At 41.1% G+C, this 72,089-nt stretch overlaps 2 protein-coding genes across 2 annotated transcripts; one reads left to right on the top strand and one right to left on the bottom strand.

The window, feature by feature from the left end:
• Window positions 1-20,612: 20,612 nt before the first annotated feature.
• Window positions 20,613-59,095, bottom strand: LOC117489203 (serine-rich coiled-coil domain-containing protein 2-like). The gene is made up of 13 exons (XM_034138376.1): window positions 58,630-59,095; window positions 35,969-37,117; window positions 35,227-35,391; window positions 34,757-34,983; window positions 32,940-33,104; window positions 31,695-31,785; window positions 30,076-30,145; window positions 29,153-29,236; window positions 28,551-28,647; window positions 26,870-26,986; window positions 26,432-26,512; window positions 25,876-25,992; window positions 20,613-20,917 (listed from the first exon to the last, which is right to left on the bottom strand). The coding sequence occupies exons 2-13, from the start codon at window positions 37,080-37,082 to the stop codon at window positions 20,732-20,734; spliced, it is 2,514 nt and encodes an 837-aa protein (XP_033994267.1). The 5' UTR covers window positions 37,083-37,117; window positions 58,630-59,095; the 3' UTR covers window positions 20,613-20,731.
• Window positions 59,096-63,005: 3,910 nt separating this feature from the next.
• On the top strand, window positions 63,006-64,196 carry LOC117489216 (D(5)-like dopamine receptor). Its single transcript, XM_034138390.1, has one exon. The coding sequence runs from the start codon at window positions 63,174-63,176 to the stop codon at window positions 64,194-64,196; it is 1,023 nt and encodes a 340-aa protein (XP_033994281.1). The 5' UTR covers window positions 63,006-63,173.
• Window positions 64,197-72,089: the final 7,893 nt, after the last annotated feature.

The following is a 72,089-nucleotide window of genomic DNA, read 5'->3' as shown; positions in this document are numbered from 1 at the left end:
ACTATACGACCAAAGTGTTTCAAGTATTTAATTAATTGTAGCTACCACTTTTACGTATTCAAATATGTATGCTTTTGTTTGTGTATTTCAGACGTTAGGTCGCCGCCGCAGACCATGTGTTTGGATGCTCGAGCTACCGAGTGGTGGGGTGTGATTGTTCCATCTTTCACACACACTCAGTGGGTGGAGAACTTTAGGATGTCTGAGGACACATACACCTACCTGTGCAACAAACTGCGGCCAGCGATGGAGAGACAGGACACACCATTCCGCAAGTGTATACCTCTAAAGAAGAGGGTGGCCATCGCACTGTGGAAGCTTCCGACCGGCTCAGAGTACAGAAGCATTGGACATCTTTTTGGAGTGAGCAACACAACTGTGTGCCGGTGTGTGCAAGACTTCTGTGCTGCTGCAGAGACGTTGTTAGTACCGGAACTAATTCGTTCACCAGACCGGGAGAAGTTTGCAGAAATGGCCGACTACAATGAGAACAGGTGGGGGCTCCCTCAGTGTGTAGGTGCTATTGATGGATCACACATACCCATCTTGGCACCACAGGAATACCACTGTGACTATTTCAACCGTAAAGGCTGGCACTCCATCATCCTTCAAGGAGTTGTTGATGGTAAGGGACATTTCTGGAATGTGTTTGCAGGAATGCCTGGGAGCATGCATGATGCTCGGGTTTTGAGGCTGTCCTCATTGTGGGAGTTGGCCAGTCGTGGCAACTACTTTCCACCTTGCACCAGGAACATTGGTGGGGTGAATGCTGGCTACTACATCCTGGGAGACAATGCCTATCCCTTGCAAAACTGGCTCATGAAAACGTTCCCTGACACTGGACGGCTAACAGCAGAACATGTGATCTACAACAAGAACATTTGCAGAGCACGGGTAGTGGTCGAAAACGCTTTTGGTAGACTGAAGGGAAGGTGGCGTTGCCTCATGAAAAGAAATGACTGTGATGTGAACCTTGTGAAATCTATGGTGCTGACATGCTGTGCTCTGCATAACCTCTGCGAGAGTCATGAAGAGGCCTATGATGATGAATGGGATGCACCAGCAGCAGCAGCAGAGCCTGGGGTAGCAGTGGCACAAGGTGCAGAGGAGGAGGGCACTGACATAAGAGAGGGTTTGATGCGCTACCTGAATAGTAATTGAAAGATTGTGGGCCATTAAGGGTAGTGACATTTTGTTTTGTGTTTATTATTACTACATTGTGTTGAACATAAATAAATCTTTTGTTCTCTTTCACATACATGTGTTTGTCAAATGATTTAAACCAAAAAATGTTATCAGAATTGACTATTTAGTAAATATTTGAATTTCAAGTACCAGTAAGTACTGCCCCATAAGAAGGACATTTGAGCAAATATCAGATCCTGAAAAGAAAATCTCTAATAAATTAAGCAAATATCAAAGTAAACTATAAACATAAATACAAATGATCTCTTATCCTCCTCTTTCTGTTTTTTTTCAAAATACCCCCTTCCAGTTTATTTATAAAAGGTAGTCTTTGACTTTAAGTAATGATGTGTCAGTTACCAAACAATGTTTTAGAGGAGGACCTCAAGCTAGCAAACTATTTCTTGCTTTAAATATATTCTTAAAATTCACTTTTTATCTTATGGGCTTTTTCCTAACTGGTGTTTCTTATTGCTTTATAAATTCATGTACAATGTTAGATCCACATAAATGTTATTAGTAGCCTATTTTTATTATTATTTAGAACAAATATAGGCCTATAACTTCTGCCTCAAAATGATGTGAATCTGAATTTGTTTTAAACGTTGGACTACGACTACGTCATCTGAGTTGACAAATATGACATGTGGGGTACCTCAAGGCTCCATCTTGGGGCCTCTTCTCTTTAACATCTACATGCTACCACTGGCTCAGATAATGAAAAACAACAAAATAAGTTACCATAGCTATGCGGATGACACACAAATTTACGTAACAATTTCACCAGGAGATTATGCTCCAATTCAAACACTGAGTAAGTGCATTGAACAAATCAATGACTGGATTTGTCAGAACTTTCTCCAATTAAACAAAGATAAAACTGAGGTAATGGTTTTTGGAGCCAAGGCAGAACGTATAAAAGTTAGCGCTGAGCTTCAGTCTGCAATGTTCAAAACAACAGATACAGCCAGAAATCTAGGTGTAGTCATGGACTCTGACCTGAGTTTCAACAGTCACATTAAAACAGTTACTAAATCAGCCTACTATCACCTAAAGAACATATCTAGGATTAAAGGACTAATGTCACAGCAGGATTTGGAAAAACTAGTCCATGCTTTTATCTTCAGTAGACTCGACTACTGCAATGGTGTCTTTACAGGTCTCACTAAAACATCTATTAGAAAGCTGCAGCTAATTCAGAACGCTGCTGCTCGAGTCCTCACTAACACTAAGAAAGTGGATCACATCACTCCTGTTCTGAAGTCTTTACACTGGCTTCCTGTGTGTCAAAGAATAGATTTCAAAATATTGTTGCTGGTTTATAAAGCTTTGAATGGTTTAGGCCCAAAATACATGTCTGACCTGCTGCTAAATTATGAACCATCCAGAACCCTCAGGTCTTCAGGGACTGGTCAGCTTTCTGTCCCCATAGTCAGAACTAAACATGGAGAAGCAGCGTTCAGTTATTATGCTCCGAATATCTGGAACAAACTCCCAGAAACCTGCAGGTCCGCTGCAACTCTTACTACTTTTAAATCCAGGCTGAAGACTTTTCTTTTTGCCGCTGCTTTTAATTGAACTATTCACATCTTAAACTGCACTGTAACTTTTAACTTTTATCCATGTATTTTTTCTTTTAATGTTTATTTTATTATCTTTTCCTTTTTAATGACTGATTTTAAATGCCATTTTTAAAATGTCTTCCATTTTTGTAAAGCACTTTGAATTACCTTGTGTTGAAAGGTGCTATATAAATAAACTTGCCTTGCCTTGCCTTGCCTTACGACACAATTCTCAGTGTTTTTGTTCTGCTGATTTAAAGCCCTTTAATGAAACGTGTACATTTCATTTCAGTTTATGATTGGATTCCAAAACTGTGTGTTTGTGTGTGAGTGGCAACCCAGTGACTTTGTTTACATGCTCACGGAAATCAGTTTGTTAATCAGATTATGGAGGAAATCAGACGATGCATTTATCAACAAGAGATAAGATGAAAAGTACTTTATTGAATCCTAATTTGGGAAGTGTTTTAGTTGCAGCATAAAAAGCCATGGCATTATAAAAACAAAAAAGAAAGATAAGACATAAACAAGAAAGTACTGTACTAATGTGGCAATTACAGAGGTGGTTCGTCTTCCTGAAGAGACGGGCCACGTCGGCTGTCCACAACCTGGCCAAGAGTGCGCAGGAAGGCTAAGTTATGGCGCGTTTCCACTACACGGCCTCGCTCGGCCTCGCTCGGTATGGCTAGGCCTCGTTAGGACTGGCTCACTTTATGGCGCATTTCCATTACAGTTTAGTAGCTGGGGTAGTATCTATAGTAACGCAGTGTAGGCGGAGCCGTGACGTCATCTTCAATGAGAACCCCAGAAAAACAACACAGCCGTTAGCTGTTAGCACTCAGAGCTCACAGCTCCTCATATATGTTCAGAAACTAGACAAAAGTTAAACAAGTACAAACCACAGACTGCCTGTGTCATGGTCAGTGGTGACTGGTCATTAGGGGCAGGTGGGGCACAGCCCCACCTAGTGTCAGCAGAAAGTATTACACATAATGAAAACAAAAAATGCAAAAAGATGCAAAAAAAGAAATAAAAAAAGATATAAAATATATTTTAAGGTCATGTTTAATCATCTGATTCGTCTGTACATTGCTGTTTTAGTCTGTGTTCTTCTAATTAGTGTCTACAGTGCCGTTTTGAGCCATGTGGGACAAAACCTGATCATGCCCCTTCCTCTCACTGTTTAAGTGAACGGTGACTGTAAAAACTACACTGCGCATGCTCAGAGTATTTTTCAATGGAATGTGTGTGGCAAAAAAAAAAAGGCCAAAGGGGCACGGAGCTGCCATCCCCACCATACGTCAGCTCACATTATTCAGAACTGATTGGCTGTAAATATGTCACGTGTGCAGTGCTGCGAAACGTCACGTGTAGTGTGAAGAGGAGACGAGAGAGCAGCATATAGCTAACATCACCAGCGATTAAAAATAAGTAAAAAACGGAAAGAAAATGAATGAAGTTGACCATTTACTGGAGCACACATTTGAGACACTTAGTCTCGGAGAGAAACTGGAGGTAAAGCGCCTCGGTGCCCACCATCCACCGGATTTCCAAATGGTCCAGACTGCGGGCAAAGTGAACCGCGGGTTTAATGCTGAGTGTTTTGCTAAAAAGAAATGGCTAACGGCGAGCATCCAGAAGAATTCCCTCTTTGCTTTCCTTGCCTGCTTTTTGGTGAAGATCAAGGTACTTGGTCGAGGACAGGTTACAAGGACTTAAAGCATCTTTCGGAGAGGACAATGAAGCATGAGAGCAGCAACAGTCACTTGGAAAATGCCGTAAAATTGGGATTACTGGGAAGGGTGAATGTTGCAGCTCAGATTGACAGCGCCTACAGACGCGGCATTGATGATCATAATAGAAAGGTGGAAGAAAACAGGTACGTGTTGGGTCGGATCATCACCTGTATTAAACTGTGTGGGAAATGTGAGACAGCACTGCGGGGCCACGACGAGTCGGCGGACTCTCTGAATCCAGGGATATTCAGGTCAATTTTCGAGACAATGTGTGAGGGCGATTCCAGGCTTCGACGGCACTACGAAGCTCAGCCCGTTTTCAAAGGGACATCAAGCACCATACAGAATGAACTCTTGGACTGCATGTATGATGTGTACAGGGAGGAAATATCCAAGCAAGTGGACAACACATCATTTGTTGCCGTTCAGGCGGACGAGACAACCGATGTCTCATGTAAATCGCAAATGGTGATTGTGCTGCGATACATTATGCCTGACCTCACAGTTACAGAGCGTTTTTTGGAGTTTGTGGAAGTAAAGGACAAAACTGGTGTAGGTCTCTCTAACAGCATCAAGGCTGTTCTTGAACCCCTGAAGCTGAAAGAAAAGCTAATCGCTCAGACCTATGACGGGGCGGCCGTCATGAGCGGTAACGTGCGCGGGGTACAGACGGTCATGAAGGAGACGTACCCAAACGCTCAGTTTGTTCACTGCTACGCCCACCAACTGAACCTGACCCTGCAGCAACTGTGTTCAGCAAGGATGAGCATCCTGAAGGTGTTTTCTGCAGATCTAACTGCTTTTTCCACTTTTTTCTCCGGTGCTCCAAAACGTGTTGCAGCTCTTGCAGAGGCAACACAGAGACGCATACCACGGTCACCGGCTGTGAGATGGAACTTTAAAAGCAGAACTGTGAACGCGGTTTGGGAGACCCGAGAAGCACTTCTTCAGTGTATGGACCATATACGCACACAACCAGGATGGGATGCGGTCACCATAAGTGAGGCATACGGCCTGTCAAAGAAACTGCGGGACCGAGCATTTATGCAGCTCCTGGAGTTTTTTTCGTTGCTTATGCCAGAAGTGGATGTTTTATACAACACTCTGCAAAAACGAACCATCGATGCACCTGGGATCAACAGCGCGCTCTGCCGCTTCAAGGAAAATGTCCAGAAAATGAGGCAGCAAACTGATGCATTGGCCGCCACCACTCATGATGGAACAGACGAGCCAGGCCGACGAGTCAGCAGCACAGCGCCGGTAATGAAGGAGGCATGTGACACAGTCATCTCACAGGTGGAACAGAGGTTCTCACAGAGTGACCATTTGATCGCTGCAAAGCTCGTTGACAGCTCATTCTTCCCACAGCATGTCCTGTCATTTCCTACACCTGAGCTTGACTGCGCAGTGAAATTGTGGCCTGCTTTGGGAAACAAGGAGAAGTTGAAGTCTGAGCTGACCACGCTCTACCGCCACAGTGAACTTCACACTGGAAACACTGCCCTGTCTCTGTTGAAATCCATTCACGAGAACAACTTGGAGGATACGTTTGCTGAGACTGTTATTTTGGTCAAAATAATAGTAACAACTCCGATGACGACATCCGAGTCAGAGAGGAACTTTTCCACCCTCAAAAGGATAAAGACTTTCACTCGCAACACCATGGGACAGCTGCGACTTAACGCATTGGCCATGCTTTCAATTGAAAGCCAGTTGATCCAGCAACTACAGGACTTCATCCCCAAAGTGATAGAAACATTCTGTCAGAGGAAGGACCGCCGTGCCGCTTTTCTTTTCAAGTGAGCCTTCAGCTTTGGTAAGTTCATTTATGTCATATATTTTGTTGATCTTCTGTGTTTTGCCTCTGCTGGATCGATTGATATTGTGACCTCGGTGATGAGTGTCTGTGTTTTCCTTATATTTACAGTCTATGGTGTTTTAATGCTAAAGCATTATGGTGGTTGTTGTTGTTGTTAAGAATTGCTTTGTGATGGTGCCCTTTACTTATGTATTAAGGTGCATTACAATATGACATCCCCACGCTGTGTACCGTACATTTACGTCCACAGTGTACGTAAATGTATGCGCTGACAGTGTTGCTCCGTGTGGTCTTCAGTATGTAATTTGACACTCCCCCTCTCTCTCTCTCTCTCCCCCCCTCTCTCTCTCTCTCCCCCCCAACTCTCTCTGTCCCCCCCTCTCTCTCTCTCTCCCCCCCACCTCTCTCTGTCCCCCCCTCTTTCTCTCCCCCCTCTCTCTCTCTCTCTCCTCCCCCCTCTCTCTGTCCCCCCCCCTCTCTCTCTCTCCCCCCACCTCTCTCTCTCTCCCCCCACCTCTCTCTCTCTCCCCCACCTCTCTCTGCCCCCCCAGTTTTGTACACATAGAAACGCCACTGGTCATGGTGAATACAGTCGCTGCTTTATTTATGTCTGTATAGGCCGTTGTTGTGAGTGTGGACGGTCGGAGCATATACTGCGTTAGCTTAGCCAATCTCCATTTAGAACACACGCATTTTAAAAGGTGTTTCCCCTGCCGTCTGTCTGCAGACTTGTCAAAGCATTAATTCATGGTTTTTACTAACCGGTATCAGTATGTTGTTACTTCGGCATCATTTTGAAACGTGTATTACAATTAAATCACGGTCAAATATGTCCATCTTGTTGTAGTTGTAGCCCCCTTGCCAGCGATGCTCTCTCTAGTTTAGCATACTCAGCCCGACTCAGCCTCGTTGTCTCTGGCCCTAGACCCACGATTTTATGAGGCCAGAAAAACTGTGAATTAGGACCCGCCGGCCGGTACTAGGCCAAGTGGAAACGCAACCAAAGACGGGCCGCTGACGTCACAGCCCTCTTAAACCGTGCTCCGCGCTGTAGTGGAAACGCGCCATTAAATGCCAGAGTTTGAGCGTTCTCCTTCTCAAGGCCATTTCCTCCTGCCTTGCCCGGGCAGTAGCCTCCATGGTCAGCTGCCAGTGCCGATCCACCTGGGCCAGGTTCCGTTCATGGTGCCGTTCCTCCTGTGCTAGGTGCTCGTCTCCTCCTCGTTTCCTCTTGCCTGTATGATGATAAGATAATTATAGCAATAAGAATTAGCAATAAGAATGAAAAACACAGGACAGGTACAGGTCACACAAGGATATAAGAATAAAATGTATAAGCAGAACTACAGTAAGGATGAACTAAAGACAGTTATGCCCTAGATGTTTACAATGATTGTGAAAGTGAATTACATTATGTCCAGCCTGTTGATAATGAATATAAATATATGTATATAATAGGATGTCACACACAATTGTACTAGCTGCTTACTAGCTAGTTACTTACTTGTAACAGAGCACTTCCACACAGTGGTATAGCTTATTTTACTTACTGACGATGGATGATCTAAAGTTTAAAAAAAGTCACAATTGCAGTCGTTTTGCCATGCCTATTTCTTACCTAGAACCACACGCTGCGGTGTCGTGATGGCACTCGGCGTTGGTGGTTGAGTTGGTGTCGGTTGTTCGGCTGGTGTCTGTGGTCGAGTTGGGGTCCCTTCTGGATTCGATGACGAGGACGGATCACCCGTTGTTCGGGACTGTTCCTCCTCACTAGTCTCATCTAAGGCATCATCTAGAACAGCAACATGACTTGTTCATTCCACAAACTACTGCAGCACAATACTAAATAGCAACAACAACAACTGTAGAAAAGAAAAACTGAACGTAAACAATGGCACATGTGGTGGTAGCAAACAATAGCTCTAGCTAATGCTATCTGCCTTAGCTAGCTATGTAGCTCTTCGGGGATCCATAAAAGCATGGGTTGTAGAACTTAAATGTAAGGATAAAATAGACTTGTTTGTTAGAAGTGAGCTTTATAATAGATAGGGACACAACGCTTTCAAGCAAATAACAGAGCGTTAGCAAAGACTTACCATGCAGGGACTCCAGCAACGCGGTTGCAGAGTCCAGGCCTCCCTCCCTCCCAACGTTGGCCGGTCTATGGCCATAAATATCGTCCATCAGGTCGAACCACTTCCATCTTCTCCTATCTGAACCACTCCGGCCGTTGTGGTCCTTGACGGCTCTATACTCACTCTTAAGCTTTTTCAGTTTGTCCCTACACTGCTGGAAAGTCCTTGCGTATCCGCGTCCGGACAACAGTGCAGAGACCTCCTGAAAAACGTTGAGGTTGCGAGTTGTGCCGTCGAGCTCCCGCTGGATTTTGTCATCTGCTATCAGCTGGAGGAACGTCGTAACCTCGTCAATCAACCACGGTGTGCTTTTCTTTGCCATTTCTTCTTTTAGCTTCTCTGTTTTCAAAAATGCTGCAAGCGTCCCAATATATGCGACGCTAGGGATTAACTCGCGCGAGAATTGTGACGATTCTCTCTGACCAATCAGCAGTCGTCACTAGTTTAGCATACTCCGCCCAGTTGTTGGCCTGCTAGTGTGGCCTCGATAGAACCACAATTTTGTCGGCCCAGAAAAAAGGTGAAAAAGTTGCCCCGGGCCGGAACTAGGCCTAGTGGAAGCGCAACCAAAAACGGGCACGGCACGACACGGCACGCTTAAACCGCGCTCCGCGCCATGGTGGAAATACCCCATAACACAGAAAAGACCTGTCTATACTGCCCCAGAACGCCTCGTTGGAGATTTTCTTTTTCCATTTTTTTCTTCCTGGTACCAAGTTACGTAACAACGACCAAATGGACCAATTGGTCCAATCCGTGGAGCTCCTCACACACACACACTCTCTCAGCCACGTCTCTCAGCTGCGTCTCGCAGGGGCGAAACTTCGATGCAAATGGGGGTGCTAGTGGAGCCTCGCAGATGGGGGTGCTGCAGCCCCCTCAGTACCTCCCCACACCAGGAAACAACACCAGTAACCCAGCTCACACTGTCCGCTCCTCGAGCCTCAAAGGGCCGAGCAGCGAGCCCCCCAACGTCCCCCCAACACGGCACCCAGACCCCACGCAGCATTCTCATCTGTTTGTCATTACTGGTGTCATTTCCTGGTTGCTAACAAACGCCATTGTAACACATAATCACTGATGTTCTGTAACGGTGGTGGACTCATCAGAACAGAGTGGGCGAGCTGACCAATCAGAGCACAGTGGGCTCATAGGGAGGGGGGGGGGCAGGAGCTCCAACAAGCCGTGTAGGACAGAGAGTGAATACACAGACTATACAGAGATGCTGAGAAACCAATGAGAGTTTGGAACATTGAACAATGTGAATCTATTCTAGTAGACCTCAACTATGGAACTATGATCAGTAGAAATGGCCATGAGTCATGGGACCTTTAATATTAAACTTCCACGGTTTTTTGACTACAAAACGTTCCCCATAAATACACAAGTTGCTCAGAGGATTTTTTGGACAATATTCTTATTCTTGAAACCTTTTATATAAACTAATCTACGCATTTGACAGTGTTGATAAGTGCGGGGTATTTCATAATACACTTATTTCCTTATCAATAGGACCCCCCCCCCCCCCCTCCTGTATTGCTCATCTAGACGCACCTAGCTTCTGAGGAAAAGGGTTGCACCTTTATTCCTTAATCTCCGCAGCAGAAGGGAGCGGCTTCCAGAGCGATAACTGCTGCTGCTTCTCAACGTGGGATTTAGTTTGCTCTTGTTGGGTTTTTCTAAATATCTTTTTGGGATTTCCCCAGTTCTTTCCACCAAAGCAAGTGATGCTTAGCATGCACATTGGGTTTAGATTCACAAACTAATGATACGTACAGCAGTTTCCATGTTCTCATAAGGGTTTGAATGCTTTACTCCTGTGTCTTGCTGTAAAGCGACCTTGGGCCCCCTGAAAGGCGCTCTATAAATCTAAGTTATTATTATTATTATTGATTTCTACAATTTAGCTTCTATGAGTAAGTATTCTGGGGAGTGGTGTTCACTGTATTCTGGTTAGAGTTCCCATTCATTAACATTGTGTGCAGTTAGTGTCTGGTATGAAGCAGGTAAACCTGTTGAACACCTGAGAGGTCAACATTTCCCAACTTCTCCCACTAAGGCAATGATGAAGAACTCTTAGCTTCTTGGTCGCTCTAACGTTTGAAATGGCAACCTAACATCCCATTCTAACTTTAACGTGCTTCACAGAATCAAACATTCATTCAAACCCAGAGGGACCAGAAGAAATGAGGATATCAAAAAGTGACTTTTGTTTATCAGTAAATGTTGATTTCATCATCTTCTCAAACACTTTAAAGCCGATGCTTTACGAACAGTTGAACAATATTTCTTCATAGGAACTTTCTATCGTAGTAACATATACTCAAGCGTTATATATCCGGCACTTGCTCTGTCAAAACTGATGTTGAAATACAACACATATAAACATAATGGGGAAACAATAGTTGCTTATTTTGTTTAATTTATGTTCATTATTTTAGGACATAAGGTTCTTCAAGAGCCGGTTGCTTTTGCTTTGTCTTTTTTTAATCAGTATTTTAAAGCGAGTTATATTTAGAGAATACAAGAGGAGTCTTTTCTCTCATGAAAGCGGTGTGGGTTTTTCTGTTCAGGACAAGATCAGACATGCTTTATCAACATTAGAATGATGAACTATGAAATCATAGTTTAAGTGAAAGACAGAGAATATCTGTTTTGTTAAATGTATCATTTTGATTATGTTGGGAATATCCTATCGCTTAATTCAGCATTTGTTTATTTCCTTCTTTGTGCAGAACTCACAGCTCATGAATAAAAAGCTGCAGAACTTGTTTTGTTTGAGAGAATCACTGTTAACACCATTTAGTGGGAAATATTGCTGATGGTTATAAAGATGAAGCAACATCAGATTCCTGTAACACATCTGGATATGTTCACTCTGTGCTTGAGCCAAACATTAAATAAAGAGACCTGACTTTACACTGAGGGCCAGTTGTTGGTATTTATTGTATTCTGGAAGTGGTGTTATATCCATTATATTCTGACTAACGGTGTTAAATTAAAGAAGTGTGGCAATTCCTTCATATTCATTGTGTTCTGGTAAACGTCCCTTTAGTGTATGCTTCTTGATCAGGTACAAATGAGGGTTATCCGTTGCATTTACCTTTTTTGGGTCAAATGTCAAGCTTTGTCCGAGGTGGGAGAAGTCCTGCTACTAACTGAAGTATTAGGGACTTTTTTAGAACATTTAAATTATCCAGAAATCTTTTATATTGTTTATATCTGATATCATATTTTTCCTGTGAATCTTTAATTGGTCGTTTTAATCACAGCCAGTATATGAATAATGGTAGTCTCACCTCTACTGAGAATGGAACAAATATTGAAAGTCAAATAATAAAAGTATCTTGTTTTTTGATTTGGAAAGCAAAGTGATTTTCTAAATACTATTTGACTTTCTTCTTGAGGATCTTGAATAAAACTCTTTTCCACACAATCTCTGACATCGGGAGGACTTTGGAGTTCAGTATCTTGCTTGATGACTGCAGGCACTGGGAATTGAACCTCCGTCCTACCCACTCCTGAGCCACAGATGTATCTTTTATTGATTTTGTCACATGGATCGATTATATTGTGAGTTCAATTTCACAGCGTTTATAACTTTATTAACCTAATTGTGGTTCCTTTTCTTTTTCTGATGACATTGTGGATGTTGTGCTACATAAATAAAGTTTGATTCTCAAAAGCTCGTGCTTCTTTTGTTGAAGTAGAACGGTTTAATACAAATGTAAGTACGTATATTATAGGGTTAGTATATTTTGTAGATTATACAGTAAGTAGTATATGTATATATCTTATAGTAGACAGTGCTTATTTAAATGTACTTTAATTCAAATGTAAACATGTATACTTTTATTTTTCCTTCACTTTACTTGCAATATTATGGGATTAGTTTTGTTTCATAAAGATAGAACAACACTTTCTCAGAATCAAGCAAAACTAAGAGTTTAAGAGAAAAGAAAACTGAGTCAAGCGAAATAAATTTAATTTAAAAAATAAAACTATGAATTGCAAACAAATCATTTGTGTAATCATGTAAACTATAAGTCATTTTTCTTTGTTTTAACATGTCTTTATGTTTGCAAGACTTTCAGGGGTGCGTCCCCATTGGCTACTCAGTTTTGACTGAAATGATCAAATAAAGTCAACATTTCACAGTCTTTACTGAGCTGTGTGGGGTTTGTTCAACTTTTAAAAGATGTTTGAAAGGTGATATACACAGTGATAGATGTTAAGGACTAACGTTTATAATAAATACATTTGTATTGATTTGAAGATCTTTTCATACAATCATACGTATTGGGATCATTTGTATTAATGTGGACCGGAGGGAGAGGGTGACGAGCATAAGTTTCACTTTCCTTTTTTATTTCAATTCCAACTTTGGTCATGAAGAATATGTTTCTCTGTTGTCCCCGTTCATAAAGCATAACAGCATCAGAGCACGGTGCAGAGTCTCTAGATGAGTTTACAGTAGTCCCTCGTTCTTATTAAACATCCATGTTGTAGTCCGCTGTATAGAAAACTGTAGTTTCCATAGTTTCCCCACAGCAGCAGACGCACATTCATGACGTCCGCTGGCACATCATAAACACGTCGGATAGTGGAAGTGCAGTCGATTCTCTAAAGTACCGCAGTCTCTTCTCCTAAGTCCTTTTGAAGTCTCCTATCCACTATCCCTTAACCCCGTGACCTTTCACTCAGAGGTCAAGGGATAGATGATAGCGATAGACAATAGGAGCTGATTTTTTGACTATTCGACCGCAACCCAGCAATGGGAGAAACTACATTTCCCAGAAGCCACCACTCTCTGGCCTTCTGCTGTTCAATGATAGGAAATAAGAAATAATTACTTTTTGTTGTTGTTGCCAGGCAGATCTCTCAATGTATTCCCAACAAAAGCTAAATGAAAAAACAAGTTAAATATTTTTCCTTCTCCTTTAAATAATCATAATTTCATATTCTTTCTTTCTCAAAATGTGTGGGTTTTCTTTTCCTAAGTGAACTGTACCATCTCATAGAATAAATTATTTTGTATTGAGAAATATTCATAATTTCCTGTGGAAAATTCAATGTTTCTTTCCAGCTAATTTTGTTTTTTTCACACATTTAAAAAAGAAATGTCCTCTGAGAATAAAACGTATCATTTCATAACCTCTTAGAAACTGTCATTTCTTGCAAATGTGTGATTGTGTGTTTTTCATATAAAGATTATCTCAGAGAACATCTGGGTTTCTTTCTCAAAAATGTGTGAGTTGTTTTTATTTATAATTGTATAACTTTTAGTGAATTATTAATATTCAAGTTTCTTCTTGAAAATGTGTGATTTTTAGTCATGCATTTAAAAACTAAGGTCACACCCACACACACAGACAGAAACACACAGTCACACACACACTGACAGAAACACACAGTCACACACACACTGTCACGCCCTGGCTCAAGGACGGACAAAAGAAGGAGACCACACATGATTCATGTCCGATTAAAGTGCATTTATTTAAAGAAACTAAGTTAACTATGAAGTCACTTAATCAGTAATGTGTGTAGTGCGTGGGTGTGTGAACATGCATCTGTATATAAAGCAAAAACAAACAAACCAAGGTCCAGTAGAGCCAAGCAACCCAAGAAGAGAGAGAGACTGACTGCTCAGGCACCCATACTTGTAGCTGAGCAGTCAACCAAAATCAGCTGTCAGCAATCTGGGGAGTGGCTAACCAGGGACCTGAGTCTTAGGCGTTGTGCACACGGGAACGTTTGCGTTTATGCACAGTATGCGTTTTCAAAAAAGTCTTCCGTTCTCATGCATTCGTTTCATTTAACGTGTCTGTTCAAACGAGACCGCTGGAAACGCTGTAGTACATATGCCGGGACTGTAAGTGGCGCTGTAACTTCCGCCACAAAATACACCAAAAGCAGCGAAGAAGACCCGCAGCTCCTCCGGCTGTGATGCAGCGAGAGCAAAACACACACTTCAAGTCAGATCATCACCCTTAGCTATTTTAATTACCTCTCAAACTAAACTAGTTATAAATATGTTTATTTTTACTGTCGAGTCATCATTACTGGATCAGCTGCTGCATGAGACAGACACTGACGCTGTCAGAAGAGAGGGAAAAGAGAGGCTCTGTGTATTTTATTATTATATATCATTATATCGTCGTTATTCATTTGTTTTAAAGCTCAATAAATAACAAAGAAGACCTTTGACCGGCACTTTTATCATTTTGTTAAGATTTAAACTTTAACACACGTTGACCGGCGAAAAACTCTGCCCGGATCCCTCGGCCCCCACCGCGGAGAATACACAGAAGGGGAACGATGACGACCATTCTTCTTCGCTGCTTTTGTGGAGGAAGTTACAGCGCCACGTACAGGCTCGGCATATGTACTGCAGCTTTTCCAGCGGTTGGATGTAAACGGAGCCGTCTGGTGTAGCAAGACACTATCCGGTGTCTATTGCGTCTGGACGGAAGCTTTTTTGCGATTGCGATTGCGTTACTCCTATGCGTTTTGCCGCATGCGTTCCCGTGGGGCAAGCACCTAAGGCCTAGGGGCCGTCACACACACACACACAGACATACACACACAGAGAGAGAGAGACAGAAACACAGTCACACACACACAGACAGAAACACACACACAGACAGAAACACACACACAGACAGACACAGACAGAAACACACACACACACAGCCACAGTCTCACACACACAGACAGACACACACGCAGACAGACACACAGTCTCACACACACAGACTCAATAACTCCAGTTTCGTTGAACATTAGTTTTATTTCAGCGTTCAGCTTCTCAGCAGCATCAGAGACATTTCAGCCAATCACAGAGGAGGACAATAAATATGAACCAATCAGCAACAGGGAGAGCTGTATCGGCCAATCACAACGAGGAAATGTACAATTATTATTAAATCTGTTATACGGAGCAGATATTAGATCAATGTTTTTAGAATATTTTCTATTCAAGATTTTAACCAATAAGAGCCAAGCTAGCAGAAAACGCTGCGTGTACGAATCATTTAACACTTTAGGACTTTGTTTAGGACACATTTGTATTGTTTTTATTTGGCTGCAGGAAGTTCACCTGAGCGAGTATTTCACTTCCCAAAACTGAAATGATTTTAATATATTTTTAAACATTTTATTTGTAATCCATGTGACGTGAATACAGCATTAAAGCAGCAAGAGAAGACCAAACAGTCACAAACAAATAACACAAATACAACTACGAGTGTTTTCGAGCCATTTTAGTTTTTAAAAATGATAATAATACAGAGTTTGGCTGAGGGGGAACTCATTCTGAGAATTCTGCATTTTTATTATTATTTTAAAATGTATTAAAGTGGTCAAATTACAAGGAAACTAGATTTGTTATTGTGGGGGAAACATCTGAAGCAATCTCTCAGGACTCAGAGAGACACGAGGAGAGCTGGAGCTTTGATGGAGTCAGGACTCAGAGAGACACGAGGAGAGCTGGAGCTTTGATGGAGTCAGGACTCAGAGAGACACGAGGAGAGCTGGAGCTTTGATGGAGTCAGGACTCAGAGAGAGACACGAGGAGAGCTGGAGCTTTGATGGAGTCAGGACTCAGAGAGACACGAGGAGAGCTGGAGCTTTGATGGAGTCAGGACTCAGAGAGACACGAGGAGAGCTGGAGCTTTGATGGAGTCAGGACTCAGAGAGACACGAGGAGAGCTGGAGCTTTGATGGAGTCAGGACTCAGAGAGAGACGAGGAGAGCTGGAGCTTTGATGGAGTCAGGACTCAGAGAGACACGATGGAGAGCTGGAGCTTTGATGGAGTCAGGACTCAGAGAGACACGAGGAGAGCTGGAGCTTTGATGGAGTCAGGACTCAGAGAGACACGATGGAGAGCTGGAGCTTTGATGGAGTCAGGACTCAGAGAGACACGAGGAGAGCTGGAGCTCTGATGGAGTCAGGACTCAGAGAGACACGAGGAGAGCTGGAGCTTTGATGGAGTCAGGACTCAGAGAGACACAAGGAGAGCTGGAGCTTTGATGGAGTCAGGACTCAGAGAGAGACACGAGGAGAGCTGGAGCTTTGATGGAGTCAGGACTCAGAGAGACACGAGGAGAGCTGGAGCTTTGATGGAGTCAGGACTCAGAGAGACACGAGGAGAGCTTGAGCTTTGATGGAGTCAGGACTCAGAGAGACACGAGGAGAGCTGGAGCTTTGATGGAGTCAGGACTCAGAGAGACACATGGAGAGCTGGAGCTTTGATGGAGTCAGGACTCAGAGAGACACGAGGAGAGCTGGAGCTTTGATGGAGTCAGGACTCAGAGAGACACGAGGAGAGCTGGAGCTTTGATGGAGTCAGGACTCAGAGAGACACGAGGAGAGCTGGAGCTTTGATGGAGTCAGGACTCAGAGAGACACGAGGAGAGCTTGAGCTTTGATGGAGTCAGGACTCAGAGAGACACGAGGAGAGCTGGAGCTTTGATGGCAAACACTGACGGTTTATTTGGAGCTTCGGCCGGAGAATTCACAAGACATGTCACGGGCCACGGTCTGACCACACAGATGAGATACCAAATCAATTCTGAAGAGCCCTCCTGTAGCTCCAGGTTTGAACTAGTTCAGAGTGTAATGATCAACATTCTTCAATAGACTAAACAGCTGAGGACACTGAATCACATTTGTTGTCGCGTATGGCTCGAGGTCATCTACACCTCGAGAAGGATGTGTTCCAGGTGTCCCACAACAACAACTATCTCTGACCGAGAGCTGCCCGGTCACAAACTGGTAACAACAACAACTTGCTAGGGCAGCCCCTCCTTAAGGGAGATAGCGGCTGCTCAAGGGTTAGGGCAGCTGCATCAGAGGGACTTTTAACGCCAACTCTGTATTAATAATAATAATAATATATATTTGACATAAAATGGCGCAAAAACACTGTCGTATAAAACAGTATTTAAGACAAACGGATCCGTAGTTTAAAGTGCATTTCAGACTGAAAGCTTAAAGTCTTCAGTGTAATAATAATAATAATAATAACAGTAGTAAGACTTTATCACTTGAGTTCTCCAGAGTTATTGCACACAAAACAAACTGCAGGTGACAGGAAACGGCAGCGTGATTTTCAACATAAAACACCTGTGCTTCAAGTTTTCAAAATAAAAGTCAGCGTACAGTAATGGAGACTGTAGAGAGAGTACATTATGGTGAGTTGTGGAGATATAACATTATTACATGTCTATTTAAATAAGAGTAAATACAGTGATTTAAATATTATCCACAGTAAAGCAGCTCATCGTGAAACTCTGACAAAGAAATCAAAACGTTTCCAATATGTTTTGTAATTAATTAACGCTTCCCAGGTTATTCTACTTTGCTTTAACGAGGCGGAACACTTCCTGTTTCACAATAAAATCTTTCTGCGATTATCTCTTCATTCGGAAATGCTTTTATTGTGAAATATCTTTAGGAAGTGTTTTTAAGATCCTGTTAATTTAGGAACTGTATAACGGCCCGTCCACACGGCAGCGTCGCGTGCTTCAACGGAGATGCTTCCCATTCACTTTGAATGGGGTGACGTCACGCTTTGCCGAACTGCATTGTGGGTCCGTTGCTCGCTTTGAAAGTTGAGAAAACTTTTCAAGCGTCGACTGAAGCGCCAGCCAATCAAATCATATGCCAGTACAATCGCTAGCCAATCAATCCGCGTGTTTGTGTGTCCGGGGCGGGAGATTAATGTGATTGGTTGTTGGTCGCACGCCAGACACGCCCACCGGCAAGCTTCAACGCACGCTGCCGTGTGGACGCACCGTAATATATATCTTTTTTTTCAAGCTTTTCAACAGTCAACAGAAAAAAGGTCACTTAAATTATAAATAATCTAACAGGAAAAAGAAGAATAAATAAATCCTAATGTTTTACATTTGCTTGTAAACAACAACAACAGGAGGTCTAATTTGATAATGGTGTAATTTAGGTTTTGCGAGTATTGGAAATGTGTTTTAAAAAAAAAAAAAAATAATCATATTTTTCTTAAAGATCTCATTTTGTTTGATAATCACAACATCATTCATGTTTTTGGCATTTCATGTTAAAATCGCTGTTTTTCTCTCCAGTTGTTGTTGTTTCACATTTTATCAGAAATATTCTACAATTAATTTCTGACGTATAAATAACCCAAAAACATGAATTACTGTTTGCATATTTTAAACATCCAGTGTTTCAGGGAATGAATGATGTTGCATATTAGTATTGCATAAACACACCTCCACTGATATGAGATCATATGTCTGGGTTTCACAAATGTTAATGTGAGGAAGGGTCTGCTGCAAAGGCGTCCTGATATTTCAGAATAAAATGTGATATTCAGCATTTAGAGGATCAGCGAGTTTCTAAAATATTGAATTGATGGCGCTAACAAACGTCTTTTATGTGTTCGGGAGATTTATCATTTCTCCACCTGATGCGTCAGCAGCCGTGTTTCCATTCACGTGTTTAAACGAGTCCAAATGGGGAAGTTGGGATTGCTTAATTGCACAACAAAATGTACACAACAACAATAATCAGCATTCTTTTTTAAAAAGTCAGAAAAACACGTGAAAGATGTAGGAATTAATTATTGAAATGTGTATTAAAAAAAACGGAAAAAATAAAGAAATATTGAGGAAATAATAATTAAGATTTTTCCTAAAATGTCAAAAATGTGGAAAATGTATAATTAAATAATTTGCTTTAAATGTGCCAAAAATATATTAAGAAAAACAAATAAATCCCTAAAATCTCCAAAACAATTGAAAATGTTCCCAAATGTTTGATTTTGTGTTGTTTCCTGGAGGATAACAGCCATGCATTAATTGTCGCCTTTAACCCCAACTTCTACTTCTACTAAAAACATGCCGATTAATTTCTGAGACATTTTAAAGTTTGACGATTGAATGGAAACACGGCTAACGTTTTAAAAGTGGATTTAAGTCAAACTCACGGAGAGGAACTGAAGAGTCTGACCTCGGAGACGTTTGGTTTTCACGGAGGATCCGGAGTTTGTGTTTTTGGGAACGAAGCCCCGATGATGAAGATTTTGATGAAGAGGAGTCACGGTGAGAAGCAGCAAGGTAACAGGAAGTGACTCAGGCACTAACGTCGTTTTGTCTTTTACTCGTTTGCTAACGGGAATAAATAAACAAACTAAATGAGAGCGAAAGGTTTTAGAAAACGCTTTATTTTACTGGTCCGGTCATTTCCTGATAAAAACAGCTAAGAGTTATTTTATTTCCCATTGTACATGGCTTAGTTGAATACTCGATTCTGATTGGTCAATTCAGAACACGTGACACGTTGTCATTTTATTTCTGATTAATTTTCCATATTAGCTCGTTTGCTAACGGAAATACATTTCTTTTAAACATACAGGAACATCATTTAAAATATAATTTAATAATACTGTTTTACTTTTATTCAGGGATTTTTTATTTATTTCAGTTTATTTTCTATCAATTTTCTTTAAATAAAAAGAAAATCTCCATTTCAGCTGATTCAGATTGTTGAGAGGAGAGTCTCGTGGACTCAAAATGATGTTTGAAGAGTTTTTGGGGGAAAAGTCTCGAATTAAAATGCATTTATTTAATAATTTAACCCCAAAACAAACTCTTACTTGTTTTGGTATCAGGGGCGCCGCTTGCGAACAGGCAACTGCTTGGGGCCCCGGAGCAGAAGGGGGCCCCCAAAGACGGTAGATTGAGAAGGTCCACAGCAACGACAACATGAAACACCCTTTAATTTACTGCAACGACACGTCGGGACCCCCCCTCAAGGGGGCCCCATGCATAGCGCGCCGTAAAATGCTGCTTCTTATCTTAAGTTTCGTTGCCTTGCTCCGCTCTTGGGGGGGGGGGGGGGGGGCGCCACTGATGGTTCGAGGGGCCCCCAGTGGATGTTTGCCTAGGGCCCCCACCGACTCTAGAATCGCCACTGTTTGGGATCAAGCCTTTTTGTAGGGAGACAATAAATGGATTATAATGGTTTCATTCAAAGTTACGTGGCACTTTTATCCATTCATAACGTTAGTTTCCGTATTTCCCTGAAGCCATACTAACTTTAGACATTTTAAACACCAAATCAATAATCGATATTGAAAATAACCTTTTAGTTTCAGTCATTATTTTCTGCAGGAAGTCGTTACGGACCTTTAAAATAAAACATTTCAACCTTTATTTTTCACAGTGCTGCAAATATTAACAATAAATAAGTTAAATGTGAGTAAGGGGAGGGGACAGGAAACAGGAGACAGGAGACAGGAAGTGGACTCAGTGGCTCTTTGGCTTCGGGAGGCGGGACAAAGCGGGGGGCGCCGGTTTGACCTTTGATCCCGAAGAGGTGCTTGTTTTACTGGCGGTGAAAAGGTGGAGTTTAGAGGGTTGGGGGGGGCGGATCTGCTGCTTCCTGTCACATGACTCCTCCCTCCTCAGCGGGGGGGCGTGAGATATCTGTGACTGGAAACAAAAGAAAACAGAATTTAAATTGGAAGAAAAATTATTCATGTTTTCTTTTTATGGTTTATTTTTGAAGCACTTTGGAACAAAACGGGGATTTGAAAACGCTTAAAAAACATTAAAACGTGCAGAAAAAATGAAAATGAAAAAACATGAGAATAATATAAAAACAGTCATAAGAGTCAACAAAATGATAAATCAACAAAATCAGAACAAGAGAGATTATTGATGTGTTTCCTGAATCAGAGAGTGGACTAGAGCCGCTTTCACACCAAGTACTTTGCCGTACCTAGTCCCCGGTACTTAGTCCCCGGTACCTAGTCCCCGGTACTTAGTCCCCGGTACCTAGTCCCCGGTGCTTAGTCCCCGGTGCTTAGTCCCCGGTACTTAGTCGCCGGTACTTAGTCGCCGGTACTTAGTCCCCGGTACTTAGTCCCCCCGAACTCTTGAGGGAGGATTAGGCAAATGAAGCCGCTGACGTCACTTCTTCTTCTTCTGCTTTGGGTTTACTGGCAGGAACTGGAACAACTTCACGGCGTATACTGCCACCCGAAGTCCCGGGTAAATCGCCAGAAGCGCCGACACCTCCTCATCACTCCACCGCTCCCATGTTTTTTTTTGTGCAGCCATAAGTAGGAGTGCATACCGGTTCCCGGTATTACCGAAATACCGGTTACTGGCGGCTACGGTATACCGTACCGAAATCAGATCCGGTTTTCGATACTTTTTCCATATAAAGTTAGGCGTGATATGGGGTCTGTAACCACTGCCAGTCTGAATGGTGGGGTCTGTAACCACTGCCAGTCTGAATGGTGGGGTCTGTAACCACTGCCAGTCTGAATGGTGGGGTCTGTAACCACTGCCAGTCTGAATGGTGGGGTCTGTAACCACTGCAAGTCTGAATGGTGGTATCGGTATCGTAAAAAAGTCAACGATATGCATCCCTAGCCATAAGTTGGTCTCTCTCCGTTGGTGCGCTGGGCTAATGCTAATACTAATAATGCTAATGCGAGCAAATAAAATGGCGGCTTCACAAAACTTTTCAGAGTTTTACGGGGCGTGGTTTGCAATTCGCCCAGCCAATCAGAAATTGGAACCTTTTTCTTCCAGGAAACTACCGCCTCTCTAGCAGGCACTGAAAAAGGGTGAAAAGGTTTGCATCAGCGTTTTCGCCAGGGGGGCGTCTCCTTATTCAGCTCGGACCGCCCTGAACTCGAGCCGAGGGCGTCGAAAAAAATAAATAATTAGAGAGAAGATCGAGTTTTTATCGCTTGAAATGACAAAAAGGAAAAAGGACAAGGACATCCCTCTGTTGTTATTTTCGCCGCCAGCAAAGCGTGTTCCTGTGACGGAAAGTGTACTGCCAGCGAGCCTTGACGGGGGGTGCTAGTGGAGCGCGCGTGTGAACTGCGAGCGCCGGAGCCTCGCAGCGGCGAAACTGAGGCTCCGTGGTGAACTGTGGTAACATGAAGAGCCGTTTGGGAGCCGGCTCTTCTTAGCCGAGCCAAATGATCCAGAATTCCCATCACTAATACGTAAAGAGATAGTATCTATAAGGGACGGCTCAATTCAAAATTCAAGTCACGTGACACGACGTGACGTCACCCCCCCTCGTCTCTCCCGTTGTTGTGCTTAGTGCGTACGCATGGGTCAGAGTTTGCGTGGAGGACTGCACATTTTCCCGTCAAGTTAGTTTTTTATAAATCACAAACATTGCGTAGAAACTTGCGTACGCCATCTTTTGAGCATTTATAAATGAGGCCCCAGATATTTTTGGTGTGAACCCAAAATCCCAGGAACTATCGGATCTATTCCTGGGAAAAGCACTCCGGTGTGAAAGCGCCTTATGATGCATTATGCTTTTACTTTGAAACTGTATTTTTTTTTTTATGTCACAATTTCTTTATTTTCATGCTTTAACTTCAGCGAGAGAAACCCCGCTGGACACAACATGTAATACTAATATAATAATAAAAACATTAACAACTTCTGCTGCAGGAGTGAGTTTCCTGAATCAGAGAAGCTTTTATTTTGAAAATAAATAAAGTCACATTTCGATGATTTGAAACCCGACTGGACGGCAGACATAAATGATAAGAGAAACAATCAGCTTCATTGAGATGTAAATAAAAACACTTGATGCATGATGCTTTTATTTTGAAACATGTAGTTTTCATGCAACTGAAAATAAATCCGTTAGTTTTCTCAAATTAAACTTAAAAACATGTTTCTCTAAACTTTCTGAAATGAGCTTCTCTTTTCAAACAATCCTCACTTCAATCAATTCTTTCTTCTAAATATGTAGATTCTTCAAAACGAGTTAACAGAGCAGCAGCATTATATATATTTATATCATTATCGATATGTTGCAGCTGTGTCTGATGCATGTGTGCTTATTGGTTTCCTCTCTGTAGTCGTGCAGCTGCTGATAATCAGAAACAGCGTTCATTATCGATCAATAACTCAATAATCTGCAGCTGAAATGTTAGTCACGGTCTTATCTTTCGTCTCTTTGTTTTGCTCCTCTGGTGTTCTGCAGAATAACATGGAGAGTATCCTCAGGTGAGCACTGACCCCTGGTGGAGGCTGCTGGTACTGCAGGGACACTTTGTTTTAGAGTGCGTCAGAGACCTCATTAATAACAGATTCAACTGCAGGTGATATAACGACAAGCTAACACCTAGAAATACTTCATCACTGCTTAGTAACTGGACATCATCTTCATCATCATCTTCATCAGAAACACTGACTTTAAACACACAATGAGAAGCCGTGCAAACACAAGCAAGCTGCAGCATTCAAATAACAATATGATGAAAGAATATTCAGTACAAACACGGCTTTAACTATTTAATGAGGAAGAGGAGGAGGAGGAGGAGGAGGATGAGTGAGAAGAGAGAGGAGGAGGAAGAGAGAGGAGGAAGAGGAGGATGATGAAGATATAAAGGTCAGTGTTACCACGCTGTGTCACTGAAGTAAAGCACTAAGTGTTCCTCTCCTGATGGCAGCAGGGAGGACAAACACAGGTTAGGAGGAGGCAACTCAAACACACAGGAAGAGAGTTTGAAATGAGATTAAAGTCATTTTTTTGTGCAAATAATAGTTATTCTATTTGTTAGTAGCTGTAACGGGGAAATTATTTAAAACAGTGGTAAATAAGTTTGATGCACGTCAGCAGGGGGTCCAAACTACGGCCCGCGGACCATTTTGAATCGGCCCTCACTCAGCAAATTCAAAAAGTATAATGACTTAAAGTGGACCTATCATGCTATATTTGAAACATATATTGTAAGGCCATACCGATATAAAACATGTCTGTGAAGGTTTTTTTTCAAAATACCAAACAGATCATGCATTTTAGCCTCATTTCGCTCTACTTGCTCTTTTCCAGCCCTGTTTTAGCAAGGGCTGATTCAGTGAGAACAGCACCACCTACAGGCCTGGCATATGTACTACAGCGTCTCCAGCGCTTTCGAACGGCAATGGCCGTGGCTGTCTCCTCCTGATTGGTGGAGTTGGCCCAATAGCCGTAGCGCCACCGTCCTGACGTCAGGACAGTGTTCAAATCTGGATCAGTTTTTATCAGATCCGTTGCAGCCCCTTTTTTAGAGATTTGGGTATGGAGGAAAATAGAGAGGGTTGTGTTTTCTGACACTTGGTGAGTTCCCTGGAACACCGGGGACACATATTCATGTAGAAAAGACGTACACAAGTGCATTTTGCATGATAGGTCCCCTTTAAGTATAATAAACTTCTGCTTGTCTTAAATTGTACTTCTTAAATATATATATTACACAGTATTCATGTGTTCATAAGAGCCCACTTTTCAAATACATTCAGTCATTTAAAGTTAAAAACATGTTCTAACAAATCTAAGTTGATAAGAAAAAAGCCCAATAACTTATTCACATATCAACCTGAAATAAACCTTCATATTCCCTCATCATCATCAATCTGAAGCTCCTGTTTGAAGGAATGAGCTGCTCACAGAATAAAGTGAACCCTCTGGAGAGCTGTTTGCTTCTTACAGCATATTCAAGAATCAAGAATCATTGACCTCCATCTGATTGATTTAGCTAACTTATAACCTCTAGTGAGCGGCCCAGACCTTCGTATGTTTTTCTGTATGCGGCCCTCGGTGAAAACAGTTTGGACCCCCCTGCCTGGTCTACAGCGATGAAGAGGAGGAATAGGAGGTGAAGGGGTTTGGTTTGTGGAGGTCAATGGACTCACTTTTGGAGGCTCGGTGGGGGGGGATGCTCGGCTTCGGCCTCGCTCGGAAAGGTTTGGAGCGCTGATACTGCCAGGGGGGGGGAGAGGAAACAGGGAGGAAGAGCCTGAGGAGAGGAAGAGGAGGAGGAGGAGAGGAAGAGGAGAGGAAACAGGGAGGAAGAGGAAGAGGAGGAAGAGAGGATTGATAACACCAAGAGAAATCAGACTGAGGACAAACAGAGGGACGAGAGGAAGGGAAACTTCTAGAGACAACATGGAGCCAAAACCCATAAAAAAACTCTAATATATTCTGAGTCACAGAATCACTAGGAAAAACAGTGCTGCGTCCCCGGAGGACTTCTTTCACTGCGACACCGCTCCAGCGCCCTCCGACACTTTTTCAACGGTATTACAGTTTATGAAAAAGTCTTATGATACAGTAGAAAGTTCACGGTATTCGGTGTAAAGCGGTAAACCGGCCAGCACTGCTGGTATAGATTATTGAGTCATAGATGAGCCAGAAAAGAATCTCACATTTTCAAGAAGAAATGTTCTACGTTTATCGGAAACATCTTGAATATTCTCTGAGATTTTAAAGATCCTACAAATCTCAAAAACTGGAGGAAAAAAATCGAAATGTCAATATCTTCCAAAATCATAAAGTTACAAATGTGTGTGTGTGTGTGTGTGTGTGTGTGTGTGTGTGTGTGTGTGTGTGTGTGTGTGTGTGTGTGTGTCTCTCTCACAGGGTGTTCTCTCCATGGTGTCTGTGTGGTGACGCTCTCTCTCTCCGCTGAACTCGTCTGTGTGTGACGCTCCGTCTTCTCCCGGCAACAACACTCGCCGGTTACTATGGGAACCGTCTGCTGTCATGGAAACAAGGATGCTTGTTATAAAATACTCTATCAGGTCTATTAAAGGGGACAGTATGTAGTGTCTCTACTTTAAAGAGTCCTCTCCTGCTGATGTTCAGGTGTATATCAGTATGTAGTGTCTCTACTTTAAAGAGTCCTCTCCTGCTGATGTTCAGGTGTATATCAGTGTGTAGTGTCTCTACTTTAAAGAGTCCTCTCCTGCTGATGTTCAGGTGTATATCAGTATGTAGGGTCTCTACTTTAAAGAGTCCTCTCCTGCTGATGTTCAGGTGTATATCAGTGTGTAGTGTCTCTACTTTAAAGAGGTCCTCTCCTGCTGATGTTCAGGTGTAAATCAGTATGTGTGTCTCTACTTGTAAAGAGTCCCTCTGCCTGATGAATGTTCAGGTTTGTATTTATTTTAAAGGGGTTAATATTAATATTTTACCAGCTGCAGGGTGAGATGAGCGATGGTTCGATCTCTGCTCCTGCAAATGCCTCTGCTGAGGCTGCTGCACCGCCCTGAAGGCTAGCCTGCAGCCTGAACACACACACGACACACACACAAACACCAAAAGACACACACACCACACACACACACACACACACAACACACACACACACACACAACACACAGTCACACACACCACCACACACACACACACACACCACATACATCACACGACACACACACACAACACACATACACCAGACACACACACCACACCAAACACAGGCAACACCACACATCACAACAAGCACACACACACCACAGCACACACACACACACACACACACACACACACACACACACACACACCACACACAACACCCACCACACCACACAACACACACACAACAGCTGTGAGTCAACGCTCTAACCCTAAATGATGATCTTAATGTAGAAAGTCTGAATGAAACAGAATACCTGAGAGTCGGAGCTGGACTCGCTCTCAGGACTCAGAGTCTCTGTGGTCAGAGTGTCCTCGTCTGTGTCTTCCTCCTGAAAAACATCCACACACTGTTATTATAATAAACATTTGAATTCATAAAAATACAATCTGACGGTGTTCAGACTGTGAGCGAATTGAACTTTAATAAAAAGGATGGAAAAAGACCTGAATTTTCTCTGTTGTGGGAAAAAAATGGAAAAAAATACACAACTTTTTGAGCGAAATGTTTTATTTAGACCTAAAAAAATCTGACCTAGCTGAAAAATGTAAACACTTACTAAATACATTGTAGAAGACAACGAAAATAAGTTGTGTATTAGCCATAGACTGTATATATAAAGGTATTAGCATATCAATGTGGTCTCTTTGTGGTTATTTTGCATCCTTTCATAGTTATTGTGCATTTCTGTGATTGTTTTGCATCCATTTCTATATATTTTGTGTCTGCTTGTGGATGTTTTACATATTTTCGCATCTCCTCCTAGTCATGTTGTGTTCGTGTGTTGCGTGTAGCTTTGGGTTGTTTTTCTGTCAATTTTCAGTATGTTAGCGTCTCGTTTTGTTGTGGTCGTGTTGTGGTCGTGGTGTGGTCGTGGTGTGGTCGTGGTGTGGTCATGTGGTCATGGTGTGGTCATGGTGTGGTCATGGTGTGGTCATGTGGTCATGGTGTGGTCATGGTGTGGTCATGGTGTGGTCATGTGGTCATGGTGTGGTCATGGTGTGGTCATGTGATCATGGTGTGGTCATGGTGTGGTCATGGTGTGGTCATGTGATCATGGTGTGGTCATGGTGTGGTCATGTGATCATGGTGTGGTCATGGTGTGGTCATGGTGTGGTCATGGTGTGGTCATGTGATCATGGTGTGGTCATGGTGTGGTCATGGTGTGGTCATGTGATCATGGTGTGGTCATGGTGTGGTCATGTTGTGGTCATGTGTGGTCATGGTGTGGTCATGTTGTGGTCTGGTGTGGTCACGGTGTGGTCACGGTGTGGTCACGGTGTGGTCACGTTGTGGTCACGGTGTGGTCACGTGTGGTCACGGTGTGGTCACGTGTGGTCACGGTGTGGTCACGGTGTGGTCACGGTGTGGTCACGTTGTGGTCACGGTGTGGTCACGGTGTGGTCACGGTGTGGTCACGGTGTGGTCATGTGTGGTCACGTTGTGGTCACGGTGTGGTCACGGTGTGGTCACGGTGTGGTCACGGTGTGGTCACGTTGTGGTCACGGTGTGGTCACGTTGTGGTCACGGTGTGGTCACGGTGTGGTCACGGTGTGGTCACGGTGTGGTCACGGTGTGGTCACGGTGTGGTCACGGTGTGGTCACGGTGTGGTCACGTTGTGGTCACGGTGTGGTCACGTTGTGGTCACGTTGTGGTCACGGTGTGGTCACGGTGTGGTCACGGTGTGGTCACGTTGTGGTCATGTGTGGTCACGTTGTGGTCACGGTGTGGTCACGGTGTGGTCACGGTGTGGTCACGTTGTGGTCACGGTGTGGTCACGGTGTGGTCACGGTGTGGTCACGGTGTGGTCACGGTGTGGTCATGTTGTGGCGGTTGCATCTCTTTCTATTTCACTCGTTATTGTTGTTGTTTTCTCTCCTGTAGCTTCACCGACCTGCAGCAGCAACTTCTGCAGGAACTCCAGCTGAGATCTGACCGCTGAGCAGTCTTCAGCCAAGTCCTCCACATCTGGACCCAGATCAACAGGAGGACTGAGGAAGAGGAGGGGGAGGAGGAGATATAAAATAGGTAAATTATAAGATTGATTATTGAGAGAAAGGGTTTATTTTGGGACATGTGTTCAGAGTTTTTTTATGTTTTTCTTGCAAATGTATGATTTTATAAAATCACAGAATAATCCGGTTATTTTCTTGTAAACTTTACTATTTTAAATCTTGGAAGTTCTGGTATTTTTTGCCAAATATTACCCCGGAAATGATCTATTATTACCTACAATGATCCGAATACACCACGACATATTTCTCTATGGGAGGAGAGGATGTAATGTCAATTGGCACCAAGAAAAATCCAACTTTAAAAACTCAATAAATAAAGAGGATTGGCTTCCAGTGAAAAACTACCAGGAAATAATCTATAAAGAAAATGATTATTAAAGCTGGTGATCACACATGACAGTTGGCTTTAAATAAATACTAATATATTGAACAGTGAGCTGTGGTTTTAGTGCAGATTGATGCTAAATATGTTTTGAGTCACCTTGAGGAAGAAAAGTCCAGGATGAGGTCTCCGTCTGTCCTCTTGTTCCCCGGATCCTCCGTTAGCTTGTAGCTCTCCAGATCGCTGCAGCTCAATGGAAACGTTTGTTAGCATGACTTCTATTAACACTAACAGAAATTAAACATTTAGTTTATTCCTCTCTCTTACTGCACTGTTGCTTCATGAGCTAACATTTATGAGAAGCATACAATTAGAGCTGTGTGTGTATCTTTGACTTTTATACGATTCTAGGTGCATTTTATAATCTTTTTACCCATTTAATTTGACCACACAGATACAACCCATATAATGAACAATAAGGAATGTGTCAGGATGGGCCAGGAAACTAACAACAACAACATTAATTGCTTACAATAATTAGAGAACAAAATACAACAAGAAGCACAAAACAGGCAGAGAAGACAACCAATTATTAGACAACAATGACTACAAATGTATATATAAAATGGTTTTGATTGATGGTATTCTACCATAGAGTGCCACAGTGACGCATCCTAAAACCCGGAAGTAAGTTAGCATTTTACCACTTCCCTCGACAAAAAAGCAATGCAATTTCTCCATAGGATTTTGGAAAATAGCTCGAAGACATGTGGAGATTATCCGACTGAACAAAACATGATCTGTCTCTTAAATGTGTCTCAACCACAGACCTTATTTCCAGCTATTTTCCAAAATCCTATGGAGAAATTGCATTGCTTTTTTGTCGAGGGAACCGGAAGGAGTTTACTTCCGGGGTTTTAGGACGCGTCACTGTGGCACTCTATGTCCCTTAAACACAGTCCAGGCAATCTCTGGAAGGCATTATAGTGTTTTTGAGCAGTGTTGTTACTTCTCTAAATCCAAATCAGCTGGATTTGATCTAAATGAACCCAGAATAAAGATTAATAAGTGTGTTTTCTGACCTCTCGTTGTCGTTCCCCCAGCAGAGCTGCCTCATCCTCCACTGAGCCATGTGGGCCAACCCCTCTCCGTCTGCACACAGAGACACACTCTTTATTTACAGTAAAGAGATATATAATTAACACAAGAAATGTGATCAGAATAACAGGCTGACATTGTGGACTTCACTGAAATTAGCACTGTGTATTTAAATCCTTTTATCATCCTAATAGAATATAATACAGAAGGTGATAATCAGATTATAGCTAAACTGTTACTGTGAACTAAACGATAGCTAATCTGAATTTAACTGGTAGCTAAACTATAGTTTTGTATCTGTTCAAATAAACTGTGATAAACTGATAAAATGATAAACTAAACAGTTAGCTAACCTGAAAGCAGCTAAACTAAATTGTTGCCTAATATAAACCACATTATCTCAGACGATGAACTCAGTTCATGATAAACAGACTGTTTGAAATGCTAACTGTTAGCTAAACTAAAGTGAACTGTTAGCTAACCTGACTGAGACTATTTCAGTTAACTGATATATATTTACACACTCTTTAAGCTCATAACCTAAAAGTTTAGCTAACCTGAAACAACTCTCTATTGTAGCAGCTAAATATAACTGCTAGCTAACAAAACCAAGTCATCCAGCAGCTTGACTCAAATGTGTTCTAAGCTAAACAACGGCTAAGCTAAACTGTTAGCATCTTAACCAATTCGAATGGTTTAAGATGCTAACAATATCTGTTAGCTAACAAACTGTTTCAACTGCTGTTTAACTGCTTAGCTGATGCTTTATTTGTTTGTGTTTAAATGTTAGCTTAGCTGCCTGAAGATTGGTATTTCAAATAAAACTAACTTTTCCAACATCTATGAAACAACAGTTTTAGCTGCTAGCTAAACTGTGAGCTAACCTACATCTACATGTTTAAGCTAACAAACTGAACAGTTATTGCATCTCAAACAAACAGACAAACTATTCAAGCTACTTAACTGACATTAAAATAACCTGGATTACATTAGTTTAGCAGCTAAATATAACTGCTAGCTAACAAAACCAAGTCATTCTGCTGCTTAACTAAAGAAAATTCGAAGCTAAACGGCTAAGCTAAACTGTTAGCTTACCTGAATCGAATTGTTTAAGATGCTAAATATCTGTTAGCTTACATGCCTGGAGATTTGAAATAAAACAAACTGCTTTAACTGCCTATCTGATCATTAGTTTAGTTGCCTGAAGATTGTTATTTAAACTAAAACACTTTTTTTTTTTACAACTAAACAGTTTTAGCTGCTAAACTTAAATTGTTATCTTGCCTGAAATAAAGTGCTTAGGCTGCATTGATCTGTTAGATTACATGAACTGAAATGTTCAAACTTTTTAGATTCTTAACTAAACTGTTAGAAATTTGACCTGTTTTAGTTTCTAAATTGAACCCAAATTCTAAAAAACTAACTATTTTAGCTGCTAATTTGAGAATAGATTGCTCTGTCTGCTTTGGGTTATTTGCCTAATTTGACATTTATACAAAATAAAGCTGGTTTTGGTGGATTGTATCGTACATCACAGCTCTTAAATATTCTTTTTGGGGATCCATAATTGTACTTTATGTGACTTTATTAGATCTAAATGTACCGCTGCGCAGGGAGTGATCCTCCGGCAGATCTTCATCCAACATGAGGTCGTCATCGTCCAGATCACAAGATTCAAGGTTTTCCAAAACGTCCTGAAATAAAGAAAAATAGAGACTTGTATTTACTGTACTTTATTTATAAATGCGCTGTTCACCCAGCAGACACCAGAGGGCGCCAGAGGATTGAATAATGAAATCTGATGCAGAGCTCAGAGGTAAAGGAAGCTTTTCATTATTTAACTATGGACAGAAACTTGACCTGATTTTGTTAAATATACGTTGGAACACAAAATACTGAGCATGGACCCACAACATTATAGATATTTCTTACTTTTTTTACTGCCTGTTGTTATCCTGACTTGTGAATTGTTTTAATAATTATATTTATGTTTTCTCCTGTTTTTTAATTGTTTTTTTATGGATTTTAAATATGTTTTTTTATTTAAAATAGGTTGTTATATTATTTAAAATATTTGTATTTAATTTTCTTTAAAATATTTGTCTCCATCCATTTTATTTAGCTTTTAAAGAAAATGTCTATATAGATTTCGACATAATGTAGATTTGAATTCAATATTTTTTTAACCAAAATAAAGGTGGTTATAACAAACATCAGACATGTGAGACTTAGTTGATTTAATGTTAAATTAAACGGTTTTCAGCAGCAGCAGCTTCTAGAAGTTTTACCCTCGAGTTCAGACTGGTTTGAAAATGTGCAGCTCGTGTAAACGCTGACATTTAGAGCCTGTTTCTGCCTGTTCCAGGATCAGTGAGTTCTCTGCACGATGTGTCTGGCACCGACACAAGATGACCCAATCTGGAGAGAAACTGGACTAAAGTAGGACGGAGGCGTCAGGAATATTAAACTCTGCATCCTGTTTTCAGCACAACAACAACAACAACACTCACAAACAAATCAGCTGCTCACACGGTGACAGTCGATCAATGTTCAATGGATAATTAGGAACAAGTCAAATGATCTTGTTGTGTATTTGTGTATTTGTATTCAATGCTGGATCCACCTCATCATTTTATTCTCGTAAATCATCAGTAATTTGTAAGATTATAATCCCAGAGTACATCAACATTTCAGGTTTTCTTTCTTGTAAATGCATCACTTTCATTTGGGAAAATGCACATTTTTCAGGTTGTTTTCTAGTTTATCTAGTATTGTGTGACAAGACAAATAAAACCCTCAAATGGTTAAAATATCTTTGAGCTAATTTAGCTTTTTCCTTCACACTCACGATGCTGTTGAGGTCGGAGTCGAAGCTCCCGATGTGCAGGTTGTTGCTGTTGGAGTGGATGGAGACGTTTCCCCCCCCCAGGGGCTCCAGACCCTCCTCGTCCCACAGGTAGGTCCCCCCCGACCCACAGCTGTCCGAGGGGGAGAGGTCCAGAGAGGAGCCGCCCTAAAGAGGAGAGAGGCTTTTATTCTGAAGGATTACACTCATCATCCATACAGGTGATACACACAGAGAGGCTTTTATTCTGAAGGATTACACTCATCATCCATACAGGAGATACACACAGAGAGGCTTTTATTCTGAAGGATTCCACTCATCATCCATACAGGTGATACACACAGAGAGGCTTTTATTCTGAAGGATTACACTCATCATCCATACAGGAGATACACACAGAGAGGCTTTTATTCTGAAGGATTCCAGTCATCATCCATACAGGAGATACACAGAGGCTTTTATTCTGAAGGATTCCACTCATCATCTATACAGGAGATACACACAGAGGCTTTTATTCTGAAGGGTTACACTCATAACCCATACAGGAGATACACAGAGAGGCTTTTATTCTGAAGGATTCCAGTCATCATCCATACAGGAGATACACACAGAGAGGCTTTTATTCTGAAGGATTCCACTCATCATCCATACAGGAGATAAACACAGAGAGGCTTTTATTCTGAAGGATTACACTCATCATCCATACAGGAGATACACACAGAGAGGCTTTTATTCTGAAGGATTACACTCATCATCCATACAGGTGATACACACAGAGAGGCTTTTATTCTGAAGGATTCCACTCATCATCCATACAGGAGATACACACAGAGAGGCTTTTATTCTGAAGGATTCCACTCATCATCCATACAGGAGATACACACAGAGAGGCTTTTATTCTGAAGGATTACACTCATCATCCATACAGGTGATACACACAGAGAGGCTTTTATTCTGAAGGATTCCACTCATCATCCATACAGGAGATACACAGAGAGGCTTTTATTCTGAAGGATTCCAGTCATCATCCATACAGGAGATACACAGAGGCTTTTATTCTGAAGGATTCCACTCATCATCCATACAGGAGATACACACAGAGAGGCTTTTATTCTGAAGGATTCCACTCATCATCCATACAGGAGATACACAGAGAGGCTTTTATTCTGAAGGATTACACTCATCATCCATACAGGTGATACACACAGAGGCTTTTATTCTGAAGGATTACACTCATCATCCATACAGGTGATACACACAGAGAGGCCTTTATTCTGAAGGATTCTGTCTATATCAGTGTATTCAGAAGCATATGCACAAAGAGAGGCTTTTATTTTGTAGTAGTCTGCTTATAAGTCTGTCGTTTACAGGAGATACACACAGGGAGGCTTTTATTCTGAAGGGTTACACTAATAATCCATACAGGAGATACACAAAGAGAGGCTCACTGGGGGTGAAACATGTGAAACGGGTCTGATAGGAAGTTAGAAAATGCTTCACAGTGAGATAGATGTGTCACAGTTTCTGAGGGTGGGGTTAAACTGAGTCATTGCATATTTATAATATTTGTTAGATTACATCATACCAGCACGACTCTTATCTCCTACTTAAACACACCGGTCTGCCATCAATATATATTATTTTATTCTAATCCCTCTGCCAACAGGGGTTAGATTTGGTTTGTTTGTCAGCAGGAGGAAGGTAAAACTCGGACAAAGAGGAATTCATGACGTTATTTAAGTATTTTCTCGTAGATGTACGGCTAGAATCTCAGAAAATGTCCACTTTCTTTCTCTCAAATTAATTTAAAGTGCCGGTACCTGCTCGTGGTCCTCCTGCTGATTGGACCTCCTGCGGTGAGGGAGTCTGATGAGACGGTTTTCGGCGCACCAGTCCACGCCGTCGTCCAGGAAGCAAAAACCTGCCTTCGAGACGCCGCTGACGGCCATCTTGTCTTCTTCATTGAACCTGGCACACGATTGGTCGAGCCCCGAGTCGTCCTCGTCGTTTTTGGATGAGAGAAGAAGAATTCCCATCCCTCCGTTTCCTAAAAAACACAAAATGAGATGAGACGGGGAATTAGGGACATTGTGGGGGAAATAAAAAAGTAAAATCAGACAAAAACAACTTCTCAGAATTGTCTTTCTTGTAAATTCATCTTAGAGAATATCTGTATTATCCCATACATATCATCATACCCATAAAAAATATGGTACATTTCTGAAAAAACAATAACCCTATAATATAAGTTACTAACCCACTCCTAACACATCTCAAAGTGTTTTCTTACCGAGGTTGTCGAAGTCGTCCATGTATTCCTGACTCGTGTCGTTTCTGTCCAGAGACGAGTTGGAGGAGAGGCTCATGTCCTCCAGCGTCTCCCCCAGAATCGACACCTCTCTCTGGGCCACCATCGCTGCCGACAGCCCCCTCTCTGGAGCCTCCGGGGGGCTTTCTACAACGTGAGGGAAATTAAATATAAGGATGTAGAAAGACACAGATAAGATGAGGAAAGAGACATATGATGGAATATATACATTTACAGGAACAAATATAAAATTGTAATTAAAAAAATATAACATTTTAATTAAAAAATATAACATTTTAATTAAAAAAATATAACATTTTAATAAAAAATCTATATAAAATTGACGGGACATTTTTGGAGATTTTTTCAACAATGATCAAATGAAAGAGACATATGATGGTTTATACATTTACGGGTATTATTTAGTAGTTTTTTTGAGACAAAATGTTCGATTATTTTCCGTAAATGTACCTCTAACATGGGTCCTTAATAGAAAAAAACAATTTAACTTAATCCTCAGAAAATAATATTAATTTTTTCCGTAAAAAAATGTTCGCATCTTTATTCACATAAAATATCCAAGATTTTTACGCAAAATGTATATAATTGATCATTTATTTAAAGACAGGGATAAGTCGAGATCAAATAAAAAAAAAATGCTAGCAATGAGATTCGTGTTTTCTACGATGTTTACAAACATATCACGTTAATAACAATTTCCCACCTGGGCTGTTCTCTGTAGTCGACGGCGTCTCCACGGAGTTACTTCTAGCCGTCGGTCCTCGGATCACTTCCTGTCCGCTCCCATTGGCTGTGGTGACTCTGAGGGGGCGGGACTGCTTGATGAGCGACGGGCGTGACAGCCTATAGCTGATCCCGCTGGGCTTGGAGGCGGGACCAGTGCTGGGGGGGAGGAGGAGGGGCTTCTTTAGGGGCAGGAGTCCAGATTTAGATTGACTTTTGGGTTTCACCAAGACTCCTTTAGGGGGAGTTTGAGCGGCGGCGGCCATGTTGGTGGAGGAGTGAGATAAGGGGGAGGAAGGGGAGGGATTTATGGTGGGGGAGGGGGAGGGATTTAGGGTAGGGGAGGGATTTAGGGTGGGGGAGGGTTGTTGGCGGACCTGAGTGAGGCTACGAGAACGGAAACGATCGTTTTGCGTTAGCGGGACCGTAGCTTTTCCCAGGCTGTCGCTGGAGTGAGATCGACTCGCTGGAGGTTTCTTTAATAACGGGGAACCGGAGCGGGAACCGGGACCAGAACCAGGTCCGGTTCCACTGCCGGGACGAGAGAAACCCGGCTGCCTCAGAGAACCGATCCGGGGTCCAGATCCAGATCCAGAAACACCCATTAGCGTAGATTTTGTTCCGTTTAAAACAGTAGATCCAGAAACACCATTCACTGCCGGTTTTATTCCATTTAACGCAGTTTTGGAAACAGGAAGTAACCGGGGGATGGACTGCGGCGAAGGTGATGAAGACGAGGGGAAACCGAAGCCCCGCCCCTTTCCAGTAGAAGAAATGGCGGTTTTTCCTTGGAGGTTTAACTGATGATTGTTGTTGTTAATAGCGGATCGAATCCCAGTTGCTCCGCCTTCCTCTTCGTTCTCTTTCCGCCACTTTGTCGGCACTCGGATGAATCCATTCTGCTTCACGGGGGTCGGAGCGGTGTACGACGAGGAGCCGTTGACCCCCGCGGGGCCCGGGTGATGGTAGAACCCGTTGGTGAGGCGGGTGTTTGTGGAGCTAGCCGTGGAAAGCGTGGAGGATTTGGGCTTCGACCCGAATTTGGGCAGCCTGGAGACCATGGTGGGCATGGCGAGGAGAGGGGGGGCGGACATCAGACCGCACCTCCTTCACCGTGGATTTGGAAATGCTAGGAGACGGGAGCGAGAGAGAAAAAGTGTTATCACGTTAGCATACAGAAAAGAGCCTAAACACCACAATGCTAATCAATTGAACCTCCTTTAGCATTAACCGTTAGCATTAGCCGTTAGCTCTGGCCAAGCAGGACTGCGCTGCCCAACGGATGGTAGCAGCTAACGGCTAACGTTGGCTAGCTCTTCTGCAGATTTCAACACGGATCTATTTGTTGCTCTGTTCTGAGTTTGTTAATTTATGTTTTTATAAAGTTTATTAACTTAAAACACGTTTTCTTCAAGAATTCAAGATAATAGCTGGGGGGCATTTATTTAAGTGTGAAGTTCAACAAGTGTTTGCAATTATCTTCACGTGTAATCTGTAGGAAATTCCCATAGAGAACATGCTGTTGAGAGATTTATGACACACACACACACACACACACACACACACACACACACACACACACACACACACACACACACACACACACACACACACACACACACACACACACACACACACACACACACACACACACACACACACACACACACACACACCACACACACACACCACACACACACACACACACACACACACACTACACACACACACACACACACACACACACACACACACACACACACACCACACACACACACACCACACACACACACACACACACACACACACACACACACACACACACACACACACACACACACACACACACACACACAGTAATAAATAATTAACAGTGCTGACTCAGTGGAAAAATCACACGTGGCATCTCAACTGATCTGCAGCCTCCAGGCATGTGTGTGTAGAGGTTACATAAACACACACACACACTAACACACACACCACGCCTCTAACAATAACAATTTGCTGCCTCTACATAAGAAAAAGACAGATAGCGATCTGTCAAATGATTTTTGCCAAGACACACCCAACTCATCCTGTCTGTGTTCAACACACACACAAGGTTCAAGGTTCTTTATTGGTAAACTGACACAGCTACAGAGTAATTATGTTGTTGAAAATCTTATGTCACAGGCTTCAACAATGCAACATAATAATAATACAGATAGCAAGAGAAATACAAAAAGAAAAATAGTTATAAAATAAAGTGAGTATGTGGAATAGTGGAGTATGAGTCTATATACAAGTTATTGGAATGATATATATTACTGAGTACACACACACACACACACACACACACACACACACACACACACACACACACACACACACACACACACACACACACACACACACACACACACACACACACACACACACAACACACACACACACACACACACACACACACACACACACACACACACACACACACACACACACACACACACACACACACACACACACACACACACACACACACACACACACACACACACACACACACACACACACACACACACACACACACCACACACACACACACACACACACCACCCCCCCCTGATGAAGCAGAACATAAAACAGAAGCAGTGTTTTGTCCGCCCCGGGCCACCGTACCTCACGAACCAAACATCACGCGCTCCTTCCAACATTTAAATAACAACTATATTTAAAAACTGCTGCCGGGTTTCTATGAAAGAAGAAAGGGAAGTGTAACAGCCGGAGAAACTTGTGATTTCAGTTTGAGGGGAAAGCTTTCTGAAGATCATCTGCACGTCCTGGAGGGGTTTTCAGAATAAAAGTCCAGAACAGAAACAAAGGTGTTATTCAAATATCTTTCTTTAACCATGTTTTTTACTGATATGAAGTTTTATAACCTGCCGAGAAACAGGAGCATAACTAACTGCTCTTATCTGAAAGAAAAGCCAGACAAATGTCAGATTAGTTTGCTCTATTTTTACTTTGATTGCATTTTAGTGCAGTTTTTAATAATATCAATGTTAGGTTAAAATAAATAAAAGGATTGTGGAACCGTGGGAGAGGAGGAATATTCTGAGAAACAGATTTATTACCATTAAAGTCACACATTTATGGGAAAATACCATAGACTGTACTGTATATATATAAATGGACGTAGTGTCCGTGACGTCACCCATAGGTTTCTGCAGAGTTGCTGAGAAGCCCTTAGTAGGCGGAGTCGGCCATCAAAGTGACCATGGCCTAATTTATGCAAACACTTTAAGACCTAATATAACTAAAAGGGGTGCGTTATAAAATAATTCACTCCCAAATCCATAATCATGAAGGTGGAATCTAACTATATCCAGAATAATCTTTATTGCATCCAGGGGTAGAAATGTGTTTATTTCTGCTGTAAAGTTGGGCATGTTAACATGGGGGTCTATGGAGATTGCTCCTTTCTGCAGCCTGCTCCTACTGGCCACTAGATGAACTGCAGTTTGAGGCACTTCCTTATGGGCTTCCCGGCTCTGCCCCAGAGTTTGCCGCTTGGAAAATATGGATATTTTATGACAGTAAAAAATCCTTAATTATCAAAAGAATTAATAAAACTGAAATCATAAAATTATAAGAAAATCCCCAAAATATAAGAACATTTTTTTAGATTAAAAAATACAAATTTAAACGGGAAAAAAAAACTGCAAGAAGAATTGCAATAATATTTAAAAATAAAACTTAAAGGTGGGGTAGGTAAGTTTGAGAAACCGGCTCGAGATACACTTGTTATATTCCATGGAATGCTCTTAACATCCCGATAGCAATGAATATCTGAAGTGCTTTGACAATAAATACATAAATAAATATCATCTGTGGAAGCTGTAGTACTGTAAAAAGCACGACCAATCATCTGAGCCGGCCCGGCTAAAGTAACTGGATGGCCTACCTGCCTGTCAGCCTTCCATCTGTGCACAAACTTATCTCGTGCCCTCATTGGTCATGTGTGCGTTCGTGTGTGTTGGAGGAGGGGCTCTGTGAGGAAGCGGCAGATTTTCTCCGGTTGTGTATTTTCACATTCTAGCGATCTCGAGCTGGTTTCTCAAACTTACCTACCCTACCTTTAAGTTTGCTGTAAATGTTATCTTTTAAGACACGTCAATGAAATGTCAGTATTCTGAGCCCCTACTCTCCCCGTAACTGACGGCAACAAAAGTCTGACATTATACAGTTAAAATAAAGAAGTAAAAACAATAAATGTGGCTTGATATTGAGTTAGACAAAGGTTGATAAACGCTGAGAGAATGGGTCTGCGGAGAGCTTTTCGCCGCGATCCCATCGTCTATTACCAACGTTCAGGGAGCTCTATGCAAGTCAATGGGACCCCCCACTGCGTTTGATAGTGACTCCAAGGGATCCTGACATAACGTCACTATAGATGTGTTGACGAAGCCTCTAGGTTTTTAATTTGTTTCTGCACCGTCCGTCTGTCATAAAATTATAAGTAAAATTCCCCAAATGAATGAACATTTTTCAAGATTATAAAATAACAAAGTGAAATGGAAAAAAAAGTAAATCCTTAAAAGAAAAATTAAAAACGTTTTGCAATAATATTTAAAAAATAAAACTCGAGTTTCCTGTAAATTATAGAGACGTATGGATTTCTGCACGGGGACTTCCTGTTGTTTATGGGTTGGATAAATCTCCGTCCTGAGGAGGAAGCAGATTCTGAGTTTGGCTTCGAGCCACTGAGTCCATTTCAATAAATGAATCACAGCAACAGGTGAAAGTCTCCTCGTCTGATCGAAGGATAAGAAAACGCTCAATTGGGATTAAAGTGTGCTTGCGTGCGTGCGTGCGTGCGTGCGTGCGTGCGTGCGTATAAAGAAGAGGAGGCGGAGCTAATGCCTGATCAGAATGCTACCGGAGATAAATTCAATTCTGCTGTGATAAAACGCCATCCTGTTCTAAACCACATCAAGGATTATTTCTGAAACAGTATGGAGCTCAAATGCTTTTTCTCTCTCAGGTTTACCACAAGGTGAGTTCTTTTTTTATTTCCTGCTTTTTAAACACATGCTCTCTCCAGTACAGGTTAGCTCTGAGTGTTAGCGAATCTGTATCCGCTCGTTGTAGCACCGTTTTTTAAAAGATGTGGTACGGAGGAAAAGAGAGAGGGTTTTATTTTCTGACGCTGCGCGAGTTCCCCGACGCACCGGGGACACATGTTGATGTATAACAGACATCACAAAGTGCATTTTGCATGATAGGTCCCCTTTAACTTATCAATAAATGCATTGTTTATTAAATAAAGAGTGAAATTGCACCGATGACAACATTAGGATGCATTAGAAATCTCTGCATAAAAGGCCAGTATGAAGATCCTGAGAGAGACTGATGCATGCCTTTAATCTGGACCTTCCTCTCTGATGACATCCTCATCTCTGGAAGTCTGAAAACTCATCGGTTTAAAACACCTTTCTAACCTTCGTAGCTCATCCCCCGCCCTCACACACGACGCCACACATCTCCTGCTAAAACAGTCAGTTGAGTGTCTTCCTCGACTCCAACCCTGATTCAGATAAACTGACCTGCAGCTTTAAACTGAGAGACTCTGAGCTGACGTCACCTGACCTTCATGCACACAGAGTGTACAGATGATAAAGTCCATGATGAAGAGTAGCCTCAGATCTCGTTCCCTGATGAAGAGTAACTGGGAGCTTCTGTCTGCAGCGGGACAGGATTCAAATCTGCATTGTGTTTCATCTCATTCCAGATTACCTGCATTTTACTTGCACCATTATGTCTTTTGCACTGAGTTGCACTCTGATGTGTTTGTATCGTGCATATCACATCGATGGAGGACCTGGGACACATCTCTATTCTATACTGCTAGAAAGAACTGCAGAAAAGACACGTTTAACCCGGCGATAAGTCAACTCCTGGTTCAGAGGAGCATCGATCAGCCACTAACACATGAGGCAGTTTGTTGCTTTCAAAGATCTAAATCATTCATCTTCATCTCCTTTGTTTCCCCTTCCTCTTCCTCGTCACATTACTCTTCCTCTCGTCGCTCCATTTCTCCGCTCACTGATCTGAGAACGAGGTCACCTGATCTGAGCCTCTCGTCCTCAACATATGTTTTATCCTTATTATATAAACTCTAATTATTAGGCATTACTGTAGCTCTAGTATTTATTTAATTAGTTTCGTATCCTTTATATTTATTCATTTTATTTGTATTTAGATTTTAGGAAGTCTTTAAGTTGTTTTTAAAGCATTGCAGTCGCCTAGTTTCGTTTTTGGGTTAAAACGTACTCTATTCTCAAAGGAAAGGCTCACAGATGGTCCAGACCCTGTGAGTGTGTGTGTGTGTGTGTGTGTGTGTGTGTGTGTGTGTGTGTGTGTGTGTGTGTGTGTGTGTGTGTGTTCAGGATCCTCTCCCGTTACGCTCCATGATAAATGAATCAAGAGAAACCTGATCGCTGCTCCTCGACCGAACAAACACGACATAAAGGGAAAAAAAACATCCAGAAAACTTCACCTCAAAATCGATCCTGAGGAAACACATGCTCTGACTCCAAGGTGTGCCGTTTAGAAGTCCAGAGATATTCACTTTAATGTGATATAAAACAGAGAAACCTCACTCTGCCTGGAGCTAACTGCTAGCAGCTAACAGCTAGCAGCTAACGTGCTAGCTCTCCTGCAGATTTGTTGTCCACGATGTAGCATATCAAGAAAAACACGGGCCGTTGACCGTGAGAATACCGCGTCAAAACACATGTTCTATCGTGTCTTATGAGCCTTGAGAGGTTATTTCTATTGTGCACTCTAATCAATATTAATCTAACTATTGTTCGTTTATACATTTTAAGAAATGGCGTTTATCTTTTTTGAGAATGAGTTCTTATTTTATTTTATTTCGAGAGGTTCATAAATGTGACCGTGATCCAACCCTCCGTCAGCTGAGCATTGTGGGAAGGAGGAGAGTCTCTCATCGTGTCCTCGTCTCCTCTGAGGACGGAGATATTTCAGTCTGAGGACACGGAGACGAAACCTCCTTGTTTCCCCCTTCCTTCAGTGCAGAGTCTTACTGAGATAAACGATGCTGGAGGAGGGGATCATATCCTGAGGAAAACTCTACCATTAAAAGTGTTCATTCAGGATTTCCTCGTTAATAAGGAAACATCTGAGGAGATCCGTTTAGCCTACGTTAAAGGGCGGGATTAAGGTGCGAAACCGACCAATCGTATGGCTTAAGAACAAGAGAATGAACCAATCAGAGCTACTTGAACCCAACGCTGGACGCCTTTGTGTTATTTGCCCTGAACTTAACCTTTCAGGCAGCACATCCTTAGAGCCTGTCGCTCCCTGGTGTTCCCCCTAGCTTCAGGTTATATTACAGTTCAGACGAGAGACAAACTTTTCAAGCAAAGACAAGAAAAAACTAAAAAGAAAGCAAATATGCAAGTTTTATTTCTTGTTTAAAGGGGACCTATCATGCAAAATGCACTTGTGTACGTCTTTTCTACATGAATATGTGTCCCCGGTGTTCCAGGGAACTCACCAAGTGTCAGAAAACACAACCCTCTCTATTTTCCTCCATACCCAAATCTCTAAAAAAGGGGCTGCAACGGATCTGATAAAAACTGATCCAGATTTGAACACTGTCCTGACGTCAGGACGGTGGCGCTACGGCTATTGGGCCAACTCCACCAATCAGGAGGAGACAGCCACGGCCATTGCCGTTCGAAAGTGCTGGAGACGCTGTAGTACATATGCCAGGCCAGTAGGTGGTGCTGTTCTCACAGAATCAGCCCTTGCTAGAAATTGTCAAATTGAGCGAAATGAGGCATGGCTAAAATGCATGATCTGTTTGGTATTTTCAAAAAAGAAAAGTATAAATATGCCTTATATAGGTATGATCCTACACTATATTATTATAATATAGCATGATAGGTCCACTTTAAGTTCTTGTTTATTTGAGGTTGTATTCCTTCTTCATACGTGAGTTTTTCACGGCTGTCTTTTAACATTTCAGCAAACGGGTTCCAAAATATCATTTGTAATTATTATAGTGCATCATATATTTGAGATATTGTTAATATCTTTTTGAATATAGTGCATGCTGACGTCTGACCGACTTCCCTCTCTGCTCCACTTTTAAACGTCACCTCAGACAGGATTTAAAGTCGCCCCAGTCAGAGCGACTCCTCGTGGAAATAGAAACCCTCTTTTAGCCGCGCAGAGTTTTTATAATTTGCTGAAACCTGATCTGTGTTTCCTCCGGACAGACGGACGTCACGCTAACATATCCAGACAGACGGAGAAGCACTCGACTGTATTATTAGAAAGAGACGGATATCTTTCTACAGGCGTTACAGAAACACAGAAACAGAAGCTGGAGATCTGCTGCTGCTTTGAGATTATTAATTAGATTTAATATGAATTACTGTCTTTAGAAAGTTCATTTCACTTCTCTGGTGGAGAAATGAGCTTTTACTTCAAATGCATTTTATAAATAATAACAACATTTAGAGCTTTAGGAACATTAAAATATTAAAGAGAATAACATACAATTATTTAAAAATGATATAAATATATTTAAGTGACATTTTACATTATGGATATTGGAACACACACACACAGAGATCAGCGCGAGTGAGGAGAGGGAGGAGAACTCGCGGTAAGCAGAAGCTAAGAAAATTAGGAAAAGATTATTATTAAGGTGATGATACTCTGTAGTTCTGGAACCCATTAATATCCCCTTGATGAAGCACTAATAAGACAAATATTATAAGAGAAACATTCGTTAGCCTACAAGCTAGTAAGCTGGCTTTTTTAGGTTTTCCCTGGCAAGTTAACATATAGCTTAATGGGACTGATACGTTGTCTCATTGAAAGAATGTCATTATTTTGTTAACCACCATTCATGAACAATTACTGTCAGATGGCAGCTTGTTTTGTTTAGTTTATTTACTTATGTGGTTATAAGGGCAACAGTGGTCTTTTGGGACCTGAACAAAATGTTTATAGTCAGCTTTTTGTGGTAGTTTTGATTGACAATATATAGAATGAATAATATAGAAATAGAAAAAAAATGTAGGCACACATGTAGTTTTGACCATTAACTGTGTGGTATTGTTATGTCAATGCCTATTTGTATGGACCTCTATCAGGGACCAAAGAGGTCACCTGCATCCTTTTTGACTCTCCCAAAGCCCCCCAACTACACACACACACACACACACACACACACACACACACACACACACACACACACACACACACACACACACACACACACACACACACACACACACACACACACACACACACACACACACACACACACACACACACACACACACACACACACCACACACACACACACACACACACACACACACACACACACACACACACACACACCCACACACACACACACACACACACACACCACACACACACACACACACACACACACACACACACACACACACACACACACACACACACACACACACACACACACACACACACACACACACACACACACACACACACACACACACACACCTTCTTAAAATATATAAAACACATTAATGGTTGCCCGGGAGCCTTTTCCAGCATTTAGTCCGATCCCCTCCCCCCTCTCGTTTCTCAGTAACTTCACAAAGACAAACTCCCCGTTGTGCTCCTCTCACTCCAATAAAGGAAACCCCCCCCCCCCCCCCCCCCCCCAGCATCACTAATCTGCCTCAAAGCAGCTCTTTCTCTGAAGCCCTCCAAGAAAAAGAGCTCCTAGAAACCTGCAGCTCATCGGCTGAAAACCAACTATGTGCAATATATATATATATATATATATCAGTGTTTCCCCTCCCATTGTCTTGGAGGGGCGATGCGCCCCGCCAACGGAGACCTGCGCCCCCCCTGAAATTCAAGGTGTTTAAAAAAATTATAATTTTCTTTTTTTTATATATATATTTTTTTATATATATATATATATATCAATATATATAGCACCAAATTGCAACTAATCTATATCTACTGTCACTTTTCACATTGAACATGCTTTCATTTTAAGTTGTGAGTTTAGTGTTGTTGACCCTTTTACAGCGCCACGGCTTCCACAGATGAAATATTTGTATATATTTATTGTCAAAGCATTTAATATATTCATTGCTATCGGGATGTTAAGAGCATTACATGGTTCAAGGTTCAAGGTTCAAGGTTCTTTATTGTCAATCTAACATAGCTACAGAGTAATTATGTAGTTGAAAATCTTATGTCACAGGCTTCTCCAACAATGCAACATAATAATAATAATACAGATAGCAAGAGCAATACAAAAAGAAAAATAGTTCTAAAATAAAGTGATGATGTGGAATAGTGCAGTACGAGTCTATATACAAGTTATTGGAATGATATACATTAGATATTAGATATATATTACTGAGTAGCAGATGAATGTTTGAAGTTGTTTCAGCAGTTCAATTGTTTAACAGTCTCACTGCCCGCGGGAAGAAACTGTCTCCGAATCTTCTTGTCTATAATATGGAATATAACAAAAAGTGTTTCTGAAGTGAATTACCTACCCCACCTTTAAGCTGCCTGTGGCTCTTTTCTGCTGGAACAATGTGTATTTCCCCTCTGAGGGACGGATAAAGGTATTCTGATCTGATCTGATCTGATCTGATACATAATTAGATTCTGATTCTGATTATCTGAGCACTTTGATTGCATTTCATTTATTAGCTATTTCTTTAAATGCATTTTACCAACAATAAACTATATCTCAATATCTATTCAGTGTGCGAAAAAGCACACGTCCCACCGTCCGGGACGTGTTATTTACAATGTCGGACAAGTAGATCTTTCAATTGACTTGCCCGGCGGACAAGTGACGTTTTTAGCCCTCATTTATTGACAAATTATTGATAAACTCAGTTTACAAAAGGCAGAACTCATTCGCAAATTGTCCGTGTCCGCCATTGTTCGTTTAGAAATGTTAGTTTCGGTTCTCCTTGTCGATTCCTAAGGAAATGCATCTCGCCGCTTTCTGTACTGTTACGGCCCGTCCACACAGCAGCGTTAAAAAATCTTGGAACGCTTCTGCCCATTCACTTTGAATGGGGTGACGTCACTTTCCCTCACTTTTCGCTGAACTGCATTGTGGGAAGCAGAGCGGAGATTTCCAGGATTTTCAGGATTCAAAGTTGAGCAATGTTCAACTTTTGAAGCTTCGGTGGAAGCGTCAGCCAATCAAATCCCGTTTATGCAAATCTGACAGTTCAAGCGCTAGCCAATCAAACGGCGTGTATGCTGTAAACATGGAGGAGAAATGAGCGGTAGGGAATCACCCGGTGCTTTATGACCAGACCCTATTTACCTACCGGGATACAAACCGGAGGAGCCAGGCATGGAGGGAGGTGGCAGAGACAGTGGTAGGTTCTCGCCTGTTTGGGGAGTTTATATCCACTTTACTTCGGGCTTTTTTGCTTCGTATGTCGGGGGAGGGAGATTCATGTGATTGGTTGTTGGTGCCTTGCTCGCAAAAAATCCCCAAGCTTCAGATACGCCCACCTCCAAGATTTTTTTAACGCTGCTGTGTGGACGGGCCGTTAGACGGGGGCGGGGCGGGGCGGGACGTGTAGCACAGTGGCAGGGTTGGGAAGCAAAACTCGGTGCCGAGTAGGAACAAATAACAATTGTCCGGTACCGGGATTAATAAGAGTTGTGAGGACAGGAGGCGGAGCCCCGGGACCGCAGCTCTCTCTCTCTGCTCCGGATCATCTGATCGCTGCACGGTGCAGTTCAGCGTCTCTCTCTCTCTCTCTCTCTTTCTACACACAGCGGACCCCCTGCCCGTTTAACAGCCTAATCTTTGTCAAACTTTCTTATGTTCTTTCTTTAACACGTAATGAAGGTTATTGAGCATTTTAACTCCTACGTTGTTAATATTGACGCCATTTCCTTTATGAAGTAAAGCAGCCTCCCTGTCTGTGTCCTCGCGCTGTCCTCACATCCCCCGACCCCCAGACTCGGAGGAGCACAGGGATGTCAGTATTGTTTATGAAGCAGGGTATAGAAAGTACATTATTGAAATTAAAATACTATTTATTTACTTCTACAAACAGTGGGCAGCTGCAGCATGTGTATTGCAGGACATGTGTAAGCGTGCAAGCGTCTTTGAGTTGTAGAAAAGCGCTAGGCCTATAGGCTATAAATATAATGTATTATTATTATTAGGCCTATGTGTTGGACATGTGTGGTTGGACTCTGTCTCACAGGCAGGTTGCAGTGTAACATCAGAGGAGACTGGGCCAATTGTACATTCTCAAACTGCACCACTTAGAACTAACTAAACAATGCAGAGATTATTTTTATATAATTGTATTCAATAACCGTAAGAAATTAAACAGTATGAAGTGATTTGTAAATAGGAATACAGATTTGACTTAATGTTTTCATAAATATGTTTTTCTCCCAGTTTGTCATGGGACTTATTTTTACCCTCTCAAAGAACCGGAATCGAGAACCGAAAATAACCGGAATCAAAAAGCAGAACCGGAATCGTTAAAATCCAAACGATACCCAACCCTAGGTGTGATGCAGTAAAATCTTACCGCTCACTTACGTTAGCGGTGTCGTAAAATCGTGGGAAAATGTAAAATACGTTGGCGAAGAAGAAGATTCCAGTGGCCCCAATTTTTCCATTCTGGACAAGTGAAAAATGTATTCGGACAAGTAAATTGCCAAACTCACTTGTCCATGGACAAGTACTCTCTAAAAACTTTTTCTCACACTGCTATTCAGTAAGCAACTGTGACTGAAAGAATATAGCTTTTATTTTACTTGGTTATGGTTATTTCTTTTAAGCAGGGGCAGTCAAACAAGATGTTCTTCCCCCTGCTCCTTTCCACCATGCGCTATAACAAGTGAACATGTTTTGTTTTAAAATAACTGTCATGTGTGGAATAACCAAATGATGAATAGCTTTTAGAGCTGTAGAAACAGAACAATTATAATATAATACATGTATTCTAAAAATATTAACGTGCCATTTTACATTATTGGAGAAAACATTTTCTAAAATGCAACACAATAACATACACACAAATAAAACACAAAGGCATACATTATAATAATTATAAAAAAATAGTTTAAAGCATATAGCACCGTCAGCCACAAAGCAGCTCTTTCTCTGAAACCCTGCAGCTGATCATCGGCTGAATGTCTGAGCGCTTTCACAGCAGATTAAAGCAGCGTTAAAGGTGCAATAAATCCTGAGAACGCCAAGGAAACTAGAGGAAAGGTCAAAGTGTAAAACCCCGTTGTCTCTTGCATAACAAACATAACTTACATTCAGAAATATCTTAGTGTGTGCCCTTTGTCCGGGAAAGATCATATTCAGAATGAGAATCCAGTTTACATACACATTCAAGGAATCTGCTTTGGTGTCTGGTGTGCCAACATAAACAATCTAAACAAATAAGTAGGTAATACAAATTAAAGAAGAAATATATAAGGATAATACAAATTAAAGGTCACCTATCATGCTATTTTTAGGCAATAGCATAGGTCTCAGATATATACAAATATATAAAAAACATGTCTGAAGTGTTTTGCTCCAAATACCAAACATTCTAGCCATGCCTCATATCCCTCTATTTCACTTCCTGTTTCTAAAGTGCTGATTTGGGGTATAAAGCTTTAAAAATAAAAAAGGAGGGGTCTGAGCTCATGCGGGACCCGGCAGCTACTGTCTAAACTAAATGCTGCCGTGATGAAACGCCATATCATGGATTATCAAGGATTGTCTCTGAAACAGTATGGAGCTCAAAGGCTTTCTCTCTTGCCGGTTATACCACAAGGTGAGTTCCTTTTTATTTCCTGCTTCTTCACACACATGCTCTCCAGTACAGGTTAGCTCTGAGTGTTAGCATGCTAATGTAAACATGCACCATATTACGTCCAAAACAGTCGGGCATTGTTTCTGATAGCAACGTTTCTGATTGGGCCGCGGGTCCACATTTCAGATATTACGTCATATCGGACGCAAATCTGGATCAGCTCCGTTGTAGCCCCGTTTTAGAGATTTGGGTACGGAGGAAAAGAGAGAGGGTTTTATTTTCTGGTGATGTAGAAAAGACATCAGAAAGTGCATTTTGCATGATAGGAGACCTTTACGTTTTTTTAAGAAACAATATAGCATTAAAAAAAAATGCTAAAGGCAAGTATTTACACCAAGTTTAACTATAATCTTAAAAGCTAAAGAATTTATAAATAAATAAACACATAGGACAATGAGTATATGTCAAACTACATTATATTATATTTTAAAGTGTAGAGCTTTTTACAAGAAGAATGAAAACAGGAAGTTGTGCACTGACTCACACGTCAATGGGGAACAGGAAGTAGTTTACACCATTTATTTGCATCTTTTCCCAGGTGTAAATCCTAATACCCAAACAGACTGTGCTGCCAACATGAACCTGTTTCAAATCAGCATGTTACAGGTATATTAGTTAGCATGTTTGTTAATGTTTTAAAGTATGGTGTCGAAAAGAAACAAGTAGAAAGAATCAGAAACGCTGTCTTTCAACAAATGCACAAATAACCCAGGTGCCATTGAAGATATGCATTCTTTTTGATAGCAGCGTGAAACCCACCGTGCCGTACCGTTAGCTTGTTAGCATGTTGTTGTTTGTAACCTTTAAAGTCCATTTTCTCTCGTAGAGGTAAACACAATAGTGACTGTTGTTAGAAACATATTTGGCTCTAAAACTGCAACACGATGAAAGCTTTCTTTGTTCCTTTGGGTTTATTTTAGGAAACTTGTTCAGGTACATGCTGTAACTTAAAGCTCCCCTATTCTACAGGTCTCAGATATATCCAGAGCCTGTCTCTGATTGGCTGAAACACCAAACAGATCATTGCAGCATTACCCATAATCCCCTCTGTTTCAGCCCTGTTTCCAAAGTGCTGATTCTCTGTCTGTTACTTTAGATGAAAATAAGGAGCCCCTCCCCACGCCCCTCTGAGAGAGATTTGGTTACAAAGAACTCAAGAGCCGCGTTCACACCGGAGTACATTTCACCGTACTTTTCGCGTTTAGTTCCGTTAGTACCCCTTATGTCGCGTTCACACCAAAAAGAGCACTTCATCTCGGGAACTTTTACCCCCATGTTTAGTGCCTGCTGAGAGATGGTACTTTCCTGGGGAAAAAGTGCCCCAGTTCTGATTGGCTGGGCGAATTGCAAACCACGCCCCGTACAACTTTGAAATGTTTTGTAGAGCCGCCATTGTATTATCCTCGCATTAGCATTATTAGCATTAGCATTCGCCCAGCGCACAAACGCAGAGAGACTAACTTATGGCAACACAAAAGAAAACATGGGAGCGGTGGAGATGAGGAGGTGTCGGCGTTCTGGCGATTTCCTCTGAAGGCTTCAGTAGAAGCTGCTGGGAGTCCCAGCAGCTTCTACTGAAGCCTTCCCCAACTCCGGGGACTTCCGGCCGGGGACTCCGGGTGGCAGTATACGCCGTGAAGTGGTTTGCGGCCTGCCAGTAAACCCAAAGCAGAAGAAGAAGAAGTGACGTCAGCGGCTCATTTGCATAATCTTCCCTCAGGGAAAAGTACTCCGGTGTGAACGCGATCTGTACTAAATGCCCTGCGGTAATAAGTGCCGGGGCTCTGAGTGCCGGCACTAAATACGGCAAAGTACTTGGTGTGAACGCGGCTAATGGTGCTCTAGGAGGAGATTCAGGTGATAAGGTGGAGGGGTTACCTTGGTTGCTGATTGGCTAATGGTTACACAAGACAAAGAAACATGACATCACAAAGTGCATTTAGCATAATAGGGGACCTTAAAGAAGTTACCGTGATTGATTACAGCTTTTCGCAGTAAAACCAGCCAATAGCTTTAGAAATCAAGTCTTTCTGACCGGATCAGAAACAAACATCTTCTCCATGTTGGAATCTAAACTGATGGAGACATTTCCAGTCTTTTGTCTATTAAATACGTCAGACTATTTAAACACTAAGTGGCTCGACAGCAGCTCGGATGATTTGATCCGAGGAGGAAACGGTGCAGACTTTCCAGATGGAAAAGATTCACCAAACATTTCCTGCATCCATTATCCATCAGAGAGGAAATGCACCCTGAGAGGCGGAGGAGAAGCTTTTAATACCGAAAGCCAGACTGAACACAAGCAGGCGCGTCTGATTTTATGCAAAGACTCGCTGTTTTAAATCAAATGAGTGATATATCAGTGAACAACTTTGGGTTTTGGATTCACAAATCCATACATTTAAGGAAATTACCTTAAACTTTAAGGGACTGGGAATGTCAGATATTTGATACGCCCAAAGCGTTAATCTAAAATGTTATAATCGATATAAATGATAGTTACTTGCAGCTTCTTGATGTTCTGTGTCAGCATTAAAGCTTTCCAGCTGGAGTTCAAATATATCTATCAGTCCAAAATAACCCTCAGATCGATCTTTATCAAAATATGTGCAGACCTACTGGACTGCAGTGTCCAATATGCAACTAAAGACGCAGTAATTCAAAGGTTTTAAGGTTTACAACTCAAGATTGTTGTGAAGATGAATAGACCGTATCGTGGCTGGTTCAAGACTTCTTAGTTTAGCTCTGAATAACAATGAGGAAACAAGGTCATTAATCATGTTTTGTCTAGCTTAAGGCGAGACACCCCAGGTGAATAGGGTAATTTTTTTAACTTAAAGATATCAGCTAAACATTTCTCCAGTTAATTACTTACAATAAGGCAATTGTTTTTTGTATTACAAGTTTTCTGAAATAGCATGTTTAAATATCCAAATGAACCATTATCTCATGAAATATGCGCATATTTTAACACATTTCAGGAACCGAAATCTGAACTTTGGATAAAGCCAGGATCAAAATTATTGTTTCATTTTGTAGTCATATTAGTATCTAAGGCTTTTACAGAAGGGATTTTGGATATCTCTTTGTATCACTCCATAAATCAGAAAATACTGTCAACAGCCCTAAAATATCAATTTTCACCATGTTTTTAGGTATAAAATGTTATATAATTCAGGCTATGAATTATATATGACCAAACCCTTCTGTAAAAGCCTTCATAATATTGATAGGAATATAACTGGAAGGTTTGGTGTATGTAACTGCTACTGAAGTGGACATTTCGAACTCAGAGTAGGAGAAAAAACTCATTTTGAGAAAAGGACCTTTAAAGATTGCAGTGTGACGCTAGCTAAACCCTCCTGTTATCTGGATGATAGCTTGCGCATCGACGCACTCCGTGAAGGTATTTCATGTTCGGGGTCATTTGTTTTTTGTATAACCTTGCTTTGTGCAAGTGACAATTGTTGTCGTCTTCTCTGTGAAAAAAATGTTCTCCGTTATTTTGCCATTTTCAGATTTAAATTTCTAGCGGAAAGCTAACCAGGAAGTGCTTTAGCACACCACGTGACGCATCTGAACGAATCACGTTGTCAGAAATTGACACCAGCCAATGAGATTTCGTTTCTTGGTTTAAGACCCCTTTGTACTTTCACGATTGGTTGCTGATACAAAGGAAATGACCATATTTGGATCCGATGAGATTGTGCAGGAGAAACGGAGCTTTCCAACGATACCTCTGATGACATGGTGCAAACAGCGGTCGCGGTACTTTATGTTACGTTAGAATGCTAACTTTTGGTGAATGTAGGAGAAATGTACAGACGCAAATAGACAAACTATAGTAAAATAAACACTTAAATGTGTATTTTGTACATTTTCCTTCCAAAAGCCTGAAAGAAAACATGTTATGGAATCAAAATAGCACAAAATCTCAAAATTGACCAGTGCAGGAAAACGATGTTTTTGCCTGCCGTGTCTCGCCTTAAAGAGACCCAACTAGGTTTCTCCAATGCAAGAACGTCCTGGTTTTATTTGTTAACTGTAAAACGTGTTCTGGTTTTGGACTAGTTGCTGATTAAATAAGGAACCGTTAGCTTCACCTCTGGGAACTCAATGGACATTACTCAATACTAAACACTGTTAATCAAGAGGATCAACGACATAGTGATGGGAATTACGGCTCTTTGAAGGGAAGCCGGATCTTATGGCTCCGTTCCTTTCCGAGAGCCGTTCAAAAGAGCCGGGGGGTTTTTAAGGGGGCGGGGTTAATAGGTTAATCTGCAAAATAATCACCAGGATAATGATTGGCTGTATCGCCAGAAATCTACTTTTACTCACAGAAAATGTATAACTTACTTCATCTCTCAGCCAAACTACTACTCAAGCAGCGTTACGCCATCATCTACGGCTAATGTGCATTCAGGAGAGCAGGTTCCCGTAAGGCGAGTGGATTCACGGCAGGAAGTGAACCAGCTATAGAAAGAACGGCTCTCACCAAGTACGACTCGGTTCCCTTCGTTCGTACCAAAGAGCCGCTCAAAAGAATCGATCGTACGCGAACGTCACATCACTACAACGACAGAAAAATCTATTAATACCGGGTAAACTGCAGTCCTACAGAAAGCTACTACAGCTGACTAATGGCGCATTTCCACTACACGGCCTCGCTCTGCCCCGCTCGGTATGGCTGGGCCTCGTTAGGACTGGCTCACTTTATGGCGCATTTCCATTAGAGTTTAGGAACTGGGGTAGTAACTATAGTAACGCAGTGTAGGCGGAGCCGTGACGTCATCTTCAATGAGAACCCCAGAAAAACAACACAGCCGTTAGCTGTTAGCACTCAGAGCTCACAGCTCCTCATATATGTTCAGAAACTAGACACAAGTTAAACAAGTACAAACCACAGACTGCCTGTGTCATGGTGAATACAGTCGCTGCTTTATTTATGTCTGTATAGGCCGTTGTTGTGAGTGTGGACGGTCGGAGCATATACTGCGTTAGCTTAGCCAATCTCCATCTAGAAAACACGCATTTTAAAAGGTTCTTCGCCTGCCGTCTGTCTGCAGACTTGACAAAGCATTAATTCATGGTTTTTACTAACCGGTATCAGTATGTTGTTACTTCATCATTTAGAAACATGTATTACAATTAAATCACGGTCAAATATGTCCATCTTGTTGTAGTTGTAGCCCCCTTGCCAGCGATGCTCTCTCTAGTTTAGCATACTCAGCCCGACTCAGCCTCGTTGTCTCTGGCCCTAGACCCACAATTTTATGAGGCCAGAAAAACTGTGAATTAGGACCCGCCGGCCGGTACTAGGCCAAGTGGAAACGCAACCAAAGACGGGCCGCTGACGTCACTGCCCTCTTAAACCGTGCTCCGCGCTGTAGTGGAAACGCGCCATAACACCTCGATGTAAAGGAGAGGACAAACAAAGAGAGCAAACGAAGGGTCGTAAATAAACAGAAAGAGGAAGCAGTGACTCAGCAGAGACTCAGCGATGGAGAGAAAGGGAAAGTCAGTAAATAAAACGAGTCGGCAGGACGTTAGCCGTGAAGCTAACTGATGACTGGGCTTTAAAGGGGCCTCTTTAAGAGCTTCTCACTAATTAACCTCAGAGAGTAATGAAGCGTGAGGACTGAGTCAGGTCTACACTTTCATATTTAATGTCACATTGTCTTTATTTAGTGTTTTGTGCTACAGATCTATTCACCAGATGGGATGTTGTTGTGCTTTGAGAACAGACTGGAAAATGTATTTTTGCTAAGCAGGACCTAAAAGCTTCTCCCTGCATCTGTATCATGTGTTAATAAACATTACAAAACCATAAGGAAGAGTACTATTAGTTATAAATCACATGCACTTCAACATACAATCTTTTACCGTTAGAATACTGGTGTCGTAATGAAGTAAAACCGGTCATACTCCGTTATATCTTTTTTATTTTGCTGTGAAAACATCTGGATGTATTTAAGTTTCTCCTCAAAACCTACAGGATTGCATATCAACGCATCAAGATAACTTATCATTTACCAACGGCTAATATTTAAATTTGACTGAATAGTGCCTAAACCATCATAATGTAACTCAATGGAAACTCCGTTAGCTTTAGCGTTAGCTTTAGCATTAGCTTTTAGCTCTCCAACACCAAAGGGAATTCCTTACGTGAAAAACTACAATAAAAAATGGATTTCTATAATTGACTTCTGCCCAATGTTGTGTCAAATCATCATATCATCAGTTATAATCATATATAGATATATTATTATGATTGCCTTGTACCAAATAGCGCTAGAACACATCTTAATGTAACTCAATGTTAGCTTTAGCCTTATCTTTTAGCTCTATATCACCAAATAAAAAATGCATTGTTAAAAACCTACTATAATAACTGGATTTATTTAATAAACCTTTTCCCAATACTTATTTTTACTAACTAGAGCATGAACACACCATATTGTAACTCAATGCAACCTCTGTTAGCTTTAGCTGTTAGCTCTGATATAAGAACGTAAATGCTCTTTCTGTGAAAACCTAATATAGAAACTGTGTTGCTATAATTTAGCTTCCCCCAAGTTAATGTTATACTGATAAGAGCTTGAACGCACCACAATGTAACTTGAGGGAACCTCCGTTAACTTTAGCTGTTAGCTCCGTTATTTAGCCAAGTAAGACTCTGCTTCTAACCGCTAACGCTAGCTAGCTCCCATGCAGATTGAAATGTCTAGCATGTAGCATTATCAGTGTATGTAGCCTATTTTAGCACTTTTTGAACATTTAAGGACATATTCACAATTCCACAATGATTACGGTCCAAATAAAGGTGATTGTTTGACTGCTAAAGCTAAATAAATGGATTTAAAGTTGGTACCAAAGGAGTAAAAACCAAGAGAGAACCTATCAGATCAGCTCTTTCCTCCATTGACCACAGAAACCACCTCCAGGAGCCATAGGTAAATCACTGGAACTAAAGAATGTAAATAATGGGGTTAGACGTGAGAAATGAGGAATGTGGAAACACCGAAACGCTGATTAACCCTCGAAACATTCCTCACAGAAACTGGAACAACTTTCACATGTTTCAGTCGTTTCTCCTCCGTTTTCACTTCACCAATATTTTGGGGGTTTTTGTCGATCAAAACAAGACATTTTAAGATTTCAGTTTGAACTGTGGGAACGTGTGATGGAAGCTTTTCAATTAGCCTGTTACATATTAAAAATACATGAGTTAAAATATGTTTTAGTGTTTATAATTCACTGAAACACCTGCTGTTATGAATATTCATTTAGGGAAAACACCTTTAGATTAATATTAATTGTGTTTATACAGTGAATACAAGGTTTGTAGTGAATGTATTTTATTTAAGGTAGAAAACTTACATTTCAGTAATAATTGTATGATTGTTTTTGCTTAGAAACACTGATGACGTCTCACTGATGTACTGTACATACATATCTATTGTAAAGAGGTTTAATAATTTAAATGCAGACTATCAACAGCGTCATGTTTCAATAATGCAGCAAACTATTATGGGATATCATATAAACACTGTCTTTTCATATTATATAAGGCATCAACTCCTAATTGTTTATTATCATTTAATTTGTTGCATGTTTTATTGATTAAATACATAAAACAACTCATCAACTGCTGGTATGTTATTGCTGCTATAATTAAATTTACCATTTCATAATTAATGTAATGTAATAAATCAGAGAAACGTCTATATTTATTTATTTCATTAACATTAATGTGTCTCCAAGATACATTTGCAAACATATTTTGAATATTTCTTAATATGTGTAATTCAATTCTTAGTATCTGTATATTATATTTAAACAGGTTACTTTTACGTATTAATGAACAATACAGTGTGGTCATTTGTATTTTTTTAAATAATGTGATATTTGAACACGTATTTTAAACATATTTTCATTATAATAACATATTGTGTGTTGTTTGTGTGTGTTGCTAATCATCACACACCAAAACAATATCCCTGTATTTGTGAAAACCAACAAAATAGAATGTATTTTATCGTATACTTACATAGCAGGTGATAGATTGCATATGATAATGGATTTAAAGGATGTCAAAGGTTAATATAAAGTCGATATGTCTGGTTAGCATCAAACAGCATCACTGTGCTGTCATTCAGAAGCCCGTTAAGAAAACACTCCATTTTAACCAGCTGTTTGGAGCTAAATATGTCACTTTTTCACCATTATTTTAAGGAGTGTGTAATGCATGTAATGTTATATGTTTGTATATATAAATATGGGGTAACATTGATGTGTTAGAGTTGCATTAAAAGGGGGATATTTGCGAAAAAGTCACCTCAATGCTGTGCTGTCATTCAGAAGCCCGTTAAGAAAACACTCAATTTAAGCCAGCTGTTTGGAGCTAAATATGTCACTTTTGACCAGTTATGTAAGGAAAATATAATGCATGTAATCTTATGTATGTGTATATATGAATATGGGATAACATGGATGTAATAGAGTTATATTTAAAGGAGGATATTTGCAAAAAGTCACATCACTGTGGTGCTGTCATTCAGAAGCCCGTTAAGAAAACACTCAATTTTAACCAGCTGTTTGGAGCTAAATGTCACTTTTCACCAGTTATGTAAGAGACATATAATGCATGTAATGTTATATGTGTGTATATATGAATATGGGGTAACACAATTATATTATAAGGAGGATATTTCCCAAAAAAACTCACCTGCAGGGTAGACGGAGCATCAGACGTCAAAATGCGGAAATGTGCAATTGGAGATGTTTGAATGAAGCCATCTGGATGTCAGTGAGGATTTTCTTCAGTTAAATCCAGCCGAAGACAGTGTAAGAGCCCACAGCAGAAGATACAAGTCCTGATAATGAGTAACAACCAGAATAAAATCCACTGGAGATCCGAGAGGCGAGAATTCTCCGTTTTGCTGCCGGGTTTTGGCTGCTGTTTTCCGGCCTGCAGCTACCGCACACTACGGGGTCTCCGCCATGTTCCCGCTCACCTTGCAGGGGTTCATTCTCTGTCAGCAGGTGAACAAATATCCAAAAGAAAAGCCTTGTGTGTTTCCCGTGTGTGTGTGTGATAAATAATTCCCGTGTGTGTGTGTGTTGTTGCACATGTGCGGAGGACGAGCTGCTGGGACTGAACTAGCTGCTGAATCATCTACACACACTCAAACACACACACACACACACACAAACACACACACACACACGACAGAACAGCTGACAGTGACGTCATCATGCACTGTAAACATAACCCGTTCCTCCCCGGAAGATTTTTAATTAAACATGTATTTTTTAACTAATCTTTTGTGAAATCATCCTGTTATCTTCAGCATTATTTATGACCATAATTTAATCCCAGGGTTATTATATTTACTAATCATTATATTTATAATTATTATTTTACAGTAACTCCACCACCTTGTGTTTGATTTTGGAATAACTGCTGAGAAAAAAAATCACTGGAAATATTATTACCAACGTAAAATAGGTATAATAATAATGATGATTATATAATTGGATGTCTAAATTGGCCCAAATGCATTTAAAAAAACGAAATACTTAAAAACAAAAAAAAAGTATTTTTAACATCCTGTCAGAATCTCCCCGGGCAAATAATCTGCGTGTATTTTTAATATCTATAATGTTTTAATATTTATTTTAGTGTATTATTACCTATCATGCAAAATGCACTTTCTGATGTCTTTTCTTCATCACCATGTGACCCCGGTGCGTCAGGGAACTCACGCAGCGTCAGAAAATAAAACCCTCTCTCTTTACCTCCGTACCCAAATCTCTAAAAACGGGGGAACAACGGAGCTGATCCAGATTTGCGTCCGATATGACGTAATATCTGAAATGTGGACCCACGGCCCTATCAGAAAGTTGGTATCAGAAACAATGCCCGACTGTTTTGGACGTAATATGGTCTTTGTTTACATTAGCATCGCTAACACTCAGAGCTAACCTGTACTGGAGAGCATGTGTGTGAAGAAGCAGGAAATAAAAAGGAACTCACCTTGTGGTATAACCGGCAAGAGAGAAAGCCTTTGAGCTCCATACTGTTTCAGAGAGAATCCTTGATAATCCATGATATGGCGTTTCATCACGGCAGCATTTAGTTTAGACAGTAGCTGCCGGGTCCCGCATGAGCTCAGACCCCTACTTTTTAATTTTTAAAGCTTTATACCCAAAATCAGCACTTTAGAAACAGGAAGTGAAATAGAGGGATATGAGGCATGGCTAGAATGATCTGTTTGGTGTTTGGAGCAAAACACTTCAGACATGTTTTTTATATATTTGTATATATCTGAGACCTATGCTATTGCCTAAAGATAGCATGATAGGTGACCCTTAATATCCTGTAACATTTAATACAATACATACAAAAATGTAATCATGTGTCTGCTTCTAAATACAATATGTACAGTTCAAATGATAGTGTTATATATTATGGTTTATAAAGGTATTTATTTATCATATATATATAATTAAATATTAAGAAATGTGCTTATGCCAATTCACAATGTGCAAAATGTCTTTGTTAAAAATGTGTTTTTTCTCAGAAAATGTGTTAATATATTTTAGTATTATATAAGTCAAAAAGTCAAAGTCAGCTTTATTGTCAAGAATTCTACATGTTGTACATCCGGAAATATCGAAATATCGTTTCCCGCAGTCCTACAGTGTGACATGTATACATCAAACAAAAAATTAAAAGGGCCTAGATAAACATGGTATACAGTTTAAAATGTTAATAATAATATATATAGAGATGTCAGAGTAATCTTGTACTTGAGTAAAAGTAGAAGTACTCAGACCTTGTACTTGAGTAAAAGTAGAAGTACTCAGACCTTGTACTTAAGTAAAAGTAGAAGTACTCAGATCTTGTACTTGAGTAAAAGTAGAAGTACTCAGATATTGTACTTGAGTAAAAGTAGAAGTACTCATATCTTGTACTTGAGTAAAAGTAGAAGTACTCAGATCTTGTACTTGAGTAAAAGTAGAAGTACCAGAGTGTAGGAATACTCGAATACTTGAGTGAATGTACTTAGTTACTTCCCACCCAGACATAACTATATACAAATTAAATAAATAAAATTAATCAGACGTAAAACAGTTTGTCACATTTGCAGATTAGTTTTACATGCAAACGATTGTTGTGTACTTATACATGTTTCCTTTTTTTTTAAATGAAGAGTATCCAGTATTTCTGGTGATGTGTTGTCAGTGTGTCTCCAGCAGAGGGCAGCACTCTCCTTTCAGCTTTCTAACACATTGCCTCACTTATTAAACTTTGGGCACATCGTAAAAAAGGATAAATATATTTAGCTTTATTGATCTTAAATGTGTAAATGATCATCTACAGAATAGACAGTATCAAATATAAATACATACATGTCATTCCACTCAAATATACTAAAATATAAACATAGACATTTATAACATTACACAATTGTGCAAATGGTTTTTAAATGGAGCTGCACTGAGTGAGAGTGAGGTGTGCTGAAAACACCTCAAGAGAATCCCCCAAATTCGGTCTGAAATTTGAAATCGAAATAGTTTTGCTATTTTCTTCTGCAAGTATTTGTGCCTTACATCTCTCTCAGCTGTGACCCACGTGATCATCCAGATATGAGATAGGTTTTATTCTGCAGCCTGAGCTCAGTATTAGTCTTTGTATTAATTCATTTAGATAAAAAGGGGTTACCTTAACAACATATTACAGACTCTCTCTCTCTCTCTCTCTCTCTCTCTCTCTCTCTCTCTCTCTCTCTCTCTCTCTCTCTCTCTCTCATCCTCTGCTCTCTCTCAGGCTCTCTCTCTCTCTCTCTCTCTCCCTCTCTCTCTCTCTCTCTCTCTCTCTTCTCTCTCTTCAGTGTGATGCTGTGCAGCTGAGAGGGGGAACATGCATTATTCTGCATCCTGAGTTCAGTATACGTTGTAATATTGTAACCTGTAACTTTCTGACATTATAATTTAGAGTTTTTGGACAGTACATGTTTCTGGTGCGCAGTATGCTGTGATATGAAACGGTAAATATGATTTATTCAGCAGCCTATTCGTCTTATTATTATTGCATTTAGATAAAAAAGGTTACCTGTAACTTTCTTACATTATGATTTGGAGTTTCTGGACAGTAAATCTCTCAGTATGCTGTTGATGTGAAACGGTAAATATCTATTATTCCAGGAAAGTCCATTATTAGACTTTTTATTATTTTAGATAAAAAGGGTTACCTTAACAACATCATATCATAGACTGTTTGAATACTCTCTCTCTCTCTCTCTCCCTCTCTCTCTCTCCTCTCTCTCTCTCTCTCTCTCTCTCTCTCACTCTCTCTCTCTCTCTTCTCTCTCTCTCTCTCTCTCTCTCTCTCTCTCTCTCTCTCCTCTCTCTCTCTCTCTCTCTGTGCAGTTTGATGCTGTGCAGCTGAGAGGGGGGGACATCTCTCAGCTGCACAAGAGGGTTTTCTTCTCCGCGCGCTGAGGCTGTTTGGACACGCGGACACGGTGCTGGTGCGTTGGGATGAAGCATGGATGTTTAATAAGAAGTGGATCCAGCGTTGGAGATGGGGTCTTTCTTTCCTATGAGAGCCGCTAATTGGCGAAGACAAAATGGCCTGACGTTTTCGAGAGCAAAACGTCACAGATTACCCATCATGCCTTGCTGTCAGAGCAGAAGTACCTGTATGTAGTTTATAGAGCATGCGCAGTTTCCATTAAGCCCCGCCTCCTGTCATTAAGCCCCGCCTCCGATCTCCCGTTCTCGGCTCAGTCCAACAAATGGAGAGAGAAAATAAATCTGGATTCGGCTTTTTGCGCATTTTACAACTTTAAGGACCTAATGAATCTAATAAGAGTTATACAAGTGTTCGTGCTGGTAGTTTATTTAGTTAAAAACATTTTTTTACAGACGTCTCTTTCCCCATGTTAGTCAATGGGAAAAAGTCTTTCTGGGCCGGGTGACGTCACGGACTGATACGGAAGTTGTAGTACCGCCGTTTGGACACTACGAATATTTTCCTCAGAGTCCGGAGCACTTCTTCCTGGGGGCTTGCACGTTGTGATGAGCAGCCTCAGCCTCCGCACGCTCACCGGCTGCGTGCTCTTTTCCCTGATTGTCTCCACGCTCCTCGGGAACGCTCTGGTTTGCCTCGCGGTGATCCGGTTCCGCCACCTCCGCTCCAAAGTCACCAACTCCTTCGTGGTGTCGCTGGCGGTGTCCGACCTGTGCGTGGCCGTGCTCGTGATGCCGTGGCGCGCCGTGTCCGAGGTCTCTGGCACGTGGCTTTTCGGACGCTTCTGTGACACGTGGGTGGCTTTTGACATCATGTGCTCCACCGCGTCCATCCTGAACCTGTGCGTCATCAGCATGGATCGATACTGGGCCATTTCCAGTCCTTTTCGCTACGAGAGAAGGATGACGCGCAGGTTCGCTCACCTGATGATCGGTGTTGCGTGGACGCTCTCCATTTTAATCTCCTTCATCCCCGTGCAGCTCAACTGGCACCGTGTGCAAAACTCCACCTCAGCGATTAACATGTTGGACTGCAACACTCGCCTGAACCGAAGCTTCGCCATCTCCTCGTCGCTCATCAGCTTCTACATCCCCGTGGTGATCATGGTGGGAACGTACACGCGTATTTTCCGCATCGCTCAGACCCAAATCAGGCGCATTTCGTCCCTGGAAAACGCAGCAGCGACAGCAGGACGAAATCCACGAAACCACCACCATCGTGTTTCGACTCAGGAAGAGAGTTCTCTGAAGACGTCTTTCAAGAGAGAAACCAAAGTGCTGAAGACCCTCTCCGTCATCATGGGGGTTTTTGTGTTCTGCTGGCTGCCGTTTTTTGTGTTGAACTGCGTGGTTCCTTTCTGTGATTCGCAGAGAGGAAGTGCGTGCGTCAGCGACACGACTTTCAGCGTTTTCGTGTGGTTCGGATGGGCGAATTCCTCCCTGAATCCGGTGATTTACGCCTTCAACGCGGACTTCAGGAAGGCCTTCTCCACGCTGCTGGGCTGCGGGAAGTTCTGCTCCAGTTCTGAGGTGCAGGCGGTGGACTTCAGCAACGAGTTGGTGTCCTACCGCCACGACTCCACCCTGCAGAAGGAAGTAGTTCCGGTTCCAGGTGTGCAGAGACAGGAAGTGAACTTCGACAAAGTCTCTGTCATCTTTCAGTGTGAGGCGGAGATCTGTCTGGACCTCATGCCCTTCAACTCCTCCGGTCCCAACGACTGCTACCTGATCCCGGGTCAGATCCACGACCTGTGAGGGGCACACAGACTTTAAAGACTCTTCTTTGCTGCCAAATTGTAAATTTAAATTAAAATGTTAACTTTATTCTCAGTAAAGATGTGTTTCTATCCGGGGGTTTCGAGACAAGCCCTCAAAAACTTCAGTGACGTCATTTTTTTTCATGTGGGGATATTGCGACAAACGTCAATGGGCCCAACAAGACTTTTTCCCATTGACTTACACTTAATTCTCTTAAACTTTAAAGCTTTTTTTTGGTGCAAAATTCAAATGTTATGCTACCTGATCCTGGACCAGTGAGCAGCCTCCGGGGCTTTGACGACTCTTCATTGGTGCCAAATTGCAAATTTAAATTTAAATGTAAACTTTATTCCCAGTGTTTTTATCCGGGGGTTTCGAGACGAGCCCTCAACATTTTCTGGTGAAGCAACATTTTTATTTTATGCTACCTGATCCCGGGTCAGATCCACGACAAAGTTTTTCTCCAGATGTTGACTTCTTACTCAGCAAAGATGTGTTTTCATTCTTAAAAAGTTCTGTTGAATCAAATGTTTTGTACTGGTCAAAATATAGTACTTCATTCCCCTCCTAGTGTGTGACGTGATTGGGCACAAAAATACTTTTACCCATTGATTTCCACTCATTTTCTCAAAAATTAGACTATTTTTAAATGAAAATGTTGACTTTATTTTCAGTAAAGATGTTTTTTCATCCGGGGATTTCGAGACAAGCCTTCAAAAAGTTACGAGTCTTTTAAACAAAGCCATCCATTTGTTTAGCTATTATTATTAAATATAATGAAAAATGACCTTATAAATAAACTGTGTCAATGTTATCATTATCCTATTTGTATTTAGTGCCTCTACTGTCACATGTTTCCATGCTTATACTAAAGAAATTAATCAAATTCAGTTGTTTTAATAAATGGTTAAATGTACTTTATCGTCTCGGGGGGGAAATTGTTTTCAAAATGTTGCTTAAAAACCACACGTTATAATAAAAGGTAAAGTAATTATAGTTTAAAAGCACATGTTCAGCACAGGGGTAATGTAAAGTGCTTTTTACATTTGTATTAACCTACTAAATAAATGATAAATGCATAAAAGAGAGAGGATATTATTACAAATCGTAGTATAGTATAATCTGCAGAAAGTATTTGAATAAAACATTGTTATATGCAAACACACGTGCAAACTTCAGTCTGTCATTAACCAAACACATCTCATCTCAAGCCATGAGAGCTATGGTCATGTTAAGCATGCATTTGAAACCATACACACTTTAGTGCATAAATTAGCTGCAAAAAACCACTTTGCACGTCTGAGAGCGAACACAACATCTGATAAAAACACAATTACCCAAGGCCTGTTCGATACAAAAGATTCACCTTCAACTGATGTATTTTAAAAAGTGTCTGAATGTTAGGTTTTAAAGCACGGTGCAGGGTTGTGTTTTTCTCCGAGCTGTTGCTTTAGAGTGTGACGTCTGAACGCGCTGTGTTTGATGTGAGGGTCTGGAGCTTTCATATGTTAGAGACCCACCGTCATTAACAACAATTACACAATTAGCTCCAGTGGTTCATTGGCCCTTCAGGTAATCGCAGGAGGTTTTAGTCGAGGAAACATACGGATGAAGAGAGGAGAGGATTTAGATAGAGACGTTTCAGAAAAGACCATTTCCTGTTTCTGGTTTTCAATACTGGACCCTTTTCTCAAAAGCTTCACATCTTCAGAACATTTTGACGGTAAAATTGTATTTTCTACGGTACGGTGTCCGACAGGTGCAAATGTCGACCCACGTCTCCTCCTTCAGGAGAAGCAGCTTCAGAAAGGATGCAGGTATAGAAACCCAAAGGTTCCACATGAAGAAACATCTCCAGCAACAACACGTGCAGCGTTTAGAGAACATTCAGCAGCTTGAGGATTATAAAACTGTCTCTGTTGTTAATGGTCTTATTTTAACAATGTGATCACATGACTGGCTGTTAGCCCTGGTTTTTGGTTAAGTTGACCAAAAACTTTGGTGACAGAAAATGTAAAAGTTGATAAAGGCTAAAATTTGACAAAAAAAAAAATCTGGACCAAATAAAAAATGTTCACAAAAGAAAGTTGATAAAAACTTAAAGTTGACTAAAACATTTTTTTGACAAAAACTAAATGTGGACCAAATAAAAACGAAATTGAAAAAAAATGTTTACCTAAAGAAAAAGTTGTTTCCCAGAAAAAAGAAATACAATTAATGTTGGCGAGTTGCATTGTCTTTTTTAGGGGGGGGGGGGGATTATAAAGCAACTGTCTCTGTGTCAGAGTGAGTCGTCTCATAACTCTAAGTGTGTGTCAGTATATCTGAAATGACTAGGTTAGCTACGTTAGCTAGCTAGCTTACAGCAGATTGTCAGTATCATCAGAAGGAGTCATGTGACCACTTTGTTCAAATAAGACCATCAAACATTTCAGGTGAGTTTCCAACAACTGAGAAGATCAGCAGCAGGTTGAGTGTCCTCTGTGTGAGAAGCAAGGTCAAAGGTCAGGAAGCAAATCATCACACACACACACACACACACACACACACACACACACACACAACACACACACACACACACACACACACACAGAGACACACACACACACACACACACACACACACACACACACACACACACAGCAGCACACACACACACACACACACACACACACACACACACACACACACACACACACACACACACACACACACACACTTTCATCTGCGGGAGAAGAAGGGGGGTTAGGGTTGGATCCTCTTCACTTTTGAGCCTCGAACAACGCCGGCTTTGTGTCTCAGAGACTCTTGACGTAAACACAGCCCCCCCCCCACAGTGCCCCCCCCCCACCTCTCCTTATATCTACACTGAAACACCCCCTGAACACAGAGAGTCGACTTTAATAAGGACTGTGCATCCCTTTGTGGTCTTTCTTGTGTTTATTACCAGTTGCTTTGTGTTGCGCTGCATCATGTAGACCCTAACCACATTGTGGATTTCTTTACATGTCTTTTCTCAGTTTTTAGGTATTTGTACCATTTTATTTCAGTAAAATAAAATATAACCTAGATCACATAGAAACTCACTGTACACTTGCTCTTGCTACATTTTTTATATTCTCAGCCGTATTTTTATGTATTTTTCTTACATTTATGGTTTTATTTACCGCGATATCGCCCTTATTTGAAGTGCAATGCATTTTATGCCATTTTTCAACACACTTTTCAAGTAAAATATTGTCTTTTGTTTTATCAAATCAAATCAAATCAAATCAAGGTTTATTTATAAAGCACATTTAAAGCGATTTTTGGTCGGGCCAAAGTGCTGTACATGTACTGTAATAAGTACAATCACATAAAAACACATTTCTATAATAACAATAAAAGACAATAAATTACAACAGATATTTAAAAATAAAACACAGGGTTAAAGTCAGGAGTCGTGCTCCGCTCTGACTAGAAGGCCAGAGAGAAGAAGTGTGTCTGCAGTTGTAAGTTACAATCATGTCTGCATACTTTTATTTGTTTACTTTAAGTACACACTGCATATTAGAAAATATGCTTATTTGCACCTTATGAACTTTAACCCTCTTGCTCACCGTGCAAAGGATTCTGGGTCAGAACAAGAGAAGCATTCTGCAACATGAGACAAAGGCTTTCTGCATCAAACAAACCATGCAGATGAGGATATGTAATGTTGGGGGTGTAGTGACGCAGGCAGGGAGTTGAACAGCTGCAGGGTCTCCAGGGGTCTTCAATGAGTTCATCAGAGCTGAGGAGCTTCATCAGATCACAGCAGGAGGCATGGAGCTCATAGCGTCTGTGAGGTGAGGACAAGCCGTCTGACTCTTTCAAAGCTGCTTCACCAAACAATAGGTTTTACTAGACATGTTTATAATGTTCAAAAGAAAGTTGGAGAAACAAGAGAAGTGAACAGAAGTACAAATAAAGAGGACGACATCATTTCAAGAATGAGATTTGGTCACACGGCTAAATAACACATTATTCGGCAAATGTGAATATTGTGGTCATTGTGAAACAGTGGAGCACGTTTGTTTGCAATGTCCCAAAAACCATCAAGAACGTATATTACTAAAGGAAGCGCTGAACAGAAATCAAACAGAATTAGAGAAGGGGTTCAGGGGGTGTAGCACAGGGCAGTGTTTGTTCAATAGGACAGGAACTGTATTAAGAATTGAGATTAACACTGAGCTGGTCCACACTGCATTTCAGAAGGTGTGTGTGTGTGTGTGTGTGTGTGTGTGTGTGTGTGTGTGTGTGTGTGTGTGTGTGTGTGTGTGTGTGTGCGCGTGCGTTCGTGCGTGCGTGCGTGCGTGCGTGCGTGCGTGCGTGCGTGCGTGCGCGTGTGTGTGTGTATACATTGAAGCATGGACATTCTCACATTTAGATTAGAAGTGAAAACAAATCTGAAAAGTTTAAATTCAAAAAGCTATTTGGTGAAACATCTTTAGGAACTTATGTTTAACAGAATATGCTGAAGCTTAAAGTACACAGCTGCATCTATTGGGCTGGTTTATAATAGATGTAGAAGCGTGACACCTCTATCCCTCAGACTATCACCTGAACTTTTTAAAGAACATCCATAAACATGCATCTGGTCTTCTGAGGTACAACGCAGACAAGTTCTTTAGCTGCACATAAGATAAGATAAGAAGTACGTTTTGATCCTAATTTGGGAAATGTAATTATTTCTGGTCTTTGAATTCCTCTAATGTGCAACGCCTTGCTTATGCTGCTGAACCGCAAAGACTTCCCAAATTGGGATGAATAAAGTCCTTCTCTGATCGCTGGGGACATGAACCCAGCGTAACATGTGACACATAGCTTGCTCTGAGAAATGCTTGCTTTAGTTACACATTCAAGCTAAATACATATAGAATACATGCCTCACTACGTGTTAGTATCATCAACGTAATGCAATCATCCAAAATCAAATGGAGGAATCCCATTGGACCAGGGAGATGATGCCTTCAGGGACCAACACAGAAACCACTCTTTCTTTCAGGCGACTATTTCCTGGAAAAGTATCAATAAAAACATTTCTGATCATAATGAGGTTTTCCTTTCTTTGAGAGTCTGAGATAGTTCCCTTTAACTCCACATCCCACGGACTGAAAAACTGTGACGTTAAAATGTAATTTTAACCTCCTCTGCAAGTTCTACAGTGTGACCAAAGACTGGAAACTGATATGATATGAGAGCGTCTCGCAGCTCTTGTCTTTAGATTGTTCTCTCTGTCCTCACACACTGATTACTGAGTGGACATCTGTCCTCTGAAGAGCCTCTTCTGAGCAGAAATCACACACACACACACACACACACACACACACACACACACACACACACACACACACACACACACACACACACACACACACACACAGAGAGTCAGCGTGTCACAGGAAACATGAAGAGTTATAACGCAATGTGCATCATGCAGAAAGCGAGATATATATATTTTATGTATATTCATGTATATTCAAATGTCCTTTTTTAAATTTGATTCTCCAGTTGTCCTGTGGGTCTTCACAGTAAAAGCCTTTCAGGTAAAGGGAAGGTTATAATCCAGTGCTGGCTCTTAGAACCAATGTGTTTCTTATTTGTATAGAACGTCTGAAACATATTGAGCAATGTCTGGAAACCACATAAAATGACCAAACAACGATCACTTAAAATGTCCCCAAACGAGTCTGAAAAATATGGGAAATATTTCTAGAAAATATCTTTACAATATGTGAGAAATGCCATAAGATTTCATAACAATATAAAATGTCTGCACTTGATTCAAAAACGTCCCGATGAGCCACGAAACAGACAGACATGAGTAATGTATTCTCAAGTGAGTGTGTGTGTGTGTGTGTGTGTGTGTGTATCTTCAAGAGTGTGTCCTCATTCTGCTGATGAGCCTCTCCACTTTTGATGATCACACACACACACACACACACACACACACACACACACACACACACACACACACACACACACACACGTATTATATATAATATTGTATGTACAGTTCTGCTGCCCTCTAGTGGCTTGAACCATAGTCTTCTTTGGAGACCGTGTCCTATGTTTGTATTTTATTCCTAGCAGTCTGGTCTAACTCGTTCTGTACACTGTGTATATTTGTATTCATAAGATACTATCTCTATTTCATACATTTCTGTTTATTTTTGATGTATCACTCCTGTGCAAAACCATTTCCTGATTTAGGATCAATAAATATAATCTATTCGTATTTTTACTTTAACATGTTATCCTTATCTGATACTATACATTAATAAAGTCACCATGTTAGACAGAATTCCTGTGCAGGTGTAGTTTCTGATCTGTCCACACGATGGCGCTCAGTTTCCATCATCAGGATGACGGCAGAATTTGCTTTAAAGTGGACCTATCATGCTATATTTGAAAAATATATTGTAGGGCCATACCTATATAAAACATGTCTGTGAAGTTTTTTTTTATCCCAAAACCTTCGAAAAATGTGCAGAGATTCAGAAAAATGAAAAAGAAAAGCAGAAAATATCTGAAAAACATTTAAAACCTTTCACACAAATGTCCAACACACACAACACTCTTTTCAAATTCATATCTTCCAAGTAGGTTTAGCTGTATATTTAGATATATCTTAAAGTGGACCTATCATGCTATATTATAATAATATAGTGTAACCCATACCTATATAAGGCATATTTATACTTTTTCTTTTTCAAAATACCAAACAGATCATGCATTTTAGCCATGCCTCATTTTGCTCAATTTGACCATTTCTAGCTCTGTTTTAGCAAGGGCAGATTCAGTGAGAACAGCACCACCTACAGGCCTGGCATATGTACTACAGCGTCTCCAGCGCTTTCCAACGGCAATGGCCGTGGCTGTCTCCTCCTGATTGGTGGAGTTGGCCCAATAGCCTAGCCGCCACCGTCCTGACGTCAGGACAGTGTTCAAATCTGGATTCAGTTTTATCAGATCCGTTGCAGCCCCTTTTTTAGAGATTTGGGTATGGAGGAAAATAGAGAGGGTTGTGTTTTCTGACACTTGGTGAGTTCCCTGGAACACCGGGGACACATATTCATGTACTGTATACAAGACGTACAAAAGTGCATTTTGCATGATAGGTCCCCTTTAAGTAGATTCAGATTTAGGATAACAAGTGTCCTTTTAGGACTCATTCCCTTTCAGGAGTCGTGTCTTTTTAGGACTTCATTCCTGCACCTCTTATCGATGGTGTAGCTCTCCACTGCTTCACTTCCTTGTACAAAACATGCTGCCATTAATCTGTGTGTATTTACCTTTCTAATGTTTTATTTTTCTGGTAGCATTTGTAGTCCTTGTTACTGACTTTATCTCCTATGTACACATTTACAGAAAAATGTCCCAAAAGTGTGCAAAAAATATGTTAAAAGATTTAGAAAATGAAAAAAAACGGGAAGAAAATGTCTGAAATATTAAAACATTTGACACAATCTCCAAACACAAAAAGACACACAGCAAATCAACCAACCAAATACAGAAAGCATTGACCTCCAGACCAAGGGACAGGAAGTGATGAAAGGACTCATTCCTGCACCTCTCTTTTCAGTCTCATATCTTCCATGAAGCTTTAGCTGTAGATTTAGATTTATCTTAAGTTTTAGATTCAGATTTAGGATAACAACCAAAAACAATTTCAGAAAACAATTTTTTAAATGTCACAAAAAGTGGTAAAACGGTGCATTCCTGTATTTCTACACTGCTTCTCCTCCTCCCCTGATGGTCTTCAGCTCCTGATGGTCTTCAGCTCCTGATGGTCTTCAGCTCCTGGTGGTCTTCAGCTCCTGGTGGTCTTCAGCTCCTGATGGTCTTCAGCTCCTGATGGTCTTCAGC

The sequence above is a fragment of the Trematomus bernacchii genome, unplaced genomic scaffold (genome assembly GCF_902827165.1).
Source record: "Trematomus bernacchii unplaced genomic scaffold, fTreBer1.1, whole genome shotgun sequence".
Taxonomy (NCBI): Eukaryota; Metazoa; Chordata; class Actinopteri; order Perciformes; family Nototheniidae; genus Trematomus; species Trematomus bernacchii.
This window is presented reverse-complemented; position numbering and strand designations above follow the sequence as displayed.

Coding starts and splice junctions, on each gene's coding strand:
- LOC117489203 (XM_034138376.1), bottom strand. CDS start 37,082: ATGTCCGCCCCCCCTCTCCTCGCCATGCCCACCATGGTCTCCAGGCTG. Junction 30,146..31,694: donor GGATCACTCCCTGCGCAGCG/GTACATTTAGAT, acceptor CTCTGTGTGCAG/ACGGAGAGGGGTTGGCCCAC. Junction 25,993..26,431: donor CTCATCTCACCCTGCAGCTG/GTAAAATATTAA, acceptor CCATGACAGCAG/ACGGTTCCCATAGTAACCGG.
- LOC117489216 (XM_034138390.1), top strand. CDS start 63,174: ATGCCGTGGCGCGCCGTGTCCGAGGTCTCTGGCACGTGGCTTTTCGGA.